Consider the following 72,089-nt stretch of genomic DNA (forward strand, 5'->3'; position numbering starts at 1 on the left):
ACTCTTTTCGAAGTTACCAAGAATTAGATCGTTACTCTGTACAGTTTCTCGACAAATCTATGATTTCGTGCTCTTCAGACAATGCAGTGCCCCTTTTTCCAGGTAAAAAAAAAGCTGTAGGAACAACGTGACAAGCCTGATAAACGGGATGATTCACTTTTTTCCAATAGTGAAACTGCTCGTAGAAGTGGACAATAGGTAAATCGTTCTCTGCAAAATAACTGCCTTAAAGTTTGGTAAATGCAGTCTTCTATGAAAACTTCCTGAACCACAAAACATCAGTGAGATTTGTTGAAGCTCATGAGATCAGCATGCCCGTGCCCAGACATAATTGCTTTGCATACTAAGCTGTGACAAATACGCACAGAAGAAAAACAGCAATCGTGATTCCGTTAGAAATACCAGCCAACAACTCATCATTAATTCTCTTCAAGAATTTACAAAATCATGATCCTCCACCTAATGTGTAGCTCAGCTCTGTGAAAATAATATTCCTACTTCCCAATGCTTGCATGCCATCTGTGTGGTTAGAACAGGTGCACAAAATGTGCTACTTTAGAACTTCTTGTCACTCGCAAGGCTGTAGCCTTAGAGAAGACGGTCATTAAACCTCATATATACTGCGATTGAAAGGTCCTAATGACCTGAAACTTGATATGACCTGGAATTATACAGACGAAAGGAATAGTGCCGAAACTCATATTGAAGTTAAGGTATAACAATCAGGGACCTTTCCAGCATTAGTCAAAAATGCAACAGCAAGGCCACATCTCCGATCTCAATGTTGAAGGATTACTACTCGCATGCAAGGACCTCGCTGCTGTGGCCCTGAAGCCTACTCTGAGAAACCTATAAAAAATAGATATCACCGCCAATGGGTTCCTAAGGAAAGCGAGGCAAAGACATTCCGATCACTTCCCGCAAAATATAGTCAATGCACTCTCTCGTTTTGTTTCTATATTGCCTGCTTAAACAACCTCACACAAATATAAATCAACATGTACAAAATACACGAGCGCCCCCAAAAAATTTTCTGCTTGTATTAAAATTTCCTCAGGAGAACCCGGTCATTAAGCATATTATTACGAAGTTGTGATTGCTAAACGTAAATTGTTGACAGGGTATTGGGACGTCGCGGAACGGTCAGCGGACGGTCAGTTTCTCTGCCTGTGTGCCTTGACCGCTTTTAACCTCTCCGCCTTCATCGCACTGCTTGTGAGCGCCACGTATCACATCCCCCGGGTCAGCCAAAGCTCGTCCTCGAGCAACTACATTGTTCAGCACGCCGACTGCAAGGTTTTAGGCGGGCTACGTCGTTGACCCGGGTCTTGCGGCATCGGCGATAACTCTAAGTTTAGAAATGACGTAACTGACGTAACTGATCCTCTCGAGAATGATGAAGAAACCGCAGTACGTGCAGAGACATTTCTGGTTGTGGCCTCGAAGGCGCAGAGGAGTCCACAATCAGACGTGGTCACCGGGAGCATACGTGATTGCTATGCGGCCATAATCGTAGCGTGTCTTAGTGCGATCTTGTGTGCTGAGGGTTCTCAGGCGAGTACGTCGACGTGCTTCCTCTGCCCGGCATGGAGACCCTGAAATGGATGTATCAGAATGGATGCACATTGGCAGACTTTTGTCGAGAAAGGTGCGTGGCGAGTGAGCGTTGGAAGAAAGCAGGGTGAATACCCAGTGGTCTTCTGCTGGGCAGTATTGTACCGGTGAAAAAAGGCAGCACTCTGTGCTAGCTATGGTCAGTGTTGACGTGCGGTCATGAGGAAAAGTGGTATGCAACACTTAGCCGATGGAGTAACTCAGAAAAGATGCACTTTAGCACCGTCCAGCAACACCAATCTGCGATCGAGTCAATCACGGCGATGTCCTATTGATTCGACAGGCATGCGTCGATACCGCTGTCCCTGTCGCTGTCGCTAGATGGCGTTTTGATGCAATTTTCCTGAGAACCACCCCTGCCTAAGGGTTGTATACCACTTTAGGGCACCACTGTACATCGCCAACATGTCTGTCATCAAGGTGCGATTTATGCATTCGGTGTGGCCATTCTTCGGTGGATGATACAATTGAGTGCCGATAATCACAGTGACATAGGCGGATGACCTCTTCGATGACATCGGCACTTGATTGACGACTACGATCACTGATGCTGACTCGAGGGGCGCCGTGGCGAAGAATGACGGAGTGCAGCAAAAGGTGGAAGCGTCTCCTCCTCTGCCAGAAATGGGTGAAGCGGTCTCTACGCATCGTGTGCTGTAGTTGACGCATAAAATAATACAGCTTTGGCCGGTTGCTGATTTGGCGAGCGCACCTAGCAAGTCGATGCTATTTTTTTCAAACGGGGTTGCGGTAGGAAGATCGGTTTCATCAGTCCAACTATGGAGTATTGGTATGCTTGAACTGTTGGCAGTGGACCCAGCTTGCAACATACTGCAGCGCGGGCTTGTATAATCCCGGACAGCATATTTGTTGCCGTGTTCGGTAGTATGTACGGGCAAAGCCCAAATGGCCGGATGCAATATATTGGTGCATAGCCTGAAGGACTGCGGCACGAAGGCTTGCATAAATGACCAGAAGCAGGTTGCCACCCTCCAATGAATATTCCTTAAAAATCAAGCCTTCATGAATGACGAACGAATTCTCAGGTGTAGACATGCGGCCTTGGCCGAAGATTTTTTCAACGGCAGGGCCCCTCCAATGCTTTCGCTCAATTTCTCAAAGCTGGGAAAGTCCACGGAGTGGGGAGATAAGCAGTCGTTTAGGACGTCGTCGCTCTTCGCTGTATCCGGTAGATGGAAGCATGACCAACAGTCTGCGCCAGAGTGGCGGCATCCGCTTTGATATGAGACATTGCAGTCATATTCCTGGAGGCCCAAGGCCCAAGGAGTGAGTCGACAGGATGAATCGCGCAGGCCAACAAGCCAACACAAAGTGGTGGTGAGTGGCGATATTGAAAATACGCTCATGTGGATATGGTCGAAACTTCTGGGCCATAAAGAGGATCTCCAGGCACTCGAATTCCGTAACTGTATAGTTCCCTTCCGCTTGGGCAAAGTACGGTTGCATACGCATTAACGTGGTGGAGGCCGTTATGGTTTTGGACAAGTACCACACTGCCGTCGACGCCGCTTGCATTCGTGTGGACTTCAGTAGGCGCCACTGGGTGAAAGGGGCTCACGACAGGCCGAGATGTTAACAAATACCTTATCTTCTGGAAGGCAGACTCAGATGCAGACGATCATACAAATAAAGTGCCCTTGTGAAGCAAAGAAGTCAAAGATGGGTGATCTGAGTGAATCATTGAATGAACCTAGGGAAGTAGGAACACAGACGAAGAAAGCTTCGCAGGTGTTTCAGAGTACGGGATTGTGGGAACTCATGTACGGCAGCTATCTTGTTTAGGTCGAGCCGTATGCCTTCTTGATCGACAAAAAATCGGAGAACAAAGTTTTGCTATTCACTAAATTATTTTTCTTGCAGTTCAAAACCAACCGCGCTTGTGTAATGCAAGCGAGCGCATCATCCAATCGTTCGTTATGCCTACAGAACGTTTGCAGTAAATGATGACATCGTCAAGGTAGCCCATTCATACCTCCCACTCAAGGCTATGCAAGATAGTGTCCATTAACCACTTAAATGTATCTGGGGCAGTACATAATCAAACCGGCATCGCAAGAAATCGTATATCCCGTCCTGTGCAACAAATCCTGTCTTATCCCGGCCTGATTGCTGCTTGGGTATTTGCCAATAAATATATATATATATAAATATAGGTGGGTTTATTGAAAGGAAAGGCGAAGATGTTGGCTGGAATAATTAAAATGTGGCCGGCTACTCTGCACCTTATGTCAACTCACTTAGAAATACGATGCACACTGAGCACAATCCATGGCGCTGTCGATACATGGGTGAGGGTAGACATTTACTCGACGGTAATGGACGTAAAAAAGCCACGAAGTATCATTCTCACACTGCAAAATGTCAGGGCAGCCCACGGAATAGATGACTCCCAAATGACGCCTTTCTGCAGCACGTCACTAACTTGCTCGGTGATTACTTTACGTTTTACATATCACTATTCACCCTCAAAGCGGTTCTGTTTAGGCTCAGTACACGTGATAACCAATGCGCCACCTCGGAAATAGGCTTTTTCTGACGCTTCGTGCAGTATCGTGTGCGTAGCTACTAATTTAGTCAATTTGACCATCTATCCCAGCTCGCAACATTGCAATAATTACATTAATTGGACCTCCTTCAAACGTCAAAAAACTTCTGACCCAGTGAATTGGTGCTCAGTGATGGCAAGGTGGCAAACACAGCAGGCAGGGTACTATTTCGAAGGAAGATCGAATACATTATACAGCTATTAGCACAGCTTGTTGGCAACTTCAATAAGATAAAAAAAAAAACGCATTGGCATTGTGGCGAAGTTCCGCCAGGCCCTCTTCATCCCATAAAACAGCTTGGCGAGCCTTGTGGCAGCGAGACTCAACCACCACCAGCCGTTCACAAGACCGCCTTTAGCCTAGCCAGGCTCTCTAATCTCCCGCTATTTTCTCGGTTGTTAAAACTTTCGAGAATAAAGAGATTTGGGCTTTAACTCGATGAGCCCCACGCAGGCTTCGAAAAAGCCGATCCAAGTTCTCATACCGCTACTGGCGTTAGGCAGAGACTCGAACATAAGGCAGCAAGCAAACAACTAAAACAAGTTCGAGCCTCTCTCCTCGCATCGGTTCCCTTCCTCTCCGCACTGGCTCTCTTCTCTCCAATTACCGCCACATGAAAGACCGGATCCTGCATGCCGCGTGCACAGAAAGGGAGACGGACGCACTCCCTTTTGCCTCCATCGAAGCGCTGCCGTTGGCGGTCGGAGTTGAGGCTTGAACAGTGGGGTGGCCGTGTCACTTACGGCTCTTGGAGACCCTGTGCTTTGCCTAAAACACCAGTGAAGTTTGATGCGTTCAGTGGAACGCTTGTCAAGTTGTATGCAACGCTCTGTCACCTGCAGCACAATCTTTCGCCCCAAATTCGGTTCAGCAGCGTTGACACCCTCAAATGCACTGCTGGCGCAGCGGTTACGGTACGCCGGAAGCGCGATTCCGTTCTCTCAACGGTAGGGAGGGTGCCTCGATGCCTTTCGCCTCCGGTTTCAGGGTGGAGACACTGCTCGCTCCGGCGGCATGTTGGGTCCCATTCGTCCGTTCGGAAGCATTGATCGCAATGAAACTGCGGCCGGTTTCGATAATAAAACTACCGCTTTCGTGCAAATTTGCAAAAAGTTCATGTTCTACTAAGGCAAGATTGTATCAGAGAGTGTTGTAGTTATGAAACGAAGTTGTTGGCGTTAATTTCTGTCATGATTTGTTGGTCATCTGCCCAGAAGCTCTTCGCCTTACGAACAATCTTTACATACTGCTATTCATAATATACCACTACCAGAACATTACTGCTAAGAGCAAATAAAAAAAAACGCCGTTTTTTTCCAGTTCAGTCGCAATATTTCAGACGCCCCACAACTGCGGAGAGCCTCCGCCGCAAGTACTGCTCGCTACACGCAACTTTCGAGCGGGACCCAACAAGGTTCCGGGAGGAGAAAACAACGGCGCGGTATGGTACAAAGGGGGGTGGTGGTAAGAACATTTATTAGCTATGCAAGGGCCAGGAGGTATGTTTGGATCAGCTCATAAGGAACCGGTCCTTACAAGCACTAAGTGGAGGTCCCTAGTTTGTCCTCACCCTGAAAGCGAAGGCGAAAGGTATGGAGGCACCCTAGTAGAGTCCTCTGAGCAACTTTACCTGGCGACAGATAGTGGAAATATTGTAAAAATGAATAAGAGCGCATGTAAATCCTGCCGTACTCGTTGCGTCAGTGGCGCAATGGATTAACACTACCTACATGAGCACTGAGTGAATAAAACATGTTCGAGTCCAGTATGTTCAACTTATTCTCAGATTTCTTTTTAAAATTATAACATTAAAATAGGCTAACAATATTTTTCTGGTGGGGCGGGGGAGCTGCTTTTCATCAACAACTGCTTCATCAACATAAACATTATTCAAAGGATACGCGGTTATTTACAAAGGTTATACGGAGACTCATGAGCCGGCCCTAACAGGGGTGAAGCTGTGGATAGAATGGCTGCCACGAAAAGTGATTGGATTTTTGCCGAGCAATCACAAATAAAGAGAGCTGTCTTTCTAACAGCGATTTCGCAACCATATAGTGAGGTGGATTTTAGAGAGATTTAGGGGAAAGGAGAAATTGATTCTGAAACTGAAACGATATAAGGAAGCCAAGAATGAATAAAATTATTATACTCATTTACGTTCTTCCTCGCCCACTGCGTAATTAATGATTTCGAGTATTACCATTTTTGCTGTGGACGTGAACTAGAACAGTATGAGTGAATTGATGCGAGAGATTTTACGACAATAGCCAGTTTTGCTTAGCACCGAACTAATATGAGCTATCAGGGCATACAGAAAGGATCTAAAATGTCGAAGCTGAGAGACTATCGCTAATACATCTTAAACGAATGAAACATGCGAAAGACGTAACCCAGTGGCTTTGGTTCAATTGGAAATGAAGAAAACTAGCCGACGAGAGGTATATCAAGAACTGTAAAATCCCGCAGAAAGATAACAAAACTCCTTTGTAATCACGAAGAGCAGTCATGCGTATGGCATTAGAAAAGTTGTCGCTCTGCTTCGATTTTTATTTGAAGATTGCGAGTGAAACAGCTCCCTCAATGGCAGCGCTGTTGAATTATCTGTTGGCTGCTGTTAGTTCTCGCTATTAAAACACGATCCTGTAGATGAGTGGGGCACTAAACCGCGCTGCACTGCAACTAGTACGCAAGAAATGTAACCGTTCTCGTGTTGTGTTGGCCGGCGGTACTTGAAAGACGAACGTTTGTCAGTGTTCGAGAATTTTCTGCGCACACTTCTTACTGTTCACAAGATACATTTTTAGTCTTTTGCGGTAGCGATCCTTTCACTGCACGACCAGATCTTCAGTTTTTATGAATTAGCTTTCAAGTATGTAGACTACATATTGAAAAATATGGTCGGAAATGCAACTATAGTTATGAATTGCTAAGTTCTGTTCATACTGAACTGCGACCGCGGTGGTGGTCATAAGAGAATAACGTCAAGAAGATATGAACTATTTTTTGGCAGAAGAGAAGATAGTAACCAGTTGTACAAAATTATCAGTTTATTTTGTCATTGTCAAAGCAGAGTAAATAAGAAATATTTTATTCATTGTTCTGTCCACATTGCTTGAAAAACACCTTGAAATATTCACGATGCTTTCATCCTTGGTTGCCATACCTTGGCTCAAGATCGCTGTCGCATATTCCTTTTGGACTCTCATGGGTTACAAGGTGAGGAAAAAAGATATATCTAATTTATTGATCCAAGTAGCGACACCCAGAAATATATATCGGAGAAGCAAACGCCAAAATTATAAAACGAGTAGCAGAAATTGTCACTTTAAGTTTACAGTTTTTTGTCATTGGTTTCCCTTCCATTCATCCTCAGATGAGACATGTAAAATTGTTAAACAACCTGCCGCATCCTTCGCAAGCAGGTACAAATACATTTTTTGTGTGTATTTTGCACCAGATGAGCCCTTATTCATTATCCCTATAAGTATACACCTGTGTTTCACATACCATGCAGCTACGGCTCTGTGTGATGCTTGTAGACGGCAGCAATTCTATATCTCCTATTTCACGCCATATCATGTTATAATAAAAAGACAATACGTTTTAAGAAACTCTTATTCTAAATTTTTATGCCACGCTGAGCTCCAAATATCAAGACTAGATCAGGAGACTTTAAAAAAAGCTTTCGTCTTCAGATACAAATACAGTTTGCTCACCTGTGCATCGACGCATGCAGCTTTCACAGTCATGGAAGACGTTTAGATTTCTGCCGCATCCACCATACTGGAAAGTGATGCAGTACCCCAAATCAGCACTGAAGAACCATTTCTGCTCAAAACCGGAACAGTTTTCGATGTCTGCTGCTTCATAGCATTCCGGAGGTGTCGAAAAGGCTGCGTTGGTAGAAACCACATCTTAAATGCACATTCATCGGCATTTTCGCGAGGTATATTATAGAGGGATTACACTACACGGTTTCACTATTTAAATATTGTAAAACTGCATGAAAATAAACCATTTTGTTTCTATTTCAAATGGGTTATTTTATTTTTGGCCGCTCTATAAATCTTTGCTTGCGAAACTTTTACTGCTTTGGCGCTAATTATGTAGTTTGTGAAAAATCTGCTATTATGATGCAGGCATGGATCGCCGTTCAAGCAAGCGAAATTGAGGTGCGCTGGTTGGGCGTCAGTTGGCATGACGTCACAAGGAAGCATAATACGGCTAAGTTGGCACCAGCTTCGAACTCGACTTCTCCTTGTGGACTTGAAGGCGAGATAAGAATCCAACTTGAGATACTCGCAGCTCGTTAAAGATAAGCTACTCCTAGGACACGCAGAAGGTTCTTACTGCTACAGCTGGTTTTTCATGTCTACGTCAGGTGGTTGCATCCAGTAAAGATAGAGGACTTGTTACGGTAGCGTCAGATGCTATATATTCCGCTGCGCTTCTGCTCACTCTTCAATAGCTTGAAATGCCTAAAGTGCTTTTTATTTGTATTTGTTAGTAAAAATATTGTACGTCGAGAGAATGGGTTTCCTTTTCATCTAAGCCCTTTACTTGTGGCTAACATATTTAGGTACAGTTCTGTCGCAGGAATTGGAACGGGTGCATATGCTACAGCGGCAATTTATGGTATTCTGCGCGCACTATATAACATTAATGTGTATTGATAATTACCTGTTGAAGCTCAAGTAAGGCGCCTCATTTAAATGCACTACATTATTGCAGAGTGCACACCACAAGGTGTAACAATTCTGAACTTTCTAAAGAATGCAGATGGGGCAAATGGATAAAAATCATTTATTACATATATGGGAATATTCTGTAGCACACCATGGCGTAGCTAGATTTAGGGGTGTGAGAAATTGCAGAGATGCCCACATTATGTATATGGATTTGTGCCTCAGTGGCCATAGTAAACATCAACTGCTGGTCATCCTACCTTAATGAGCGGAGTCACGTTTTTGGAAAAATGCGAATATAGACCAACGACACATATATTTACCTATAAATGGAATTAGTATTTCCCCTCCTATCTACTCAGACGAATCAGTACAGGGCGTTCGACTGCTGAAATCACATGACACGGAATCAAATGCTGGCCACGGGTGGTTCCTTCTTGAAGGGCGCAGGGCGCACGAGTTGTTCGCATTAGATTTAATAATCATAGGAACGGTATTTACTAAATCGATCAGCTCATGTTATAATCGTAACTTCGCAGAGTACCACTGACCATTTCCTACCCGTCGTCAAAGACCAGGATGTGCATTTTCAGAAACACAGAAGTTAACAGCTTGTCATAAGAAGTATTTCTCTATGTTAAAATTAAAAGCTGGCAGTCTAAATGTCTGGTCACACCGTAAGTATGACGTTTTCCTAATTAAGAACGAACAGCTGAGGTGTCCACAGTACTCAGTTCTCATAGTCACCATCGTCAACCTTACTAGACGCACTGCAGCAAGATTTCCTCTCCCAGAGTAGCCCAAACAACCTGTTACTTTGCCACCTTCAGCCATGCCGTCCCCGCAAAACGTGTTAAGCTCACGACCCGAGAGTGTTCTCGCACTTTGTTGGTTTGAGAGTCTTTGTTGGTTATGTTTACTTGCTCCTATGCCCAGAGCAGTTATTGAATTTGTAATCTGAAATTTTTTATCGCCCTCCATCCGATTTCTTGTCCAATTGAGTTTCTATACAAATTGCCCATTGCCTTTCACATTCTATTAAATCACCAGTGATAGAATAACAGCGTTTATTAAGTCTCCTTCGAATAATGCGCCAATTGTAGAACATACACTGCGAGCGCAGTAATTCGTAGACGATGCTCATGGAAGGAAAGGAAAAAAATATTTACAAATACCCACTTTTACCCCAAAAGATTATTAATATGCCTCGATTCGGAAACATTAGGCCAGTTTTCTTTTTTCGAGCGAAGGTAGTCGAGATTCTCTTTACCGCTTATGAACTGTTGGCACTTTTAATGGGCATTAGGCTCGTCTTGAGCAGAACCCTGCAATCTCTCACTTCAAGGCCAAGCAGAAATGACATTCTAAATTCGAATAAAAAATATTTTTGCTTTTATCTGGTCACACTTAGGACGACGTAATATAGAAAGCTTTGCAGTTACGTTTAATACTGAATGTTTTCCTCCTTTCTGTAACACCTAACTATTTAACGATACACAAGCGCATCACAGGCATAAAAGTGGCCACAAACCCAAGGAGAAAAAAGCATAAGCGTAAATTATTTTAAAATAATTCTAATTGTGCTCTGCGAACTATGCCGGATTTCATTGCTATTTCACTCGTCGATAAATAAAAAGCATGAAGTGTGCGGCTGCATGCAGACTACTACTTATTATTTGGTTTTGTCTCCGATGTACAGCTCTATTATTCCGGTGAAAAGAGTACCGTGATTTCTGAGCTTCCATCAATTTGCCTCGGTTTAAAGATGGAAGCAAAACCTGCCATGCGGCATTGCACGCAAACGTTCCCCGCGTCTTCTTCGAAGTCCATAGAAAGAGCACCTATGTAAACTATCGTTGCGACTGATATAATACAATGAACAAATTTTTAATTTCATAAGTTGACACAGCCTTCATGTTAGGTTACACAAATATGAGCTCTACCTAACTGCGCCAGGACCAAGGAGGTTGTGAAATAATATTACAAAAGAATCGCAGTGGTGCAGTATTCTGGTATATTGAGACTGCCTTATAGCTTTTCAATTTAATAGAAATATTGAACGAAAATGAAATCTCCGGAAATGACGGTACCAGTATATATGCAGAAAAAGTGAGAACTTTAAAAATTATTCTTACAGCTCGCCGAAACCACTGCCATGAGAGGAAGCAGGAAAGCAAACACCCGGTGGTACATCTTCATGCTCCTATTTTTCCAGGCAACACAACAATCACGGCTGCACTTCTGTGGCTGCCCAAGCAGGTATATATGTAAAAGGACAAGATTCGGTGCTGTTACCTTTGCACCACAGTGATATAATCGCCAAGCGATTGACGTAACTGTTACGCAATCGTAAGTATCCTGCATCAGCTGGCTGTGAAGCACTCTTTTAAAGAATGACTAAGTTTACGGAAATTTGATAACACTTTGTGCTTGACGTCAGTAGCTAGGATGTTCAGAGGACTTGAATCGATAATCTCAGCACAACTGTATGTCCATTGTAAACGAAGCTACCTAATATGAGAGCTTAAAATCAACATTGTGCAATCTTCCATCTACCTTTCTCTGAATAACCTGGCGTTAAATAAAGAGCTCTTTACATACACAACACGTAAGCTGCCCTTGGTGTTTGTTTCTGGAGGGCGTTAGACTGATGTTTTCGGAACCACTGAATTCAGTTGATTGTATCGATGAAGAGTGAGTCTTTTGCGTCAGCGAGGACAATGAAACGAACATCTGTATTTAATGGGCCGAGCTATATCGCAATTTCGTTGTGCGTGCAGTAATATATTATAATGCGATTTTCTTTTGTGCAAGCCCGCGATGCGCGCATTCTTTTAAATTTCTCGTGCGAAATAGGGTTCGAGTATAACTAATTCCTGTTCTCCGAAACCGTACACAGGGCTATTTCTGAAGCCCATCTTCGAAATTACCAAGAATTATATCCTTATTCTGCCCAGTTTCTCGACAAATCTATGTTTCCGTGTTCTTCAGATAATGCAGTGCCCATTTGTCCAGGTAAAAAAAAGCTGTAGGAAGAATGTGAGAAGCCTGCAAAACGGGGTGATTCACTTTTTTCGAAAAGTTAGACGGTTCGCAGAAGGGAACCATAGGTAAATTGTTTCCTGCAAAATAGCTGCTATAAGGTTTGGTAAATGCAGTCTGCTATACAAACTTCCGGAACCACAAAACATCAGTGAGATTTTTAGCTCTTGAGTTCAGCATGTCTCTGATACTTACTTTGCATACTAAGCTGTGGCATATAGGCGCACAAGAACAGCAATCGTGATTCCCTAAGAAAAACCAACCATCACCAAATTGTCTTCAAGAATTTACAAAACCGTGAACATGCACCTAATGTGTATCTCAGCTCCGCGTAAATAGTGAAAGTCCCTATGCTTGCGTGTCATCTGTGTGGTTAGAATTGGCGCGCAAAATGTGCTACTTTAGAATATCTCAGCCGCTCACAAGGCTGTAGCCTAAGAGAAGAGGGTCATTAAAGAGAAGAGGGTCATATATTGAGAATAGAAGGTCCTAATTACCTGAAAGTTATTATGACTTCTAATTATAAAGACGAAAGGAATAGCGCCAAAAATCGTATTGAACTTGCTATGGCATAACAATCAGGGACCCTTCGAGCATTAGTGAAAAACGCAACACAAGACCACATTTCCTTTCTCAATGCTGAAGGATTACTACTCGCATGCAAGGACCTCGCTGTTATTGCCCTAAAGCTTACTCCGAGAAACTTGTAGAAAATAGACATTATTGCTAATGGGTTCCTAACAAAAGCGAGGAAAAAAAATTCCGATCACTGGCCGCAAAATAATGCCAAAGTACTCTCTCGTTTTGTTTCTGTATTGTCTGCTTAAACTCACGCAAATACAAATCAACATGTACAAAACACACCTGTGACACAATAGATTGTCTGCTTGTATTGAAATTTCCCCAGGCGAGCCAGGTCATCAAGCAAATTGTTACGAAGTGGTGGTTGGCAAAAGTAATTTATTTACAGAGTATTAGGACATCGCGGATTAGTCAATGAATGGTCAGTTTCTCCGCCTGCGTGCCTCGACCACTTTTAACCTCCGTGCCTTTATCTCACTGCTTTTGAGCGCCCCGTATCACCTCCCCCGGGTCAGTCAAAGCTCGTCCTCGAGCAACTACATTATCCAGCACGCCGACGTCAAAGTTTTAGGAGGGCTACGTCGGCGATCTGGTTCTTGCGGCATCGGCGATGACTCGAAGTAAGTTTAGAAATGACGTAACTGATTTCACTGATCCGCTCGGGAATTATGAAGAAACCGCAGTACCTGCAGAAACATTTCTAGTAGTGGCCTCGCCGGCGCAGAGGGGCCCAAATCAGAAGTAGTCTGACCTGACTGTGATGCGGCCATAATCGTACCGTTCCTTAGTGCGACATTTAGTGCTGAGGGTTCCCAGGTGAGTAAGTCCATGCGCTTCCCCTGCCTGGCATAGAGTCCTCAGGATGGATGTATCAGGATGGATGTACTGTGGCAGTATTTTGTCGAAAAATGTGCGTGGCGAGCGAGCGTGGAGAAGAAAGCAGGGGGAGTACCCAGGGGTCTTGTTCTGAGCGGTATTGTACCCATAAGGGATAAAAAGCAGCACTCTGTCCCAGTTATGGTTATTGTCGACATGAGGTCGTGAGAAAAAGTGGTATGCAACACTTAGCCGATGGCGGAACTCAGAAAAGATGCATTGTAACGCCGTCTAGCAACATTAATCCGCATCGAGTCAATCATGGCGGTGCCGCATTGATTCGACATGCATGCGTCGATGTCGCTGTCCCTGTCGCTATCGCTAGATGGCGTTTCGATGCAATTTTCCCTCTATGGAAAAGAAACAGAGTGTGGGACTATACTGAAAGTGAAAAAGGCAGATTAGGAAGGAAGCTTTCGTTGATAACTCAAGAGGAATTGTGCCCTACTTTTTGAAGCTGGATGAGGGTGTGTTAGAACACGCAGCTACAAAAAAAAATTTAACCATGAAGATGACACATGTGCAGCACGAGGAAAATCCACAGAAATAATCAACCACCTTGTACTCGAGTGTGATGGTATCCATCCGGAAGTTGGTGCAGGCGCAGCCACTCTTTCTGAGGCCCTGGGGTTAGAGATACCAGTGGTCGGATGAATTAACCCTGGTGGAAGCTAGCAAAAAACGATTGGAAGATTGAATGGCTTAGAAAGCAGAAAAGGGTCTTAATGCTAATAATGTAGAAACAAAAATTGGATAAATAGAATGATTCTATAGTTAATCAATCTAAAACAATAATTATGATACAGGGGAGAAAATGAGAATTATAGCAACTGCTACCACCCGCTTCAGGATGAGGCTCCTATATTCCATCCGTCCGTCCGTCCGTCCGTCCGTCCGTCCGTCCGTCCGTCCGTCCGTCCGTCCGTCCGTCCGTCCGTCCGTCCGTCCGTCCGTCCGTCCGTCCGTCCGTCCGTCCGTCCGTCCGTCCGTCCATCCATCCATCCATCCATCCATCCATCCATCCATCCATCCATCCATCCATCCATCCATCCATCCATCCATCCATCCATCCATCCATCCATCCATCCATCCATCCATCCATCCATCCATTCATCCATCCATCCCGAATTCCACCCCTGGCTTAGTGTTGTATAAAACGTATGGTCGCGACTGTACATCACCGACATGTTCGTCAAGGTGCGAATTATGCACTCAGTGTGGCCATATTCGTCTGTGGATAATAGGGTTTAGAGTGCCGATAATCACAGTGACATAGCCGGGTTAACTCTTCGATGGCATCGGCATTGAATTGACGACTATGATCACTGATGATGACTCGAGGGGCGCTGAGGCGAAGAATGACGGATTGCAGCAAAAAGGTGGAAACGTCTCCTAATCTGCCAGTAATGAGAGGAGCGGTCTCTACGTATCATGTGCAGTAGTCGATGCATACAATAATCCAGCTTTGGCCGGTTGCTGATTTGAAGAGCGCACCTAGCAAGTCGATGCTAATTTTCTCAAACGGGGTTGTGGTAGGCTGATCGGTTGCAGCAGTCTAACTACGGCGTACGGAGAAGGGGTAGTCAGCGAACGCGATGGTTAGATGGCATCCTCGAGGCACTGCAGATGAAGTTATGTGATGTTAGGAAGATAGTGAGAGACCGGAAAGCGTGGCGTGACATGGTCCATAGGGTCACGAAGGGGCGGACACGACTGAACGACTGAACTGAACTGAACTATGGCGTATAGGGATGCTTGAACTGTTGCCAGTAGACGCTGCTTACAAAATACTGCAGTGAGGCCTTGTATAATCTGAGACAGTATATTCGTTGCCGTGTTCGGTAGTATGTACGGGCAAAGCCCAAATGGCCGAATACATTATTGTTGTGCATGGCGTGAAGGACAGCGCCACGAAGGCTTGCAGAGACGGCCAGAAGCAGGCTGCCACCCTCCACTAAATATTCCTTAAAAAGCAAGCCTTCATGAATGACGAACGATATTCTCAGGTGTAGACATGCGGCCTTGGTCGAAGATTTCTTCAAGGGCAAGAACTCTCCACTGCTCTTGCTCAATTTATCAATGCTGGCAAACTCCCTGGCGTGGGGAAATGAACAGTCGTTGAGGTCATCGCCGCTCATCGCGGTATCCGGTAGAGAGAAGCGTGACAAACAATCCGCGTCCGAGTGGCGGCGTACTCCTTTATATGAGACATTGAAGTCTTATTCCTGGAGGCCCAAGGACCAATGAGCGAGTCGACCGGATGAATCGCGCAGCCCAACAAGCCAACACAGGGTGGGGATCAGTGACAATATTGAAATGACGGTCATGCAGATATCGTCGAAACTTCTGGGCCGCAAAGAGGATCACCAGGCACTCCAATTCCGTTACTGTATAGTTACCTTCGGCTTTGGTGAAAGTACGGTTGCATGCGTAACAACGTTGGGGAGGCCGTAATGATGTTGGACAACGACCACACTGACACCGACGCCGCTGGCCTCCGTGTGGACTTGAGTAGGCGCCGCTGGGTCAAAGTGGCTCAGGACAGGCCGAGTTTTTAACAAATACTTCATCTGCTGGAAGACAGACTCAGAAGGATACGATCATAAAAATAAAGTGCCCTTGTGAAGCAGAGAAGTCAAAGATGGGTAAGCTGAGTGAAACCGTGAATGAACCTAAGTAGGAACACGGACGCAGAAAGATTCGCAGGTGTTTCAGAGTATGGGATTGTGGGAACTCATGTAAGGCAGCTATCTTCTGTGGGCCGGGCCGTATACGGTCGTGATCGACAAGAAATCGGAGAAAAAAGTTTTGCCATTCACCAAATTACATTTTGTGCAGTTCAAACCAGACCCATCTTGTGCAATGCGTGCGAGCAAAACACCCAGTAGTTCGTTATGCCCCAAAAAGATTGCAGTATATGATGGCGTCGTCAAGGTAGCCCATTCATACCTCCCACTTAAGGCTACGCAAGATAGTGTCCATGAAACACTCAAATGTAGCTGGGGTAGTACATAATCCAAAAGGCATCACATTAAATCGTACAGCCCGTCCTGTAGGACATATGTTGTCTTGTCCCGGTCTGACTGATGCTTGGGTATTTGCCAATAGATATATACATAGATGGGTTCATTTAAAGGAAAGGCACAAAGATTGGCTTGAATAACTAATCCTGGCCGGATAGTCTGCACCCTACGTCAACTCCCTTAGAAATACGATGCAGACTGAACAAAATCCATGGCGTCGTCTATATGTAATGAGGGTAGACATCTTCGTGAAAACATTTACTTGATGGTAATTGGGGCAAAAACGCAACGAAGTATCATTCATACGCACCAATATATCAGCGGCGGCCCACGAACAAGATGACTCTCAAATGACGCCTTTCTGCAGCACGGCACTAACTTGCTCGGTGATTACGCTTCACGCATCACTATTCACCGTCAAAGGGGTTCGGTTTAGGCTCAATGCACGTGATAACTAATGCGCCACCTCGGAAATGGGTTTTTTCAACCACTATGTCCTAGTATCTTGTGATTGGGTACTAATTTAGTCATCTTCACTATCTACCCAATCTCGCAACATTGCAATAAATACAATATTTCGACTTCCTTCAAACTTAAAAAAAATCGTATGACCCAGTAAATTTGTGCTCAGTGGTGGCAAGGTGGGAAAAACAGCAGGCAGGGTACTATTTCGAAGGAAGATCGAATACATTATACAGCTATTGGCAAAGCTTATTGGCAACTTCAAGAAGATCTGAAAAACCGCGGTTGGCATTGTCGGTCGTCTAAAGTTCCACCAGGTACTCTTCATTCCATAAATGCAGCTTGGCGATCCTTGTGGCAGCAAGTCTCAATCACCAACAGCCGTTCACTAGACCGCCTTTGGTCTAGCCGGGCTCTCCCAACACCCGCTATTTTCTTGGTTGTTAAAATTTTCGGGAATAAAGAGATTTGGCCGTTAAATCCATGAGCCCCACGCAGGCTTCGAAAACGCCAATCGAAGTTCTCATACCGCCAGTGGAGTTGGGCAGAGACTCGAACATAAGGCAGCAAGCAAACAACTTAAACAAGTACGAGTCTCTCTCCTCGCATTGGTTCCCTTCCTCTCCGCACTGGCTCTCTTCTCTCCACCTACCTCCACGTGAGATATCGGATCCTGCTTGCCGATGCTCCGATTTTACGCCACCGTCTTTACGACGGCGAAACCATTGTAGTAAATGATGGCTATTTGCCCGTGTTCACAGCTCGAGGGGCCCTGTTTTTGATTAAGACCTAGACAAAAGACGCGAATCGCTCCGAACATGTAGCAAAGTGTGTGAGATGACACAACCCCATAAATGTGACCAGAACTCACTCGAAGCGGAGAAAAGTTAGTCTTTTTGGCGAACCCTCGGATTGTGTCTGGCATGCAATAATTGAAGCATTGAAACTAATGCGCGAAAGGGGGAGGGGGGGGGGGGGGTGTTGTTCAAAGAAGAAAACAAATGGTGACACAGGTGTTCAATTGTCCTTCTACAAATCCCTGTGTTTCCTGCTCTGAGAGCTAATCGCACGCGCCCCGACTAACAAAAGAAAATAAATTAACGACACACTTAACAGCAGTAGCCCTTTAGACTCTTTATATGCTTGGGTAAACGCTGCAAATACACACAAGACAAAGGTAAACGAAGAGAGTGCTAGATAAATGAATCTAAATATTGCTTTTGCATATATATGCACCCTTCGACAATCTAAAGCGCCGCTGAATGTCTTTTCTGCAGTGTACTTATTACCGTGGCGCTATAATTTCCCTATCCGAAAAATATGCAGACAATAATAAATGCAGTTAATACAATACCTAAAATGACACGTCAAGCCAGGCCCTGAAAAAGCGCTATTGCAAAGAACGTCACTGAGTGCCACTTTTGTGCAAGCGCGGTCTGGCCATAGTTTCCTTTCGTTTCTTTTCATTTTATTTCATTTTATCATTTCTCTATATATATACAACTTAGATGAAATATTCTTCTACTGCAGTTCTTGCAGAAACGATATATTGAAATTTCAGCTCAGGATGATTATGTTACTTCATTACGCATGCCAGTTGCACAGATGTTCGTTACATAACTTGCAACATTCACCTGAATGCTGAACGTGGTAGGCTTCCAGAGGACCACAGGTTGCTGTTCAGTTATAAACATCAGTGATGGGACGGGAGAATTACCGAATATGTTATTCGTTGAAATCGCCTGGAAATATTTGACCAGATATTAGCCTTCCCCTCCATACTTATTCTATGGTTCCAAAGTATATCCCCTGGCTATGCCTATAACCTTTATTCAAATCAAAAACTTTTACCGCTTTTAAGTTGAAAGGAGGAACAAATGTTCAGTTCAGTTCAGCCGTTCAGTCGTGTCCGACTCTTCGTGACCCTATTGACCAAGTCACGCAACGCTTTCCGGTCTCTCACTATCTTCCTTACATCACATAACTTCATCTGCAGTGCCTCGAGGATGCCATCTAACCATCGCGTTCGCTGCCTACCCCTTCTCCGGCTACCCTCAACCTTTCCCAACACCAAATCTTTCTCCAGCGACTCCTCTCTTCTCATCAGATGACCAAAGTAGCTGAGCTTTAACTTTAGAATTTGACCCTCCAATGAGCAGTCAGGGTTTATGGTCGAGAATATTGACTGATTTGATCTTCTGGGAGTCCAAGGAACTCTCAAGAGAGGAACAAATGTGATTTTTTTTTAATAACATCTCTGAATGAAAAATTAATTTATACGCATAAAATAGGCAGAGCTATTACGAATCAGGATTTGGAGTAAATACAAATATTGCTTAAAATGACTAAAATAAATGTTAGAGGCTGGCCTAAAGCCAAAAGGACGCTCAGTTGTGAATGTGTCGGGAAGCGACCGGAAAGTCCGATGTTGCAAAGAGATATATCACATAGCAATATGGAATGTAAGATCTATGGCGCAAGGTAAATTGGATGTCGTCAAGCGAGAAATGGACAGATTGAACATTGATATCTTGGGAATCAGCGAGCTCAAGGGGACCGGAATGGGAGAATTTAATTCCGGCGACCATTATGTCTTTTATTGTGGGCACGAATTCAGGAGAAGGAACGTGGTTGCTCTCATAGTAAACAGAAGAATGGGCAAAGCAGTGCTAGCGTACAACCCCCAAAATAGCCGAATGATTTTACTTCGGATCCAAGGTCACCCTTTCAACATAACAGTTATCCAAGTCTATGCACCAACCACTACTGCTGAAGAAGCTGAAGTTGAGAGATTTTATGCTGACCTGCAATGCTTTTTAGTCCGCACTCCATCATCAGACGTCCTTGTTCTCATAGGCGACTGGAATGCTAAGGTGGGGAGTGAAAAAATATCCGGAATTACAGGCAAGTTCGGTCTTACCCAAGCGGCAAGCCTATGGTCGGCCCGCGCTCGGCCCTTGCCAAAATGGCCGACTGAAACTCACCGGGCCAACCTAGGCGACCAACCTCAGCCCGAGGTCGGGGATTGACAATGGCCTAAGAATGGCCGATCATCGGCAATCGACCTCGGGCCGACGAGTATGGCCGACTTGGCCAGCCTACCGCCGCGCTAGGGTCCTGCATGGGCCATGGCTTGCCGACTTGGCCAGCCTACTGCCGCGCTTGGGTCAAGCATGGGCCATGGCTTACCCACACATGGCCCAACTACTTCGGCAGTACACACTGCCCGGTGGCCTATCCATGTGTAATTAGTGATCTACTCATCCATGGCCTATTGTTTACCCATTAAAACGTCTGCAGTGCTATTGTTGCTGAAAATTAGTGCTGCGGCAGCATTTTGAGATGCGCATCTTCTCCTCCAAGCGGGCTCTTTGTGGCATCAGCAATGCTGTTCTCCGGGCAGGTGAAAAGCAACCCATACGTACATGTAGCTTAAAAAAGCCTGCACATCGACAAATGTAGGTTTAAACAGCACTTTTTATTGGTCTTTCTTAAATATTCCAAAGGCTCAAAGCCCTCCTAATAAAAAATGGCACTTACAGCTTACTAAGTTTGTGAGGCTTCACAGCAATTTATTCTGGCATTCAGCTTCTAGGCTGAGTTGAAGATGTCACGGTTCCCTGCTCGTTGTGCCTGCCGTCCCATTACTTCACTGTTACGAGCCATCGCTTGATTGCTGCCGCGGTCTTCCTGGAGAGGACGTCACTCAGGTACATGCTGCCTCTCCTCAGGCATCCTAGAAAATATGCGAAAGAAAATATCAGCCTTCATTCCGTATTCATGTGAATTTTCTAGCCTGTTAGAGAGATAAAAGGCTGCCACTCAAGCAATTATAAGGACCTTCAGTGGGATCAGTGGTGATGTAGTCATCGGATATATTTTTACACATATACTGCTTGTGTAAGCAAATTTGATCCAAGGGGGAAAAAAGACATTTCCGAGGCAGGGGAAGGAAATCAGATACATATATATCGCTGAAAGCTACCTTGAGCGCCACAGAAAAGGTTTTGTTTGGAATCCTTAATTGACATTATTTACCTAAATTACTGATTAATGACTTACACATTAAATGGTGCTGCTACTGTGAAGAGTACCGGCACAAACCACATTTCATTATTTGTGATAAAGAACCCTCACGTCTGCATTTTGTTCCCCAGTACAATAGGAGACCACGAAAATACAAAATCAGATTGCCGGACAATACAATTGCGGCCTTGGCTTGGCTCGACAGCCCTGTGTAGCGGTAGACCTATAAGTTGCCTATGGTTTCTTCGTGCGTGCCAGCACAACCATTCAACAAGACCGTATTTGTATTTTACAGCTTAAAAATAATGTTCCACTCATTTATATCCTTACCGCTTTGTAGTCATTATCCGCATTGCAAAGTTCAACACGCTCACTGTAACTCGCGCCTTCATGTGCGCCAAAGGGCCGACATGAAGCAACCATTACCCGCATATCACCTTTACTCATGCATGGGGCCAGCCATCATAGCGGCAGGTTGTTTCGTCCACTCAAAATCATGTTGAGAGTAGCGCAATTGAGGTGCGCGAATGGGCTGGTAACGGTTTCGGTATCTACATAACCCTGAATTTTTCTGCAGACGGAAAAAAGGTACACATGAGGTTTCTAACCGCAAATATTGAAACGGGTTTCCGAATGTGCTCACCGACTCTGTAAGTCCTGTTTATTGTCTAAAGTGAATATTTAGTACTTGGAGCGAATAACCTCACTTTCTTATGTACAAAATAAAAATTTACTGCGCTGTGCGAAGTGGCTGCCAGCAATGCGCCACCAATGGTTTATTTCTAACCCTTGTCTCAAGCTATCGGGCACAGCAGGTGTAATGTACCTTGCATAAAACCTGCATGAGAGCATATTAATGGGTAGATTTGTAAGCTTTAGATTTCACTTACAAATACTACGAGAATCGCGTCATTGCGGCCTTTCTTTAAAATTGATACGTAACAGCGCAATATATGTGGCTAAAATAAAGTACTCAACGTATTAATTCAGCTTCGCAAGTGCAGCTGTAACAGAAAGTGAGGGCTGGAGACACTGAAGGTGCGCCTAGCTTTCAAATTTTCTTAGATGGCACAACCGTTCGAAATATGTAATTTTAAAAATAAGCCCTTGATAGTGGCTTTCCCACAGCGTATATATGGGTGCCTTAGATAAGAATTATAATCGAGGTCCCATGACCATCTTTAGTTTCCAATTAAATTTTTGTATGTGATGGGCAAATATCTACAAACAAAGGAATTAACCTTAGCTTTGCAAGATAAGGTGCAGTTTCCTTGAAAACAAAAAAAATTGTACGGTATATCTTTAGAGGTAGAAATTAAACGCTGTTTTTGCCATTTCAAAACGTTGCAAGTTTGGATACCACTATTTTGTCATCTATGTTTTACTCACTAAATATATGCAGTTTTACATTTACAAACACTATTAGAAACCGTTATGTTTTTGTAGTTGAGTTATTAAAAAATTGCCAACTTTGCTTCAAGAGCAATGGGCTGCAGAAATATACATTTTTAATCTTATATGCTGGAATATGATGCTTAGGTTGGTTGCACTAAATATGTTTTCACTTCCTAATGCATGTTCTTAATTCCAAGCAATTTTTGTAGCTCCAGACCGCTAGGTGTGTTCTCCACAACTCATCAAAATTGCCCAAAATTCGAAAACAGCAGTAAACGGTAAATTTGCTGCAAATAAAAAAAGGATCATCTTCGATTTTCATTCAAATCCCGGTCAAGAATCTTCAGTGCCTCAAAAATATTACAGACTAAAATGTGTTGCGTTATATTGTTTAAAAATATAACGTTGAATATTAAACCGAGTGCTTGTCCTGATAATGGCCAAACTCAGCCTGCATTCTTGCAAGATCCAATAATATTGTGGCACTGAAACTATCTCTAGATTATCTAAGTTCCATTCTTTATTTCTAAAAAAAATTTCAAGCTCTAGATGTTTTTCTTCTGTATATTATATTGAAATCGGGCAAAATTTTAAAAAATGGTAAAATAAGGAAAACTGATTAGAATTAAAGAAACTGCCGCAACATCGATTTGTATCAAAATCTCTGGAAACAATGCGAAGTACTTTGTTAATACGAGTCAGTAAATATATTCAATTCTGCAAAATGAAATATTAGAAACATAAAAATGCCTGTTTTTATTCTATAGATGTGCTATATGGCTCCACCTTATGGAGTAGGCATCAAATCTTCAATTTAGTATTTGCTGAATTTAGTTACATTTTACCTTAAGTAAAATTTAAAGCCTTGTCAGAGCTTATAAACCCTTTTTCTGCTTGTCGGCAAAGACTGAATATAGCTTAAAATGGAATTCGCTATTTCTGTCAATTTCATGACAGAACGCAAGTGAACTGAACTTTTTCTCTGTTCTGCACTTTTTTATTGCTAGGTGCAGTAGTATTCAATCAAGTTTATTAATATTGTATTCCATTCCTCAGCTTTGACCATAACTAACAATACTATAAATTTGAAGGGGAAATGAGGGTGCTCGTTATAATACATGAAAGAAGCCAACAGTCGGCGAGGCCGAGGAAAGCGTTGGGGATGGTACTTTTATGTCTTTTTTTTAACGTTTACTTGGATAATCACAGAAATTATTAATGTAATCTGATTAGGGGAAAGATAATTAAACACAAAGTAGAAGAAAAAACGTGCTGATGGTGGGAACCGATCCCACGACCTCCGTATATCGCGTCCGGTGCTCTTACAACTGAGCTACATCGGCCGCTGTCCCCCCGCTACTTTCTTGGGTATTTATGTTGTCTGTATACGAACCTTGCGAGTGTTCACCAGTGCCACCCTCAACTATAGCGGCGGACGTGGAACGTCCTTTGTTACCGCCAGCGTCACGTAGAACGTGATCAATCAAGAGCGAGGGCGAAAGCTGTGCTAGAACCCTCTTATGCTACCTATGGCTTCAAGACTGCCAGAACCGAGACCCCCGTACGCTACAAGCAGATCAATTAAGGGGAAATCAGGGTGCTCGTTATAATACATGAAGAAAAGAAGCCACCAGTCGGCGAGGCCGAGGAAAGCGTTGGGGATGGCACTTTTATGTCTTTTTTTTAATGTTTACTTGGATAATCGCGATATTCCGAGGTCGTGGGTTCGGTTCCCACCATCGCCACGTTTTTTTCTTCTACTTTGTGTTTAATCATGTTTCCCCTAATCAGATTCCATTAATTTCTGTGAGCAGTCACGTAAGCACCGATCGCACACGGGGGCTGATGGGTCTTATTGGGCGTGGTTCGGTCAGCTGCCCTCCACATGTGCATACCGGGGCAAGAGCAATTTAGTGATTGTGTGGTTCTGTTTTGTCTCGCCATATTCACGAAGCGTTGACTGATTTTTGTTGTGTATGTGGTGTCCGCAACAAAGTTGAATGCAGAAGCAGTGACCAACGGCTTATGCGATGCGTTTAGCAGCTAGAGGACGCTTTTGTCGGGCAGAATGCCAACGCGAAGCGGGCAAGCATTACCCAGTTCTTCCTTCAAAAATCAAAGTTTAGTGTTTTCTGAGAGTTCTTTCACGTTTATTACAAAAGCTCCCTTAGTGCAGTGGAGCGTTAACGGGCGTGACGGGCCGAGGGCCGCCAAAGAATTCCGCTCGGCGCTGTCGCGCTCAGGTTCTGGGTTTGTAGAAAATTTTGCATATCACCCAGAAGCAGCTCGCTAGGCAGCCAATCACAGAAGGCTTTGGGCTGCTCAATTTCTGTCCTAGGTTTTGACCGATTTGAGCAAAGAACCTGCAGACGCTCACTTCGTCTGATCCGTGCATATATGAGCGCATCGAGACAATTTAGTAAAAGCTTGGTAGGGTAGTAAAGCAAAATAAATACGCTAGTGTGGGTAGATATTACTTCCATCGCAGTGTAGTAGCGCACCGCTGAGCTGTGACCTTTTTTTTTTTTTTTTTTTTTTTTTACACGCGATGCGTTACAAAAACATTCATCACCGTTTTACCATACGTCATGCTGTTTAGTGTTGAAAGCTGGATATAGCATAATTGTACTCCCCCTGACTGGCCCAATTGACCTTCATTTTCCCAGCTAGGGAACTGGAGATTGCGGACGCTTTATTAATGTGTGGAGCTTTCCAAGGTAGCTAAGGAGTTCAGCTCGGCTCTGCTCTCCTTGTCCGAGTTTTTCTTCCTGTTTTGACATGTTAATAGTGTATATAAAACTTCTTTGCTAGCTCTACCTGCTGCTCCTCGTCCGATGTCTTGTCCGCCTGGTCACGCTACCCAGAAGCCTTGGCCCCGAACCTGATCGCATCAAGTGGATGGCTGCGGTGTAATGGTCTCCGCCTCCAGTCCTGACTCTGGTACAGTAAGTGCACGGTCCTTCTCTTGGAACATTGCCAGGTTTTACAACTTGTAGATATTTGTAAGCTTCGGCAAGTGAAGGGTGGCTTTAGAGGCAGATTGGTTTCCTTTAACCACATAGTGCAGGGACTTGCCATTGCTGCAGTAGTCATAGACTGAAAAAAGTTGCACAAACCGGAGCTGGTTTTATTCTTTGGGGAATTGGGCATTGACTGTGGGCCCATCCGCAGAAAATCGGAACTTATTAGGGCAATTGAAGACATCGGTGCGGACGCGGAGGAGATAACAGAATGTTGGGAGCTTATTCAAGAAGAGTTAAAGAAGGCTGAGGAACAGGAGAAGCTCAAAAAGAATCTTGAAGACGAATAGAATGAAAGGGGGATCGAGAAAAAAACAGCTTGATCTGCAGTTAGCACAGGCAGAACACACTGGGAGACACACCAAGCTCCGTTGTGAGTCAGGAAGCATCAAGTGTTAAAATAAAAAAACCTCTTGCTAGGAGAAGACAGGGCTTTTTCTCGTAAAGTTTGAGTGGGCGTGTGAAAATGTTGAGTTATCATCCGAGTTTTGGCCCCAGAAATTGCTGACCATCCTCCCATGTGAGGCAGCCCAAGTGCTTGCTCGGCTGACAAAAGACAGAGCGGCCGTTTATGCTAAAACAAAGGCAGCGCTTCTCAAAAAGTTCCGCCTATCCCTCAGATGCGTTTTGCCGCCGTTTCAGGGAAACCAGGTAACATGGAATCAGTCGTTTTCGTATTTCGCTTACAATCTCAAGGCAGACCTGACAGAATGGTAAGAGAGGAGAACAGGCTTTCGGAACTCATGACAAAGTATTAGAAGTGGTCTGCCTGGAACAATTCTATAGCTGTCTAGGAGCAGAAACGTGTGTGTGGGTGCAAGACAGGCCGGGAAAAAAAAGCTTAGAATGTGCAGCAGAGCTGGCCGAAGAATGTCATGCTAGGTGGGAAACAGAGTGATCGCGTTCTCGAGGAAACCCTAAAGCAAACTAAAAGTTTCTGCGAACCCAGACAGGAAACCTAGCAAGCGGCACCTTGGAACGAGACGAAAGCCACAGGGCAGAGTCGAGTAACTACCCTAAAGTGACAGCCGACAAAGGGAAGGAAGCCGAGAGAAAAATCAGTCTGTGTCCTATGCAACGAGCCCGTTCACTTTGCCAACACATGCTCCTGCATGTGTTCTCTTTTGTTCTCAGATGAAAAAAACATGCGCCTGCTAGAGCCATACCTAAAAGATGCAGGTTAATGGGAAGCATTGTAGGGTTCTGAGAGATTCCGCGGCCATCATGGACGTAATCCACCCCACATACGTGAAGGCAGCTGACTTAACGGGGGATTGTGCATGTATTAAACAGGTTCCGGTAAAGAGTAGCGCATGTGTGCCGGTCGCACGTGTCAGATAAGGCCCATTTGGCATTCTGGAAATAGAGGCAGTGGTATCACGGAACCTGCGAGAGCAGTTTCTGTACCTCTTTTCAAACAGGTCAGAACAGATGCTGCAGGAGGAAGGTCGTAGCTTCGGTGACCGAGCCGTCCAAGCGCTCACTTGATTGAAAGCCCGCAAAATTGCAGCTGAACTAAGCCGAAAGAAGAATGAGCTTTCTCTCGCGATGGGCCAGGCAGTAGCAAACCAAGGTAGCGTCAGGTTCTGGCGAAGTGGCTCAGGTCAGTGACAGAGAGGACTTAGAAGGCAGGGAATCGGTCACCATGTCCCCGAATGAATCAAGGGAGATAGCGTCTATTGTAGTGCAGCCACGTGTGGAACCTTTGTTAGCTCTGGCAAAAGTCGATAGACGATAGCAGCCGAGCCGTAAAAGACATGGTAAAAATGAAGATAAATACAAAAAACATTTGTGGTGAACACCCTTCCTCTCCAGTGTGGCACAGCTTCACAAAGGCCAACCTAGAACGCACCAAGCTAGGGTGGCTGCGGGAAAAAAAAATAAGAATGCTGCGGGGGATTGAGCGGCCGAGAAGGATAGAATGAGTATGGGAGAAGAATAGGAATTAATGAACATACTGTAGGCATGAAGTGCACGTCATAGCCATCATACAAAAATTTTGAAACCGAAGCAGCAATCTACGTATTCTAATTCTATAGGAAATCATTTGGGAGTAGAAAACAGCAACTTCATAAGATGTGCATGGTTCTTAAATGAACAATATGTATACAAATGGACGGTTGAATAGTCACAGTAACTGAGTGTTGTGCTACAATTCTTTACAGCCGTGAGACCGCAATAAATATTACTCATATTGCTCTTTGCTTTAAGCTCTGGCATTGACAACTCTATCCAAAGAACCGACTGGCAGTGACAGGTTGTTTACAGCTCTTGATGAAAACATAGGCCATCATGATATTATTGCAAGCATATTTTCTCCTTTTTGTACTTGTTTATTACAAGCAAAACTTAAATTTGGTCCCTATTCCTAGGGACGCTGCACCTCTTACAACACCCACTGTTCAGTCGCTTTCATCTAAGGCACAAACGCGCCACTGCTGCTCGGTACCTTGGATGAGGTTTTCAAAGGGGTTACCTCTGATACCTAGCAATTGCTGTAATATTTATATCAACTACTGCAGTGAAAACAAAAGGCAACACTGCATCACTGTAACTGCTGCATGCACCTTTAAACGTGCCTTAATTTTATTTCCTATTCTTATAGACACATGACCTCTTGCTATTGCTTTGTTCAGTAAGCAATCGTCTTTCATTGCTTCAATTTCTATCTCTCTACCACTTTCTTGTTGCTCCTGGTGTGATCATTTGATATCATTCTTCAAATCATATTGGTTTATCACATGTGAAGGATTTAGCCTATACATAGATGCTTTTTTTTTTTTAGATGCGCATCGGATGTGTTTTCTACATAGAAATGAATCTATTGAGTTGTATGACTGGCGCGAAAACATACAGTTTGGCACCCCCAAAAGATCTGTGTCCTGTGGTTGGAAGGGGAATAAAGAGGAGGATAATCAGCGGAAAAGCCTGCCTAACAAAAGGTAGCACTGCATCACTGTAACTGCTGCATGCACTTTAAATGTGCCTTATATTTATTGCCTATTCTTATAGACGGTGGACCTCTTGCTATTGTTGCAGTAGGCAACCGCCTTTCATTGCTTTAATTCTTATCTCTCCACCACTTTCTTGTTGTTTCGAGTGTGATCATTTGATTTTATTGTTCAAATCATATTTTATCACGGGTGAATGATTTCACCTACACATACATGCTTACATTTTTTTTTAGGTGCGCATCGAGAGTGTTGTCTACGTAGAACTGGATCGATTGAGTTGTATCACTGATGCGAAAACAAACAGTTCGCTACCTCCAGAAGATTTGTATCTTGTGGTTAGAAGGGGAATAAAGAAGAAGATAATCAGTGGAAAAGCCTGCTTAAAAACTTACAAAGATGGTGCAAAAGCGAAATGCTGATCAGGGTGAGGGTCAGATTACTTCTGTTATCCCACTTCACTTGCTAGGTAATGTGACTGTATATGAAGTACCTTAGTGTATTTTGTGGTATACTCGCTGAAAATTGTGTATACACTAAATTTTTCCTTGTTCGATTATTTTGAGTGATGCACGAATTGGAATAAAACGAAGTCATCCACACATCTAATGCCCATAGACATTAGATGCATGGATGAGCTCATTTATTGTGTTTCGATGTAAACATGCCATAGTTTGTCGAATATAGTAATATGCTAAAGTCGACTTTTTTACTGTTAAATGGAGTAATACATATGCTCTATATCATAGCATTATTTGACTATAGTTTGTAACTGCTCTTTAAAAAACACGCCTATCACTTAAGAAAGCAGTTTTTTGTCATCTCAAAAAGTTGCACGTTTGGAGGCCTGCTGCTTGCGCACTAATTTTTGTCATCCATTGTTTTTTACTCACCAAATCAACGTAATTTATAAAGGAAAGAAGCCAACAGTCGGCGAGGCCGAGGAAAGCGTTGAGGATGGCACTTTTACGTCTTTTTTTTTATTGTTTACTTAGATAATCACAGAAATTATTAATGTAATCTGATTAGGGGAAAGGTTATTAAATGCAAAGTAGAAGCAAAAACAATGGGCCGATGGTGGGAACCGAACCCACGACCTCCGAATATCGCGTCCGGTGCTCTTCCAACTGAGCTACATCGGCCGCTGTCCCCCCTGCTACTTTCTTGGGTATTTATGTTTTCTGTATACGAACCTTGAGACTGTTCACCAGCGCCACCCTCAACCATAGCGGCGGACGTGGAACGTCCTTTGTTACTGCCAGCGTCACGTAGAACGTGATCAAGAGCGAGGACGAAAGCTGTGCTAGAACCCTCTTACGCTACCTATGGCTTCAAGACTGTGTAATTGTAATTTTTTATAATTATAATCATAAGCAAATCGCTTTTCATCATAATAATTTTGGTGGTGTTACGGAGAACACACATACCAGCATAGAGCTCCAGATTCTGCCTTAAATTAACAGTATAACCTGCGTAATAAACACAGAATGTTTTAGTGCAAATAACATAACGCATTACGCCAGTATGTAAGGTTGAAAATTAACATTTTTGTAGCGCGTTGTTCCTGAAGCAAAGTTTACGATTTTTTACTAAATCAATTGAATTAATGAAACAAGCTTTTAATACTTCTTATACAAATAAAAGTTACGTTGATTTGGTGAGTAAAAAACAATGGAAGACAAAAATTAGTGCGCAAGCAGCAGGCCTCCAAACGTGCAACTTTTTGAGATGACAAAAAACTGTGTTTTCTTAAGTGATAGGCGTGTTTCTTTTTTTTTTTTTTCGGGAAAACTACGCCGCATCTTGCAAACCTAAGGGCCTTTCCTTTGTGTCGAGACATTAGCCGACGACATTGGAAAATTTATTTAAAATAAAATGGTGATGGCACCACAATTACTGTTCCTGTCCGAAGACATGCATATTTGTTTTCATTTCGTCTCTTTAAACAGGCTCGTTTAGGCAATGCGGTGAATAAAAATATAGCATATATTAAAGATTTCTGCGCTACGCGTTATACCTAAAGCCACCTATATTGTCACAACTCATTAGTTATTTGTAGCTGAAACAACATCACAAAAGGGACAAATTTTTCGCTAGTTAAACAGACGTACGAGATGACACATGCATACTCTGTAGAATACAATTTAAGAAAGAGCAGTTACAAACTATAGGCAAATAATGCTATGATATAGAGCATATGTATTACTCCATTAACAGTAAAAAAGTCGACTTTAGCATGTTAATATATTAGACAAACTATGGCATGTTTACATCGGAACACAATAAATGAGCTCATCCACGCATCTAATGTCTATGGGCATTAGATGTGTGGATGACTCCGTTTTATTCCAATTCGTGCATCACTCAAAATAATCGAACGAGGAAAAATTTAGTGTATACACAATTTTCAGCGAGCATACCACAAAATACACTAAGGTACTTCACATACAGTCACATCACCTAGCTAGTCAAGTGGGATAACAGAAGTAATCAGACCCTCACCCTGATCCGCATTTCGCTTTTGCACCATCTTTGTAAGTTTTTAAGCAGGCTTTTCCACTGATTATCCTCTTCTTTATTCCCCTTCTAACCAAAGGATACAAATCTTCTGGGGGTAGCGAACTGTTGGTTTCCGCATCAGTGATACAACTCAATCGATCCACTTCTACGTAGACAACACTCTCGATGCGCACCTAAAAAAAATGAAAGCATGCATGTGTAGGCGAAATCATTCACCCGTGATAAAATATGATTTGAACAATAAAATCGAATGAACACACCCAAAACAACAAGAAAGTAGTGGAGAGATAGGAATTAAAGCAATGAAAGGCGGTTGCCTACTGCAACAATAGCAAGAGGTCCACCGTCTATAAGAATAGGCAACAAATACAAGGCACATTTAAAGGTGCATGCAGCAGTTACAGTGATGCAGTGCTACCTTTTGTTAGGCAGGCTTTTCCGCTGATTATCCTCCTCTTTATTCCCCTTCCAACCACAGGACACAGATCTTTTGGGGGTGCCAAACTGTCGGTTTTCGCGCCAGTCATACAACTCAATCGATTCATTTCTATGTAGAAAACAGTCCCGATGCGCATCTAAAAAAAAAGCATCTATGTATAGGCTAAATCCTTCACATGTGATAAACCAGTATGATTTGAAGAATGAAATCAAATGATCACACCCGGAGCAACAAGAAAGGGTTGGAGAGATAGAAATTGAAGCAATGAAAGATGATCGCTTACTGAACAAAGCAATAGCAAGAGGTCATGTGTCTATAAGAATAGGAAATAAAATTAAGGCACGTTTAAAGGTGCATGCAGCAGTTACAGTGATGCAGTGTTACCTTTTTTTTTCACTGCAGTAGTTGGTATAAATATTACAGCAATTGCTAGATATCAGAGGTAACCCCATTGAAAACCTCATCCAAGGTACCGAGCAGCAGTGGCGCGTTTGTGCCTTAAATGAAAGCGACTGAACAGTGGGTGTTGTAAGAGGTGCAGCGTCCCTAGGAATAGGGACCAAAATTAAGTTTTGCTTGCAATAAACAAGTACAAAAAGGAGCAAATATGCTTGCAATAATATCATGATGGCCTATGTTTTCATCAACAGCTGTAAACAACCTGTCACTACCAGTCGGTTCTTTGGATAGAGTTGTCAATGCCTGAGCTTAAAGCTAAGAGCAATATGAGTAATATTTATTGTGGTCTCACGGCTGTAAAGAATTCTAGCACAACACACCATTACTGTGACTATTCAACCGTCCATTTGTATAAATATTGTTCATTTAAGAACCACGCACATCTTATTAAGTTGCTCTTTTCTACTCCCAAATGATTTCCTATAGAATTAGAATACGTAGACTGCTGCTTCGGTTTCAAATTTTTGTACGATGGCTATGACGTGCACTTCATGCCTACAGTATGTTCATTAATTCCTATTCTTCGCCCATACTCATTCTATCCTTCTCGGCCGCTCAATTCCCCGCAGCTTTTTTTTTTTTTTTTTTTCCCGCAGCCACCCTAGCTTGGGGCGTTCTAGGTTGGCCTTTGTGAATCTGTGCCACGCTTGGGAGGAAGGATGTTCGCCACAAATGTTTTTTGTATTTATCTTCATTTACCATGTCTTTTACGGCTCGGCTGCTATCGTCTATCGACTTTTGCCAGAGCTAACAAAGGTTCCACACGTGGCTGCACTACAATAGACGCTATCTCCCTTGATTCATTCGGGGACACGGTGCCCGATTCCCTGCCTTCTAAGTCCTCTCTGTCACTGACCTGAGCCACCACTGCCTGGCCCATCACGAGAGAAAGCTCATTCTTCTTTCGGCTTAGTTCAGCTGCAATTTCGCGGGCTTTCAATCAAGTGAGCGCTTAGACGGCTCGGTCACCGAAGCTACGACCTTCCTCCTACAGCATCTGCTCTGACCTGTTCGAAAAGAGGTATGGAAACTTCTCTCGCAGGTTCCTTGATACCGCTGCCTTGATTTCCAGCATGCCAAATGGGCCTATTCTGACACGTGCGACCGGCACACATGTGCTATTCTCTACGGGAACCTATTTAATACATGCACAATCCCCCGTTAAGCCAGCTGCCTTCAAGTATGTGGGGTGGATTACGTCCATGATGGCCGCGGAATTTCTCAGAACCCGACAACACATCCCATTAACCTGCATCTTTTAGGCATGGCTCTAGCAGGCGCATGTTTTTTTCATATCTGCCAAAGAGAACAAAACCTTCAACTTCCTGCATGTGTTGGCAAAGTGAACGGGCTCGTTGCATAGGACACAGACTGATTTTTCTCTCGGCTTCCTTCCCTTTGTCGGCTGTCACTTTAGGGTAGTTACTCGACTCTGCCCTGTGGCTTTCGTCTCGCTCCAAGGTGCCGCTTGCTAGGTTTCCTGTCTGGGTTCGCAGAAACTTTTAGTTTGTTTAGGGTTTCCTCGAGAACACGATCACTCTGTTTCCCACCTAGCATGACATTCTTCGGCCAGCTCTGCTGCACATTCTAAGCTTTTTTTTCCCGGCCTGTCTTGCACCCACACACACGTTTCTGCTCCTAGACAGCTATAGAATTGTTCCAGGCAGACCACTTCTAATACTTTGTCATGAGTTCCGAAAGCCTGTTCTCCTCTTTTACCATTCTGTCAGGTCTGCCTTCAGATTGTAAGCGAAATACGGAAATGACTGATTCCATGTTACCTGGTTTCCCTGAAACGGCGGCAAAACGCATCTGAGGGATAGGCGGAACTTTTTGAGAAGCGCTGCCTTTGTTTTAGCATAAACGGCCGCTCTGTCTTTTGTCAGCCGAGCAAGCACTTGGGCTGCCTCACATGGGAGGATGGTCAGCAGTTTCTGGGGCCAAAACTCGGATGATAACTCAACATTTTCACACGCCCACTCAAACTTTACGAGAAAAAGCCCTGTCTTCTCCTAGCAAGAGGTTTTTTTATTTTAACACTTGATGCTTCCTGACTCACAACGGAGCTTGGTCTGTCTCCCAGTGTGTTCTGCCTGTGCTAACTGCAGATCAAGCTGTTTTTTTCTCGATCCCCCTTTCATTCTATTCGTCTTCAAGATTCTTTTTGAGCTTCTCCTGTTCCTCAGCCTTCTTTAACTCTTCTTGAATAAGCTCCCAACATTCTGTTATCTCCTCCGCGTCCGCACCGATGTCTTCAATTGCCCTAATAAGTTCCGATTTTCTGCGGATGGGCCCACAGTCAATGCCCAATTCCCCAAAGAATAAAACCAGCTCCGGTTTGTGCAACTTTTTTCAGTCTATGACTACTGCAGCAATGGCAAGTCCCTGCACTATGTGGTTAAAGGAAACCAATCTGCCTCTAAAGCCACCCTTCACTTGCCGAAGCTTACAAATATCTACAAGTTGTAAAACCTGGCAATGTTCCAAGAGAAGGACCGTGCACTTACTGTACCAGAGTCAGGACTGGAGGCGGAGACCATTACACCGCAGCCATCCACTTGATGCGATCAGGTTCGGGGCCAAGGCTTCTGGGTAGCGTGACCAGGCGGACAAGACATCGGACGAGGAGCAGCAGGTAGAGCTGGCAAAGAAGTTTTATATACACTATTAACATGTCAAAACAGGAAGAAAAACTCGGACAAGGAGAGCAGAGCCGAGCTGAACTCCTTAGCTACCGTGGAAAGCTCCACACATTAATAAAGCGTCCGCAATCTCCAGTTCCCTAGCTGGGAAAATGAAGGTCAATTGGGCCAGTCAGGGGGAGTACAATTATGCTATATCCAGCTTTCAACACTAAACAGCATGACGTATGGTAAAACGGTGATGAATGTTTTTGTAACGCATCGCGTCTAAAAAAAAAAAAAAAAAAAAAAGGTCACAGCTCAGCGGTGCGCTACTACACTGCGATGGAAGCAATGACTAGAAAAGTAATATCTACCCACACTAGCGTATTTATTTTGCTTTACTACCCTACCAAGCTTTTACTAAATTGTCTCGATGCGCTCATATATGCACGGATCAGACGAAGTGAGCGTCTGCAGGTTCTTTGCTCAAATCGGTCAAAACCTAGGACAGAAATTGAGCAGCCCAAAGCCTTCTGTGATTGGCTGCCTAGCGAGCTGCTTCTGGGTGATATGCAAAATTTTCTACAAACCCAGAACCTGAGCGCGACAGCGCCGAGCGGAATTCTTTGGCGGCCCTCGGCCCGTCACGCCTGTCAACGCTCCACTGCACTAAGGGAGCTTTTGTAATAAACGGAAAAGAACTCTCAGGAAAAACTAAACTTTGATTTTTGAAGGAAGAACTGAGTAATGCTTGCCCGCTTCGCGTTGGCATTCTGCCCGACAAAAGCGTCCTCTAGCTGCTAAACGCATCGCATAAGCCATTGGTCGCCGCTGGTGCATTCAACTTTGTTGCAGACACCACATACACAACAAAAATCAGTCAACAAAAATCAGTCAACGCTTCGTGAATATGGCGCGACCAAACAGAACCACACAATCACTAAATTGCTCTTGCCGGTATGTACGTGCGGAGGGCAGCTGACCGAACCACGCCCAATAAGACCCATCAGCCCCCGCGTGCGATCGGTGCTTACGTGATTGCTTACAAGGTGAAAAACGGCTGCGTCTGCGGGAGTTTTGTATTCGCTCTTTGAACGTGACTGCGTTCGGCACTTAATATAAGAACAAAGTGCTCGCTTGGAGCCCCTATCACTTTTCGGTAATGACCTCTGTCTTCGATCTTTGCGGTCAAAATTTCGACATATCCGCATTATGCCCGAAAAATGCTTCGAGATAAACGGGAGTTAATACATAGTACCTATGGGAGGTGAAAGCGCAACGTGGAAAATTTTAACTTAACCGATTTTTCGAGATAAGCGAGTTCGTGTTAACGAGGGTGTACTGTATTTTTTTTTGCTCACATATTTCACAGGCTCCAACTGGAGTATTATGTGAGGGGGTGTTACATAAAAACCTGGGGTGCAAAAAGAAGCACTAGAACACAGTTACTTGAACATTGTTATACAAATAGTTAACAGCCAACCAGAAAGTTGAATGCAGTTAGAAAAACTTCAGATCAAGAGCTGAGCACCCCAAAAATCAGCCATGCAAATGGCACACTAAGAATGCATTTTTAGCAAATAGAGTCACTAGCCGCTATTTACAACACTGGAATTAAGAAGTGAAGCTCTCATTTCCTATTTCTGTTGGTTTATTTGGCCGTGCAATGCAAAAGAAAATACTCTTGGTAATGATATTTTTACTTCCATGACCACAAGCTATATAAACATGTAATAAAAGGAAGTGAAGGAAATGCCCTATGCTTATGCGTAGCAGACTGTGCACAAAATATGCAGTGGAATGTTTACTTCATGTGCCTACACTATGTACAAAGATACTGTCCATGTCTACCTTCTGGCTTTTTAAGTGTTATGGACAGAAGTCTGCCATCAAGGACAAAATTTACTGGACCACTCCACAGCAGCATATCATGCACACACTCATGGTAACACACCAGGTGACGAGACTGGCTCTAGGACCATGCATGTCCTTCGTTACCAACAAGCATGCTTTTTTTCTGTCACTGAGTAGCTACTTATTGATTGCCAGGGGCATGCTGCAAGGCACTGTTGCAGCAGTGGCATTCTGCTGACTCACCAGTGCGAGCAGGTGCCTATTGTTCCCTTGCTCGGCCACTTGCACACCATTGTGATAATGCACATCTTCGGTACTGTGTATTAGCATAAATACACTGCCGCATGCAACGCATTCATTACAAAAAGTTCCAGTCTGCACGTCGCTGCTTCTTTATATTTGCACAGGCAGACAAGATGTTGCAAACTTGAGCATGCACTGGGGAGCACCTATACACAATACCAATGAATCAGGGTAATATTGTAGATAAAAACAAAATATAGAAAACTAGCTGTGTGGGTATTGCTCATAATTGCTCAAGATATCAATTGCATCTGTCCATGAGTTATCACTTATGCAAACACCTGGTGCCGAATTCTCTAAGGTGCTGTATGTTTGGTGACGACCCCTTAACTGATGCAATAAAAATACCAACCATTTTCCTTGTTGGTAGATCATTTAATATGTAGCTCTATTGCAAAACTACATTCATGAGAACTGTGGCAGTGTCCATTCATATTGATACGCATGGAGTGTGGTGGCTCATAGAGGCACAACTGCTTTTTGCGACATTTGAATCAAATTAGCAGATAAGGAAGCTTGGGCAAGTTGGTGACAGTATTCTTGGTACCAGTGGCCTAGCCAGAAATATTTTTCGGGGGTCTTATACAACAGAATACAACAGACAAAACAGACCAACCGGAAGGGGAGAGCGGGGAAAGGAATGTGGGTGCAATGTTCAGAGAATTTCCTATTGTTCTCAACGTTACACTAACTTATGGTTTCTGCTTGTATATAGATCCCAAGTACTAAATCGAGACCACAGTTCTCACCTGGCCCTTAAAATGTAAGGAGACAGTAAATTACCATTTCAGAAATGCGCTGTTTACAGCACTGCATTTGTTGTTTTATTTTCCTAATATGGCCTTTTAATAAGATGCGGTTAAAAGTGCTGAAGGCAAGCATAATCATAATTGCATAAAAGCTCCCGGGTAAGTGCATGAGACGCGCCTGACCATGCCAATTAGTCAGCGGGGTGCCAGTAGTGCAACAAGAACCTAGAAGCACATTCTTGACGACCAATAAGAAGCAACCCGAAGCATGAAAATTGGTATGCTTTAAGGGAAGGATTGGCCATGCTCCCAACATTGGCCTTGTCACAAGGCGTCTCACTGTTAGAGTATGTGCAGACATCTAATTAATGAGCAGCAAGTAAAGTTTAGGAAAGTAACCAACATCTTCAATTTCTTTTCGACACTAAATATTGCTAAGGACAATGAAGATGAAGCGAGCTGTGGCACAGGCATAAGCACTTGCTCCAGGCCTGCTCCCATTATTAAAAAACATCCCATCCCATCACCATTGGTCATGCTCTTTCTTCACTAGCTTCCCATCCTGTAACAATGTTTTTCTAATCTTTAGAGACAGGTAAAACTCAACACTGGGGCCCCAAAAGCCCTTCAAAAGAGGTATTCCAGCTGTACAACATCATGGCTAAGCCAGCTGCCAAGCAGCTCACTTTGGGACTGCTGCAGGTACCACTTCTTACATAACAGCAAAAGCAGAAGGCAATATTCAGAGATAAACACAGGGGTTTCAATCCTCAGTGCACTTACCTCTTGCTTCTCCCTGCCCTTCCGCCATGTGCAAGGTGGGTATCCAATTCCAATTCAATATTCTCTGTGAACACATGCAAACAGAAACAATTCAAGTAGAGTTTGCAACCTCGTTATAGGTAATTAACAAGAAGCTGATGTTTGCAAGCTTACGTCATGCACTGCACTGCATCACTGCCAAACACTTTTTACAAGTGACCCACATTTGACAACTCCTTGCATGCAAGCTACAATGAAAAACATTGTTTACAGCAAAGAGAAAGCCTTAAAAGAGCTTCAAAATGCTTGTTAAGCACATTGTTCTGCCTCTTGGTTACGTAGATAGTGACACTATAACTGGTGGTTGTTTTGTGTATTATCCAGCGTTTAATGCTTTAAGTTGCTCCCGAAAAATGAGTTTGGGCCACTGAGGGTGCTGGCACACAATGGCCGTTTTTGGCAGCGGATGTGTTATCATTGGGTAGGGGTTTGATGATTGGACGAACAATAAATTCACAGCTAAAAGGGCTCATAAGTAAATATATGTTCTGTCATATTTTTGTATTTTCTATAGTATCTACAAAACCAGCATGCTTGCTTTCGTCAAAGTACTCCAAAGTATTACAAAAAAGTAATCATTGCTACAGGCTCTGGCTATTCTGCCTTGGGGAACTTTGCGTCTCTCTACATAAATGGCTTTGGCAAGTATAGCTACCCTCTATGCACATGCAAACTCTTGCCTAAACAGCTGGTTTCTCGCAGGTGATATCTTGCTGAATTCTGCGCTGCCATGAGAACGAAAACTAGGCAGCACCATGCTAATCGAGCAGCGAAGGCAGTGGAAAAATATCTTTTCATATATTTCACTCTCAGAATGAGTGAAAAAAATATGGATGGAAGCTCTTGGCATTCACGAGCCTGACGCGGCGGGTGTGCTCGGCACATTTCACCCGAGCACGCCCTCGAAACTACTTTGAAGGTTCACCAAAGATTTGGCATTCGCTGGCTACAAGCAACGGCGGCAACGATGCGACGCGGTGCTGGCGGTGGCAGGCACTCACACAAAACATCGATTGAAAAAAGTAACTATCGTGCGCATTAGCTGAGCAGTGAAAGCTCGTTCCGATCGGAGCCTATCGATGTTCGTACATAATAGAGTTTGCAATGTTTTCACTGCTGTTCTTTTCTCAAAAACTCACCATCAAGAGTAACGTCCCTGGAAGCAGCTCACTGTGCTCTCGCCTGTCGGCTTAGTTTTCAGTCAGATTAACGCGCATGAGCACACTTATTGAGAGCTTACATCCCTTTGAATTATTTATAATATTGCATTACTATCGGCTGCATGGATTGTCAGCGCCAGGTTACAGTGGAGCACAGGAAGGTCAGCGAAATTTACAAGTGCACCATTCCTTTTTTTTTTTTTTTGCTTCATTGTCACTAGGAAAAAATACTGAGGTATTTACATCTATGGGACACGAATTTCCTTTTTTCTTGCCAAAGCGTCTGTTGACGCAACACGGATAAAATGTATTTTCAGCCAATCCTGCTGCTGTTGTTTTTTTTTCAATGACTTGAACCCATGCATGCCAAATGGAATTGATCAAAAACTAAAATGGGAATTTATCACCTGCGTGCTAGGTGCTTTTTTTTTTTTTTTTTGGAATGTGAACCTCTTGATTTTCCCTCGCAGGACGCAACTTCGGAACGCATTCACAGGAGTGAATCAGGCTGTACTCTTTGAAGCAATGAAGCAATACGTCTTTTGAATGCATCTTTGCAATAGTTTCATACCTTGCTTGAATTTGCGCAACTGATTTAAGCGTCATCCTCAGCATTACTGGAAATGTCTCACTGCCCTTTGAGGTGTGCAGGCAATTTAAATATTAAAGCCATGAAATATGAATGTACACAGACAAAGCCTCTATTCACTGAAGATGGCCGCATCAAATGCAAAGCTGGTGGCACATCTGATGATGCCGTGGGCTGTAAATTGTTGGAGACTCCAACCTCCCCCCCCCCCCCCCCTACTGCTGCCTTAGCACAAACCCTGATAGGTACATACAACTGGGAGCCGTGCTCACCGCTCTGAAAAAGTCGCCGCAAGCCACCAGCTGACGGCCACTTGCCCCCCAGTGCTACGTAACGTGCGTCCCGATACATACAACTAGGCGCCGTAAACAGCTAGCCACCAGCTGACGGCTACTTGGCTCTTCCACTAGGGAACCCAGTAACTCAGCTTCCGACAATAAAGTTTTGTTTCTCTAGTGACGCGCAACTGCTGTGACTGCTACTGCTAGCCCTACTGCCATTGCAATAAGAAACAGGAATAGGGAAAAGGTACGCTCATGCAAACATAGTTACAGCACTTACCTGCCAATTCTTCACCATTTCCATGATAAAATTTCTTCTCTTGCGGTCATCTCCTGGCATGCCAACACCAGTAAGCCTGCCTTTCGCAGCATTCTTTGTAGTCTGTGGCTTGTATGCTTTCACAGGCGATACGTTCACGAAAACTTTCCCCTGTCGTCGCATACCGCATAGGCTATTGTGGAGCTTCCATGCCACGCGACAAACTGCCTGCAGGCAGTGACTGGCAGATATGAAACAATGAATACTTGCGTACAACAAGAGCATCGCACACCATGACCGCGCACAAACACCGCCATTAACGCAGCCTCCCAGACTCTCTTGGCTACAGGAATGCCTAAAGCTTTGGATGGCTCTGGCTTCGTTCGTTTTGCGACGTGATATCGTCTGCTAGTAAATTATCGTCTTCAGACAGGAAAACCGGTTAGGTCAGATATTTGTCATGTAGTTTTAACAGATAGGAAGCACTTGCTGCTATTTAAAGTAAAGAAAATTATCATTTTATTACTGATGTCCACCGTGGTCATATGGCCAAAGGAAACAAATATACACTCTCATAATCACGGAGGTTAACATAACCGCGCGTTCACATTACCCCATTTTCTATGCGCTTTGGTGGAGGACGTGTTGCTCATTAACATGTGCATTCATAGCAGCATACATACTACCGCGGTATTATTATATCACGTGATGCAAATTTTGTGCTATTAATTTTTTTTTTTTTTTGTGACCACCACATTACTACGAAAGGCGCGGTCGCGATTCTACTGTATATTATACCATATATAGTGTATATATCTCTATTTTCTTATTTTTGCCTACCCTGTCCTTTCTCTCTGTCGCTCTTCTTTGATCTCCTCTACCGCTTCCTCACTATCCTTTTATTTTCGCCGCCTCAGCCAGGTGCTGCAGGGGATAGCAAACATCTTTTCCTTCCTTTTTGATATCTAATGATAAATAACCACGTACTACTGTAGCAGCACAGTACGTCGATCCAACGTCGTTACCAGCGTAATTTTGCAGTAAATCTAAGTGCCCCAGCATATGTTAAGTTCAGTATCCCTGCATTAAATGCACAGTCCAATACCATCACAGCTAAAATCGAAAGGTTGGTCCCCAGCATGGTCACAGAATGGCGCAAACTGTAACGAGGCGCGGAGACGAAGAGTTGTCGCGTTTCATGCCTTTAATATATAGCTTTATTTGCATGCAATGCTGCTATGTTCAAGTCCGACTTGCAGACTGCCACTTGATATATGACTTGATTCATACAGCTGCACAAAAATGAAAGTTTGAAGCCATATCAAGCCCTGTATGCCCGATTATATTAGCACACATTTTTTACCATAGGTTTCCTCTGCAAATATATGACCATCACATTAAATGCTCCTACTTCGATTTTGTCTCATTGCATTCAGCATTAACTCAGGAAAACAAAGTATGCAGTTACTATACGTCCTGTTACTATACTTAATCCCTCTCTCATAACATAACGAGAGAGGTGTCCCTTACAAGGATTAGGGCCCTCACCCCATCGGTGACATGCCGACGGGGCTCTGAAGAGGACGCAGTGCAGAGTACATGCCCTAAGTGTACAAGGCCAACTGCCGAGGTGGGTCTTCGCCAACTTTTATGGACGTGCCCAGGAATGCAGCCGTCAAGAATAAGACAACTACAAGAAGTTGGACTGTCGGCTACGAGGGAGGAACATTTACACGTGTGGCTAATGGACAATATTAAGAGCAGGAGCTTGCTCCGGTTTCTTGAAGAAAATAGACTGCATGACTTCCTTTAAGAAGACAGCCTCATTCTATGCCACATGGCAAGCCTTTGAATAATAATAAAAAAAAAATGAGTGCACTTCTGGGTGACCATTTTCCTACTAGTGAAATGCAAGACATGATGGGGGGGGGGGGGGGGTGGCATGGTCAAAAATTGTCAAATTTACAATAATTTATTTCTCAACTTTTGATGTGAAATTTTCTCGCAATATTTTCACATCTGTCTGAATTAAACAAGGCAAGGGAGCAAATATAATACAAGTTGAAGTTCATATACATATATGTAAACAACACTGTTTTATACAACTCTGTTATCATTGTAGTATATGCTCTGACACATTATTGACCTGAGATGTACATGCCACTACCAACCGGTGGCGAGATGTGGCTCCTATTTTATACTGTGCTGTGCTATTCAGGCATCCTTCCCTAACCGAATTTAAAGCATTTCATGCTGCTTGTGGATGCAGTATTCATACTACTTTTAGAAGAGTTGAGTGAAGAACAGCTGCAGCATACTGGTAAGTTGAAAAATTTTATTCAGCTATGTTGTTCAATATTTTAATAGTTCACACTTTTCTAACAATTATGCATGACATAAAAGAGATTAATAAGAAAGATACATACGACATATTTCAAAATGTACAGGGATTGCAATCACTGGCTTCAATTAAACTAAATGAGAGCTGTAAATATTGTCATTTACACATTCCTTAGACAAAGCAATTGCTGGATGTCACAACATAATATGTCACAACATAATAATAGTAGCTGTTCAAATACTAAGTAACAGTTGAGCTTGCACTCTTGGTGGATTTGCCCCTCTGCAAAGGATCAGTGGTTAGGGCACTTGATCGCTGTGCCCAAGGATGCAAGTTCAAACACAGGACATGACTGCTGCTTTTCATTGGAGATGAAAAGCAAGGCACTCGTGTACTGCATGACACCGGTGCACTTTGAAGAACCCCAGGGGGTTGAAATGACACGGAGCTGTTAACTGGTATACGTCTACCATTGTGGATATTGCACATTAAATAATGCAGTGCATTTTACAAGGCGTGATTTCAGTTAACAAGGTATCACTTCATTTTAATAGGGATAAAAAATTTGTTAAGCCATGCAGAGTATCAAATTTGATATTTGTTGAACAATTGAACTAACCAGAATCCATGTGTGAGATTGTGCATGAAGATGCCAATGTATGATTTATAGTCATATTTTAGCATATAGCTAAAATGAATAATATTCCCCAGGAAAATAAAATGGGCACCCAGTCAAATACAGCAGATCCTATCACAACAGGCTGAACAAACCCAACTTTCCTGCCTTTGCAATTGTTTTGCTTATTGCACAGAATGTTTTGCCAGTGCTAATACATGCTTTATTTGTTCATTTCTGTGGTGCAGGTCACTTGCTACAGGAGTTTGTTGGATGAAGACTCTATAACCGGCAAATGATGAATTCAATCGGCATCAATTGCTTCACCTCGTAACAGCTATTAGAAACTTTGGATATCTGTGGGGACATAGTGTTTTTGTTTTTGAGAATGGGAGTGGCAGGCTCATTAAAATGATAACTGGTGCAAAATGGGTGCCAAATAAGGTGGTGGAGAAGCTGGTAATGCTACAACAGCTGTAGCTCAACACTTCATTCCTTTGAGAGATAAGTGAAAGACCTCATTAATGCCATGCTGGCTAATCCACTGACTGCTACAGCTACACACATATTGATGGAGCATGTCTTCTTGGTCATGCCAACTGCACACCTAGTCTGTCAGCAGAGGCCATCATTTTGATGGTACTAGTACTATTTTTCTTTGTAAGAAACTGGTTTGCATTGGTAGTACACACAGGCTGCGAATGCACATTACTGAGTGCTTTTTGTCTCTTCTGACTGCTCTATCAATATTGAAATTGAATGATATTGCAGCATCATGCCTTCTCATTGAATTTCCAGCTGATGACACAGCATATATGTATGTGATTTGCCAAACCTTATTGAGCGGGATTAAGATTTAATACTTTGCTTGTACTCTCAGTTTGGCTTATAGGGTTTAACATCCCAAAGTGACTTAGTCTATGAGAGATGCTGCCATGATGGGTTATGGCAATGTTCAAACATCATTGCTCTTAAGAAACACTGACGTAAAGAACGACACGAAAGACAAGAACGCAAACTATCAACTGAAATTTTATTGCGATGAAGACACATATATAGCATTACACATACCAACATCACAAAAATCGACAAGTCAGCAAAGTAGCTATCGTCTCAAGGGTGTACGTGATATCTCCTCCACAAAAAAAAAAAAAAAAAATATGCACGCTCTCATGCGGTCGTGCATATGTGGGGCAAATGGGAAGATGCCTTAACGAAAGGCTCAGAGAGCACAGGTACAACTGTAACCAAATTAGTGTATCTGGAAATCTGGTGCCACACTGAGCTAGATGCAAAGATTGTGCACCATTTTTCAATGAGACGGCAGTTCTTCTGAAATCTAAAGACAAGCTAACAAGGGAACTGTGGGAGGCCCACTGTATCGAATCCGGGAATGGGACATGTGTAAGCGACCCTTCGGTCCCTCTATCAAAAGAAGAAAGGGAATTCTTGGGAAAATAAAGAAAAGGAGACAAATGTTTTTTTCTTCTTTTTTTTGTGAAGGAGATATCACATTCACCCTTGAGACAATAGCTACTTTGCTGACTTGTCGATTTTTGTGATGTTGTTACGTGTAATGCTATATATGTATGTTCATCGCAATAAAATTTCAGTTGATAGTTTGCACTTTTGTGTTTCACATCATTCGTTACGTCAGTTGTTCTTAAGCACAACAATGTTTGAACATGTCAGTCACCAACTAGCCCAACTAGAAACCCTCTTGATGGTTATGGCAATTTCAATCATCTGCGTTTTTTTTTTTAAATGTGCAGTGGAATTGTACAGTAGACAGGCACCATGCTTTTCACCTCCATTGAAAAGCAACCACTGTGGCTAGGATTGCATTCGTCTTTGGGTTTATATCAAGCCCCGTAAGCACTGAGCCATCATAGTGAGCATATGCTTTGTACAGTGCACTCTGACAAGATAATGATGAAATGTCACTCAGTATGGCCCACAATTTTTAAGACGCAGCTACTGTTAATAAACGTGGGAGTGCAGAGATGGCAAAACTTTGCTGCTAGCTGCTAACAGAATATTTTCAGTGTCTTGCTGTTTTGTATTAAGGTGCATTTAACTACTCTAAAGTTAAAGCTGGTTACTGTTTTCTTGAGGATGTTGTAAATAACATTGTCATTATACTCTACAGGGTACAGGGTGCTTCTAACTGTGGCTAAATACCAGCTGCTGCTTTCTCTTTACTTGTACCCAGCAATAAATATGCCATAGATATTTTGAAGTAGTGCCTGCAAAATGAAGCTCATACACTTAGCTAAACAAAACTACACTTAAGCAAGTAAATTAGGTCTACTAGAAGAAATTGGGGGCGGGAGGGATTGGCAGGATGCTGGTACACAATGCTATTGCCTTGCAGGCTAAGCAAAGATTCACATAGCTTTCCTATTTATGAAGTTATTGTCTGATATCAATGCTCTAATTCAAAAAGCAGATGCCTCCAGGTCAATAATAAGCTTCCAAAGAAAGTCATGCAGCACCTTAGCATCAAGTTGTGCCACAGGTAGAATGTGTACGTCTGTTTGAAGAACCCCTGGAGCATGAATATGTGGACGGCTTTCGCAGGACTTCACAACTAAATAGCAGCCAAGCCAGCTTTGCGATCAAAATTTGCTTCAAGTTGCATTTCATCTATCATTAAAGTTGCTGTTTGTTCATGCTCTGTATGTGTTCAGAACCCCCTTCACTTAAGAAAGTTAGATTCCTGTTTTATGTAGCCGGACTTGTGTTTTGTGATAATATCCAGAGCCATTCTGACTGTATTGGTGTGAGACAACCTGCCTTTAAACGAACTTTTCAAAAACTTATGAGCGTGAGATGAAACTGTGAATTGACTTGCAAAAGCTAAAGAACCTGGAGGCATCAGAGTATTGTTTAAAACAAGATTGACTTTGTTTTTGAAGAATTTTAGCACCTCCAAAATGCAAAATGCTCATCACTCACTTAATCCAGTAAAGTTGTTACCAAATCATAGCATTGCACGTATTAACTGTTGCACGTTATTAGCACTAAATTCTTCATTTTTCCAGACGCAATATGTGGAACGCCCTGCCAAACACCATCGTATCATGTACTGATTGCAAATCATTCAGGGTCAAACTGAACGACCAACTTTTGTGAAGGCATTGATGGTGACATCAACGGAATTGTGGGCGCGCGGGGGGGGGGGGGGGGGGGCAGGAGACAGCGCTTACATTGTCTTGCCTTTTTTCGCGTGTTTAATACTTCATGCATATAACATAGATTTATATAACAGTTTCGGCATCATTTACTTATGGTATGTTGTTATTTTTACTTTTCATATTGTTCTGTTTAACCCGGTCATGCACTATTTCTCTCGTTTATGTTTTTTGTTGTTCCAATGTTTTCCCGTTCTTGTTCGCATTGCATATTAAGTTTGCTCCCCCCTTATGTAATGCCCTCAGGGGAAAATAAATGAAATTAAACTGCAGAAGATGAACCCTTTCAGAAGGCTCACATGCATGCCGATATTCTTGTGAACCTCTATTAAAACACATGTAGCACTGTTTTCGAATCCCTTCGGTCACTCAGCTTTTCAGGCTCAAGCAACTCATCACAATTGCGCAGCGTCACCAAAAAAACGCTTCTAAGCAAAGATCGGCAATGACACAATCACCCGCGAACGGATTGCGGAGAAGAATGAATAGGACCGTGCTATTTTTTTCTTCCGAAGTTCGCGGTTGTTTTCGGTACATATCCGTGCATTCGATGAACGCTGATAACATGCAAAGTGATAGCGGCCAAGGCGTGGCGATCGTTCATGCTACCGATGGACTCCAGTGCGTCTGCAACTGCTATTACCGCCGCGCGAGCCATTTTTTGGTGCGTCTTAATTGTCACCGCGAGCCATAGTCTTTACATGGCTTATACATATACGTATGATTCTCTCAATAAATGTATAAAAAGTGAGCGAAACAGCCTCATTAATTATTTGCAACGACTGCATTCGGGACACGTGGATCAAGCGAGTAGCTGTGGTGAAGTCCGTTTCTTCCGCATTTGCCAGCCTGTACAGCGAGGTTTCCGCTTACGCAGAACGGAGTATCTGCATCAACCGTACGCACTCCGTAGTTACCGCATCATGTCAGCGAGGAATCCGTATGCTCCGCACACATCCGTCCGCAATCGCCGTACATGCTCCGTACACTCTATTAGGACATCCGTATCAATCGCATGACGTATATGCTCTCCGCACACGACCATCCGCATCCGCAGCATGAAATCCGTAAGTTCTGCAAGGACTTCCGTAACGAACGTATGAAATCCGCTTGTTTTCTGTAAGTGTGATGCGAAAAACGTACGGAATCCGCACATTTGCTGTACTGCTGCAATAGGGGGGCTTGGCATGCTCGCAGTCTAAGCGAAAAGCTGCCATTTTTTCTTTTTTTACCACCGTGTGAAACTAAAATGGCAAACTCGACAGTCTTCCGACTTTTCATTTTTCAGGGATTGCATCTAGAAAGTGCACACATCGTATTCGGTCCTTTCCCCAGGTAAACATACGATGCTGCACTTAGTTCCTGCGCGCAGAAAACGGTCATTTATTCGATCAACTTGCGGCAACGTTTTCTTTCTCGGCAATGAAAAAGCTGTCTTCTAATCACTAATTTAATGTCACATGATCGTGCTATGACCACGCGGTTTTGTTTTGTATGCGCGTTCTCACTGACAACTGGATTTGTACAAGGTGTTAAGTAGATCCAGGGAGGTAATCGGCGTCCACTACAGGCATATTGGGTCGTGAGTGCTAGCCGGCTTCCTGGCCAACATGGCACGCGGCCGACTGTGGGCAGCCAAATGCCCGAGCAACTGTTGCCAAACAGGTCGGCGTTCAGTCGGGATTACAAGCTTGGGCCATGGATGCTGGCCGACGTCTGCCCTACCTAATACATGGCCGGCCATGGGCCACCCATTGGCCGAGCTACCGTGGCCGAATTGGTCGGCGTTCAATCGGGTGCCTGAGCTTGGGCCTTGGTTGATGGCCGACTTCCGTCCTACCTGGTACATGGCCAACCATGGGCCGTCATTCGACCGAGCACCGAATGCCGGCAGGTCGGCTGCCGACCAGCTGCCGATGACCGGCCATAGGTCGGCAGTCGGCCAATGCTGCCTGGGTAGTGAGGCAAATGAAGCTGGGCAGAGGCTAGTAGAGTTTTGTCAAGAAAACAACCTGTCCATAGCGAATACTCATTTTCAACCGCACAAGAGGCGCCTGTACACATGGACTTCACCGGACGGTCTGTACAGGAATCAGATCGATTATATTTTTTGCCGGCAGAGATGAAGAAGCGCTATGCAAGCAGTAAAAACAAGACCTGGGGCCGATTGTGGCACCGATCATCAGCTTGTTGTTGCCATATTTAAGCTTCGATTGAGGTAAACGCACAGAATTAGAAGGCCTTTCAGGTATGATCTGGGTCAAATTCCATCAGAATATGCCGTGGAATCAATTTCAAGAATTAGATCTAGAAGACAGAGAGCCTGAAGAGATGTGGACTGATGTTCGTTGATATAATACGAGAAGTAGGTAGAAGCAAAAGAAATGCAAGAAAGCAAACTGGTTATCTGAAGAGGCTTTGTAAATAGGTGAGGAAAGGAGGATCACAAGAGTTTTGGGGGAAATAGAAAGATACAAGGTTCTCAATGCGAAGTTTCAGAAAATAGCAAGAAGAGATAATAATGCCTTCCTGAACATACAGTGCCAAACAGTTGAGGACAACAGCCGATTGAGGGACACAAGAACTCTGTATAAGACAATCAAAGATATCAAAGGAGGCTTCTGTGCTAAGCTGGGCGTGATAAAGGACAAACGAGGCAAGGACCTCACTGAAGCCTCAGAGATAAAGTAGAGGTGGCAGGAATACACAGAAGAACTGTGAAAGAAGGACCCGGGGATGCAAACCCAACATAACATGGTTGTGATTACTGATCTCGAGCCGGGCATCATAAAGAGGGCAGTTGAAGGGGCCTTCGCCAGCCTTGCTAAGAACAAAGCTAGCGGAATTGATGGCATTCCAGCTGGGTTGCTTCAAAACCCAGCCATGACGACGCTGTTATCGTTACGTATACATTATGTCAGCAAATTTGGACAACCCTGCAGTGGCCACAGGATTGGAGGAGGTAAGTTTACATCCCCATCCCAAAGGAAGGCAGTGCCAAAGATTGTTCAAACTACCGCACGATCGTGCTTATTTCGCATGCTAGCAAGGTGATGTTGAAAATCCACTAAGGTAGGCTGCAGCAGTATGTGGATCGAGAGCTTCCGGACTTGCAAGCGGGGTTTCGCAAGGGCAGGGGAACCAGACACCATAATTGCCAATTTTCATTGGATCTTGAAAAAAGCAAGAGAGTTCCAGAAACCCATCTACTTCTGCTTTATTGATTATGCGAAAGCGTTTGACTGTGTAGATCACAGCAGATTGTGGGAAGCTCTCCAAGAGATGGGAGTTCCAATTAACCTCCTCTGTCTCCTCAAGAACCTGTATGAAGGGCAAGAGGCCACAGTCAGAACTGGGCATGGTCTTACTGATTTGTTTGCGATTGAGAAAGGAGTGAGACAAGGGTGCATACTGTCACCCTGCCTATTTACCGTATATGCTGAGTGCATCATGGGGAAGGCTGGTCTGGACGAGTCTTCAGCTGGAGTGAAGATTGCTGGAAAACGTATCAACAACCTCAGATATGCGGACGATACTACTTTAATGGCAGAAAGTGAAGTGGAAATCAAGCGACTTCTGATGCGCGTACAAGAAGAGAGTGAGAAGTTTGGGCCTAAACTGAACATTAAAAAGGCAGAGATCATGGCGTCTTGCCCTATCAAGTCCTGGAGAATCAAGGGACAAGAACTGGAAGCTGTGACAGATTTTCTTTTCTTGGGCTCCAAGGTTACCCCGGAAGCAGACTGCAGCCATGAAATTAGGAGACGCCTGCTTCTGGGAAAGAGAGCAATGGTTAGCCTTGACCGCCTAGTAAAGAGCAGAAACATTAGTCTGCCAACCAAGATCCGTATAACTCGTGCTATGGTCTTTCCAGTTGTGATGTATGGATGCGAGAGTTGGACTGTGAAGAAGGCTGACCGCCGAAGAATTGACGCGTTTGAATTGTGGTGCTGTGCGGAGACTCTTGAGAGTTCCTTGGATGGCCAGAAGATCAAATCAGTCGATATTGTCGACCATAAACCCTGACTGCTCATTGGAGGGTCAAATTCTAAAGTTAAAGCTCAGCTACATTGGTCATCTGATGAGAAGAGATGAGTCGCTGGAGAAAGATTTGATGTTGGGAAAGGTTGAGGGTCGCCGGAGAAGGGTTAGGCAGCAAACGCGATGGTTAGATGGCATCCTCGAGGCGCTGCAGATGAAGTTATGGGATGTTAGGAAGATAGTGAGAGACCAAAAAGCGTGGCGTGATATGATCCATAGGGTCACGAGGAGTCAGACACGACTCAACGAATGAACTGAACTGAATATTATAAAGTGCCTAGACTCGGTACTTTAGTTTAACGATCCTTGCAACTTATTATACTTCATATTTTTAACATAAATGTTAGATAGAACTGAATATCTCGAATAAGTAGTAGCTAATAAGTACTTAGAAATGGAAACCAACAAGTATTTTTTCAGGCGCTTTCGTTTCTACAAGGACCAGAGAATTCACTTTGTGTACAGGCACCCTCAGTTTCAACTCAATTGAGATCCAGCGCCGCTGTCGACCGCGTACTCGCGCCCCAAGACAATGTCACTGATTAAGTGAACTGCTATACATTCTGTCTAGGCATGTTGCTGATCAAAAGCATGATCACAAAATGAAAACCAAAAAACATATGTCACTGGATCGTTCTTATGTATTTGTTTATTTTCGAATAGTTTGTCTGATATTTATGCACCTGTACGTTTGACGATAATATACCTCTCCGCATGTTAAGGAACCCTGTACACGACGCATTTTTCGCAGCATGTAAGTACGGTGCGCTTCGCATACCGGGTGCCTCGCATCGTCGTAAGAAGACCTCAGTGCGGCACAATTCGCAGGTTGTGTTCTCCCCCGATCATAAAGTTGGAAACGCTTGCGCTGCAATGCATAAGAAGCTGAAGGTAGCCTCGTCCAGAAGGGGCACTCGTCAGTACACAGGGTCGCACGCAGATAAATTCATGAACTGCAAAAAAGGCGTCGGGCTCAGGGTTCCTTTGGCATGCAGAATAAGATATGGAGAATGGGTAGGTGCTTAAATATTGGACCGAAAGAGCACGAAATTTCCCTTGCTGTGAAAAAATCTCCTTATTTCAGCTTCGTGCTGCACTGTCGTGAATTCAACCATATTAAAGATGACCTTTGTCTGAATGAGTTGCATAACACGACGATCGATTACTTCAGCAGGAACCAGATAACCATGGAAATTATTGAAGCTTACGATATGACTATGAACCCGGAAACGAGTTTGGCAAAACCTTCCGTTGCGTTACAAGAAAATGAGATAGCCTTTATTGATACGTGCCTTTCATTGCAGCGCAATCCTTGATGTTTTGGTTTAGGTTTCGCGCGCTTTCACCATATATAGTTCCTGTGTTTTCATGTGAACCTTCAGTTCTTAGGTAGCGCCCGTGTCCTCTTCTCTTTCCTCGGTCCTTTGTCTCGCTCGCACTATTCCACAATAAGAACTACTTCCAATCCGCCCAATACATTGTACCGCAAATTCAAGAAGCCTTGTGGTCCCAATTACTCGGAGCCTTCCAATACGGCAGCCCTGATAGCTGCATGGCCTCGATGTGGGACGCTAAATCTTATAAACTATTCTATGCTATGCCAGCATACCTAGAAAATAGATACAGACCTTGAATTTATGGTTGCTTGTAAACCAATACCATAATTACAAACAAATTGGGCGCCCATAGGCGCCGCAGACTCCAAGATGAATAGGCTTAGCATCCACAGGAAAGCTCAGAAGCGAATATTTAAGAGGCACTTGCTTTGGTTTTACAAGGTAGCTAGGTCTCCTCCTTTTCCATGAAGAAACTAAACATCAGATATTAAAACGTCATTTCAAAATAAGTATTTTTATAATACAACGGAACCTATATATTGGCGCGGATCGAGAAAGCTATCCCTGGAAATGCATGTAAGAAGCACTTACCATATTATTTTCTTCTGCTCGCAGAGCCCCAGTGAAAGCGGCCGGTTCTGACAAGTTAGGGAGTGCTTTCAAGAAGTCTTTGACAACTATATTAGGTCATTGCGAAGGGAATTCGTTATTGTTTTCAAACTTCAAACTGCGGATTGTGAAGTGAGACATGCCGCCAAATGGCTCAGTTCAGTTCAGTTCAGTTCAGTCGTTCAGTCGTGTCCGACTCTTCGTGACCCTATTGATCATGTCACGCCACGCTTTCCGGTCTCTCACTATCTTCCTAACGTCACATAACTTCATCTGCAGTGCCTCGAGGATGCCATCTAACCATCGCGTTCGCTGCCTACCCCTTCTCCGGCGACCCTCAACCTTTCCCAACATCAAATCTTTCTCCAGCGACTCCTCTCTTCTCATCAGATGACCAAAGTAGCTGAGCTTTAACTTTAGAATTTGACCCTCCAATGAGCAGTCAGGGTTTATGGTCGACAGTATCAACTGATTTGATCTTCTGGCAGTCCAAGGAACTCTCAAGAGTCTTCGCCAGCACCACAATTCAAACGCGTCAATTCTTCGGCGGTCAGCCTTTTTCACAGTCCAACTCTCGCATCCATACATCACAACTGGAAAGACCATAGCACGAGTTATACGGATCTTGGTTGGCAGACTAATGTCTCTGCTCTTTACTAGGCGGTCAAGGCTAACCATTGCTCTCTTTCCCAGAAGCAGGCGTCTCCTAATTTCATGGCTGCAGTCTCCTTCCGAGGTAATCTTGGAGCCCAAGAAAAGAAAATCTGTCACAGCTTCCACTTCTTGTCCCTTGATGCTCCAGGACTTGATAGGGCAAGACGCCATGATCTTTGTCTTTTCAATGTTCAGTTTAAGCCCAAACTTCTCACTCTCTTCTTGTACGCGCATCAGAAGTCTCTTGAGTTCCGCTTCACTTTCTGCCATTAAAGTGGTATCATCCGCATATCTAAGGTTGTTGATACATTTTCCAGCAATGTTCACTCCAGCTGAAGACTCGTCGAGACCGGCTTTCCTCATGATGCACTCTGCATATAGGTTAAATAGGCAGGGCGACAGTATGCAGCCTTGCCTCACTCCTTTCTCAATCGGAAACCAATCAGTAAGACCATGCCCAGTCCTGACTGTGGCCTCTCTCCCTTCATACAGGTTCCTGAGGAGACAGATGAGGTGAATTGGAACTCCCATCTCTTGGAGAGCTTGCCACAATCTGCTGTGATCTACGCAGTCAAACGCTTTCGCATAATCAATAAAGCAGAAGTAGATGGGTTTCTGGAACTCTCTTGCTTTTTCCATGATCCAGCGAAGATTGGCAACTTGGTCTCTAGTTCCTCTGCCCTTGCGAAACCCAGCTTGCACGTCCGGAAGCTCCCGATCCACATACTGCTGCAGCCTACCTTGGAGGATTTTCAACATCACCTTGCTAGCATGCGAAATAAGCGCGATCGTGCGGTAGTTGGAACAATCTTTGGCACTGCCTTTCTTTGGAATGGGGATGTAAACTGACCTCCTCCAATCCTGTGGCCACTGCAGGGTTGTCCAAATCTTCTGACATAATGTATGCAGAATGTTAACAGCGTCACGGTTGAGGTTTTGAAGCAACTCAGCTGGAATGCCATCAATTCCGCTAGCTTTGTTCTTAGCATGGCTGGCTAAGGCCCATTCAACTTCACTCTTCAGGATGCCCGGTCCGCTAAATGTTTCCTAGTTTCGTGAGCTTTTCGTGCAGCTTTATATGGTGCGCACGAATGAAATTTGCTTGCTAAGGCTTTATTTTAAACTATACAGTCTACACAAATTGATATTTGAAAGTACTTCTCAAACCTCATGGCAAAGGAAGCACGAGGGAATGGCGCACCATACAGCGGACAAAACACTATTCAAGCGCAGAGGGCTCCGGCCTTCATGAACACTTCCCATGTGTGCTAAAAAAGTTTTGGTTGTCTGCTTCTTTATGCAGTTTGTTTATTTACCTATGTGAACCCTGCGTTCAAGTTAAACGTCTGTGTCTTTCGAGCAGGAGTACGTACATATTCAGGAGGGAATGTAACCACCGCAGCAGCGTATTCGACTAGTACGCGAGAAGAATGCGTGATTGGGTGGACAGAGCAGATAATGGGCTTTTCGGTGACAGGTACGTCTGGATTCACAAAATACATTCAATATGCCGGAAGCCTTCATAGACTCATTAATGTCTGTCCGCTCGTGCGTGCATCCGCGAGAAGTGTCATACTTCTATGGAATATTCCACGGCATACAGCAAAATTGTGATGTCGTCACTTGCTTACGTCATCAGTCATAACCAAGGTGATTCATGACCAAATGTGGCGTCATAATGACTTCCTATCCGATCATGTCTAATAACGGAATCTGACGTTGTCAAGACGTCATATTCGGCCTTGACATCACGTCCGGTGATGACCAATGACTTCAACCGACAATTCAGGAATATACCGAGCTAACAGCACCCGGCTTCGATCCAGGCGTCCGTGCGGCGCCTTTTATTTAGTGCTTCCTCGGACGCCGCACCACACAGCAAACAGAAGCAGGCGCAGTAAAGCAGGAATCAGCAGCGTTTCATACAAAGGTTTGATTTGGTTTGGTTTGGTTTGGTTTGTGGGGCTTAACGTCTCAAAGCGACTCAGGCTATGAGAGACGCCGTAGTGGAGGACTCCGGAAATTTCGACCACCTGGAGTTCTTTGAACGTGCATTGACATCGCACAGCACACGGGCGCCTTGCTTTTCGTCTCCACCGAAACGCTGCCGCCGAGGCTGGGATTCGATCCCGCGTCCTTGGGAACAGTAGTCGAGCGCCGTAACCACTGTGTTACACCGGCGGGGCAAAGGCTTTAGCCTCATTGAACTTTAGTGCTCCAACTGACTTAACATACTTTGTAACACTTTTCAAAGCATAGCTTAAGCCTCAACTACTGTCCGCAATTAGTCGTGCTTTCCGAAATGGGAAATATTTCGGTAAATTTAATTGCACGGGCTTCATTTTACCTCTACGTGCACCCCGCTTTGCTTGATATTGAAAGCCGGGTTTCTAGAGCTGCCTTCATTGATACGTGTTTGTTTTTTATGTGTCATACATTCCTTGGCATAGACTTAACACATCGTCAACGTGAATTTCTATTGAGAAGTTCTGAAGCTCATGATCTTTATTTTCGGTGTTGGTAGGTTTCATACTACTCTCTTGCTCCAATAGAAAATTACAATAGCCTGGTATCAAACTCGGAATCGATCTCGTGTTTATCAAGCCAAAAATGCGTTAGGATGCATGACACAGTGTTGAGTATTGCTTTTTAATTTCGACAACTCTCAGTAACATAGAAAACTGCAGCAATGTCGCCTGTCTTATAAATTTTGTTAAATCAGCCCCACCCTTTCTATTAATTACGAATGATGTACTTCAACCCAATCTTCCATTGCGAAATCTTTACACAGGATAAAAGTGTTTCTCCATTTTTTTTATGCTTTATCTTATGTTTTTTCTACTCGCGTTGATGATGGGAATCCATGGTTTGAAGCGAATTTGGAAAATCTCGCATTTAGAGGAAAAGTTATTAAATTAAAAAAAAATGCTTTGCAAGGAGCCGCATTTAAAAAAACAGTTTATTATCTCTGCATTTTCAATAATGCGCTGAACACACAAAATAATGTTATGCTAGAAGGATTACTGAAATTTTGCAATCACCCACAAGAAATTTTAATTTCTTTATTCTTCATTGGAGAGGGTTATATAACATTTATATTAATGGTAAAAATATTCTAGAGTTTGTTAGAACTTTGCCTCGTTCAATACAAGAAAAATGATAGATTTTTTGTGCAAAGGAGCAGAAAATATCGCACTATAAGACTTGAATTTCGCTCAAACGCCATACCTAGCAGTGTCAGCCGCCGGCGTTTGTAACTTCCTTCATAATTATAGCGATCGAGTAACCGCGGGCGAAATAAACTTGCTGCTCAATTTGGTAGATGTATTAAAATTATGCTAATCCTTATTCAGTGATTATTTTTGCACTATATAGCTAGCAGTAAAAAATTTGTGATCAGAAAATGTCCAACGAAGATATCGCTCGATCAAACAACTACCCAAATATATCGCTCTAACTTGTGTTCATTAGAGACAAACGTCGTGATATATTCCTTTTTCTCTACAAGGATGAGATTTAACTGATGTCCACAACTCAACAATTGTTGTACTGGCTGTTCATGCAAATTAGAACATTTTTAATGACGTATCACCTCTACCTAAACCTAGGCTCTGCTTTTCTTACAGGAAGGTTCCTTCTTTTTTGCCGAAGTCTTTTCATCGAGTTTACCAATGACACTCCTGAAACGCTATTGCCTTTCACTGGACCTCAATTTTGCGTACTACGGGTGCTATGTAACTGGGCATTTGCAATGCGCGGTATTCAGTAGCAACCGTCGAGCGACTTCAGTCAGGATTGAGCGCCACAATTTGCGACTTGTGAGCAAAAAGGTCTGCCGACAGGGGTACGGCAGGAAAGCGAGCAACCGAGATTCCTATGTATGTCATGTGGTCTTTCTCTTAAAGTAGTATCTTACGATACGGTGGTAAGTCAGAATGCACAAGAGGTAGATGGTGCGTCATACGCTTAAAGCAATACTTATGTGTCCGTAATTTTGTCTTCTATAACAATGAAGCACGAATAGTAAGGAAAAAAGAGTAAGATATTCAAAAGGTGATTTTCATTGTCGCAGGATACGTACTTTAATGAAAAATACCTATTCCTCTTCACGAAATAAGCCATTCTTCCTCAATGTTTTGCGTATGGCGGCTATTTATTCTGGTGGATAATTTTTTTATTAGCTGAAGTCGGCAGCGATGTTCATTAGCTAAGCCAAAAATTGTTCTTTGCCAAACACTCAGGAATGACTTTCCGATTGGCCACGGCACCACATTTCATCTGATTCGATGATTTAGTTTAGTTTTAGCAGGGAATGAATATTCAAATTATAATTTCCGTTTTAGTGAAGAAGAGGTCGGTTTTCTTGCCAATTAAATAAATCGTCCACTTATTATCTGCATAGGTTCAGGTCTTGCGGAGACAAATAAATCAAATGACGTGTTAGCGCTTATGTGAAGAGAATAAAATCCCTATGATTTAGCCCTGTTAAACCCAGACGAAGCGAAAGCTTCGTTAGGGTTAGTTACGTCTCTTTTTACTCATCATCATCACCACTATCGCTACTATTATGATTAGAAAATGAATGCACGGTCATTTCCATCGCAACTACCATCAATATGAATGTTACTAACTGCAGCGTAATTAACGCCACTACTATCATCCTCATCATCATCATCGTCATCGTCATCATTATCTCTATCTGCATTGTTATTTTCATCGCTACTATGATCCTCACGCTAGACAAGGAGATTGACGACCTGCTTCTTACAACCTCGGCATGATGTAGTGATTCGCCCTCGGCTGGGGATCGGATTCCCTGTGGATAGTTTATGCTTTAAGCCACACTTTCAATCAAAGGTCAAACGTCAAATGACAACATATGAATGGTGCATGGTCTTTACCAATAGTGACACTTTGTCATCTGATTCAGTGAAGGTCAAACGACAACGGTCCATCACATTGGCTCGAGTTATGGTAATCAGGTTTACGCCTCAACACTCAGGCAATGCCTTGGGTCTACTGAATGAGTTTCTCGGAAGCATAGACGTCTGTACAAAACTGTCTGAAACAATCCTAGAAGTATGCCTGTAACTATAATAGGTTTGTTGTCTTGCGCCATTTCTCGCTACGTAGCCGGTCAATCAAACAAACATAATTGCTGTATACATCATAGGACTTGACTTCCAGAACAAGTTCCTTCTTGGCTTTATCCGAACACTTGCTTTATGCGCAATATCTTCCTTCGTTTCGACGAACAAACAACTCTCAGCATTGTGTTTCAAACCCATTCTTCGGAAGCTGGCCCTTGTTTTCTACTAAAGCAAACAGTTTTTGGATATACACTAGTTCGTAGTTGAACAATGTGGGCTGAACTTAAAGTGAACAAAGGCTTGAAGGGAGTTGTGGAAGGCTCTATGTCATTTTTTTCTGTGCGAGAAGGAAAAGCAAACTCCACATGAAAAGGACTTATTGAAAAATATAGCTTTTTTGAGAGCTACATTCTCTTATGTCGATGGCTTGAAAGTAGGAATAAGACCGGTCAAAAATTCTCGGAGGCTCTCATTTGATGCAGCCGTGAAATATAACAGAACACTGTTATACACGTGCTGAGTGTAATGATGTAGGCTCCAGATGCGTGGCAAACTCCTATCTAAAATAAATTTTACGGACACAACGAGATAGTGATTGCTCCAGTAGAAAATGATTGAGAGTTTGTATGAGAATCAGTATGAAAGTAAAATTTCGGTACTGAAATTTCCTCCTTCGCTCACATCGAGTACTTGGAATTTTCGTCCAAGACCGGAGTGATAGCGTGAGCACCTCTGAGAATTTAAACCCTATCAACCAAATCAAATAAAAAACGAGAGGCTACGGTTTAAACATTTGATAAACAGCTGTCAAAAATATAGACGCCCTGCGTAAATACATTGTGAGATCTTGGCTAAACTTCAAATCTTAACCAGATTTTTTTGTTTTGATCCTTGTCAACCGCTCATGAAAAAAATTTAAACTGCATTAAAACGCACGTTTTAAGAACGACAGCACAATCTACACTTCTACTGCCTTTATTGATTACGAGCAAGCATTTTATTTGTGCGAAACCTCAGCCGCCATGCAGGTATTGCGGAAATAGTGTATAGGTGAGTCATTTATTTATTATTTATTTATTTATTCATGTGCCTACAGCGCGCGTTGAGGGCATTTTTGTAGGGGGGATACAGTATAAAAGCATACATCGTCATGCAGATAAGAACTTGAAAAAAAAAAACACAAGAATATACAATAAAAATGATAAAAATACAACGCATTCCATTACTCAGCAAACCGATAACAAAAACATCATGAAAGCAAGAAAGACGGAACAATGGCATATTGTAATATTAAACAATCATATACAAAAAAGTTTATTTTTTGAAAACGCACAGCAGAACAGCACATAAAAAATAAAAAAAAAAAGGTTAACTCAACAAGAGGCGCGACAGAGCATTTTCAAAGGTTGCGGGGCTCGGACAACTTCTGGAAATTTATTCCAGTCATGCACTATTTTAGGAAAAGATGAGTTTATAGAAACGTGCTGGAAGAGATCTCAAATGGCTGTAGCAGAACCCAGTTCTCTGTAAAGAGAGTCATAAAATTCCCCTGAAAAAAGGTGTACGAAAAAGCGACACGATCTCTCCTGTAATATTCCAGCTTGGTTAGAGGGGTGTTCGGAGACTTGAGATGAGAGCAGTTAGGGATAAAGGTTCTTGGAGTATAAATCAGTAATCTGTGATTCTCTGAACGCATTGCCTTGCTAAGTGATCTTGGCAAATGGCAAATTATACGAATGGCAAATTATAATTAGTAACGTAGGTAGGAAAAGTAGAAATGCAGTCAAGATGGCAGGAACGATTTAATAGATGCTAGTGTTTCTTTGCTGTGCATGGTAATTATCACAAATTGCTGGCGGTATATAATGAAATACAAGCATTTACACGGGAAGAAAAAGTTATTGGGAGGAGTGTTTTCAAAGCTTGTTCTTCGCTAATCTGCCTAACCCGAGTCAAAACGGTCCGCACGGTAAATTCGAATAGAACTCGCGTTTGCGGCAGTTGGTATAAGGAATGCGGTTTTAAAATATTTCTGCATTTATTTACGAAGCAGCTCTCCGTAATAACAGTTAGCCATCTGCGGAGTGTCAGTGGCGTTTGCAGGAGCTCGTTACCACAAGTGTGATTTCAAAGCCTTGCGCCTAGCGCCTAGATAAGGTCGCTGTTCCGAATTGCGACCTGAAAGCAAATGGCATTTCGTAATTTTGTAATCGTAGTTTCTAGAAACTATGCATAAAGTATTATTTGGTTTTTCAGATCAAGGATGAGGCCAAACGCTTGGAATCCGAGAGTGTCATGAATTCTTTCATTGTATTATGTAATTCACAACTAACAATTCTGCCATGCAATATCGTCCAGACAGTGAAATCTTTCGAAATCTATGCACGCATTATTCGAAAAAAGGAGAATAACCGAGCTACTTGGTTGTAAATGACAACTGATCTGTTGTAGCACTTTGTTTTCTCTTGAACTCAAGATGTAATAGGCAACGTGCTGTTGTATTAATTAAAAAAAATTCTAACTTCTGTTACAAAATTAAACCGGTCTTCCCTGCTCTTTCAGTGATATGGTGTCAAATACATTTCTCCACTGCTGAGCTTGGATCCGATATAGCGCATGATTACCGCATATATGAGCAACCTCAACAGTTGGGTGAATAGGCTTATATTAAAAAAAACTGTAGCAAAAAATGTAGTACTGTTATATGGTGTGGTGTTGTATAGACAAAAGAGGAAGGTGCCTTAATACTCTACTGAGAGAAGAAAATTCATTCAAAGGCCAGCGCGGGAATATACATAAGCTGTGGCATGCAGCCAATTAAAAAAAAGGTAAGAGGATGAAATTTTGCAAAGAAAAAACTTCATAAAACACTGGCCAGCCATGAACAGCAACAAGCTGATTCCAGAACCAATCGAGGCTTATCATAAAACAAATTGTCAGAAACTAGTTATCAGCCAGACCATCTTCGCTATTGTAAATTACGAATTTGATTGTGTGATCTCAACCTTTCGTTCCTGTCGTTAGGTTATTACATTTTTTTTTTCAGACATTATGTCATATACGTACTTTATTGAATTTTGCAATTGCTCCCCTTATGAATTGCCTTTGCAATTGTCGTAATCTTCGCAATGAAGCAATAGCTTGGTTCGTATTCTTTTTTGGTGCATAACGCAGTTGCCTAGAGCTGGTATAAAAAAGGCGTGACACTCGGAAAATACATTCTTTTCAAAATGAACAATGTTATCCCGAGTTTACGAAATATTTATTTCTTGAAAACGCCTTTTGAAATTTTCGAATGCGCATACCATCTATTATTCTTTCGCGTTCGTAGTTGCGTTCGGGCATCCATTCGTACCTTTCTTCGCGCTTGTTCTCTGAGCGTTCGCAAGTGCCCGAAGAGGCTGCGTTCGTCTTCTTGATGTGTGCTTGCTTTTCATTACCTGGTATACTGACTTCAATTGCCTACAAATGCGTGGTTGCTTTGTTAACTTCGAAGAGGGAACCGAGGAGTCTACGCCAGTGGCGGCAGAGATTCATTGACACTAGATACCTGTTAGCATGCAATCGTCGCACCTCCCATTGAAGTATGCATTTCACTGAGTGGCTCAGTAAGAGACAGTTAATAGGGCTGTGCATATTCTTTTCCTGTTTATTCCAATCGCTGCAACAACACAGTTCGCTTGCATTCCTAGCGTCAGACATGGGACTGCGAATTATCCGAAAATCATCCACGTGAAGAGTAGAGTTTGCGATGTTTTCATTTCATATGTCAAGACTATTTTATCACAAAACGTTTCATTGTTTTGCATTGATGCCGACAGCCCCTCTCTTCTGCCCTAAGGATATTCTGGGCGCGTGTGCCACGATCTTGGCAAAACGGTGTACGTCCCTACAGGTGTTTAAGAACGTCCACAATCTCCCTGAAAACGACAGGATAGAGGAGGCGACATCACTTCCTTAAGATGTTCCCAGGAACTGGCCTACAACCACGCTGTATTAAACTCCCTGACCTCACGTATGCTGTCCGTGTACGCGGTCCTGAATTGCAAGGCATGTCCTCTGCCGTCATCACTAAAGTATTATTTCAGGACCAGAAATTGGGCCTTGTGCCCTGCGAATGCCTTGGATGAACAGAGGGCCTTAGGTGTAGTGGTGGAGGAACGCAATGGAATGCCTAAGGTGCGCTTTTATGCTTGCAGTGAAATTGCTTCCATTTAGGCGTGTTTTGCTTTCTTTAAGTAGCCCATTAGTGAGCTGTCAGTAGCGGCCCTGAATACAAGAGATTATTCTGATTGCTATTGCGTCTTTCAGAGTCCAAATATCAGATCAGCGACGCGTGAGGTTGCAAGCTTTAATTGGGAGATTGCCGATGACACGAATGTATTAATGAGGAAAGCTCGCTGGGCTGGCTCTGTCACATACTATTTTCATTCCTTCATTTCTTGATCTTTCTTACACTGTGCTTCCTACTCCAGTTGCATTGTGCTGGCAAATTCCTATAAATATTGGACCAATCCGGTTGCGATCGAGGGAGTTGTGCAATATCCGGCCATTCCGGACAGAATTGAAATCCACCCTATTCGTTAAAATGACAGAAGTTGTGCCTACTTGTAGTTGGACAATCTCTCTTAGTGAGACTTCAGAAGTACAGAGCACGAATTCGGAGTATAGCGTATGGCACGTGATATCATTGATGTTTAATAACTCTGGTGCGACAGCCATCGTTATGTTGAATGTGACTGTGTCTATAGGGTGTCCGTGTTAGACATCTGTCACTTCTTATTTCGAAGCTCGTCTACCCTGATAACTGCAATGCAATTGGTTAAAAGGTTAACGAAGCCGGAATGTATTCCTCATTACATAGTTTGCTCGGAACATTCTGGAAGGAGTCATGGCCTATATTATTAATAGCCTTCTTGATTAAATCAAGGGCAGTATCCTCGCCATACTAAGAGAATGGGTTCAGGAATTTCACAAATAATTTAGGAGAACGGCTTCGGAAGAATGCCCTGGGTGGGATGCGGACATCGCCTCAGAAATTACATCACTGACCCCGACGTGGGTTTGAAGCAAGAGTTGAATGATTCTTTCGTACATTTTACTGAGACAAGATGTTAAGAAAATTGGCCACAGGTTAACTAGATTCAGCGTCTTTCCTTTCCTTTACACCATTGCTTCTCTGCTCGTCTTCACCGCTGTCCCGGCTGTAAATAACTCAAGCGGATATTACGATCTCAAAGAATTTTTTTTAGTCCTGGTAGCTGAAATAGGCTGGCGCTAACGTATTTGAGGATAAAACAAGCGGCAGTGTCTTGCCTTTGGTTGACTAATTAACCACAATTACTGAGAAACACATAGCTTTCGGCCAGGAAAGGCGTTGTTCAACCTCATATCAAGAGAATGCCGCCCCGAACACTCCAAAACGCATTCCGAAAGTAGACGAAAAGGCCACAAACGTACATGTGTTGGAAAATGCAAAACATTTTTTCGAGCTAAAGGTGAAGTATAGAAAGAACAAATTCTCGTAGTTTACTCCTGGTGAAATGGGTGAATCCCGGCGAAAGTTTCTGCACTGTGTCTCGAAGTACCCTGGCCTCAACAACTGCTCCTCAGTCAAGGTAGTTACACCCGGCTCACTTTACACCATGGTGTGGACTGACAAGCTTGAGCACGCGCATCTCCTTTATATTGATACACAACGCGACTGCTGATTTCAGTCGCCTGCTTGGCTAAAAGGTACACCTAGCGGCCCATACTAGCAATCGCTGATAAAAGAGAGGAGTCGCTTGAGAGAGATTTGATGTTGGGAAAGGTTGAGGGTCGCCGGAGAAGGAGTAGGCAGCGAACGCGATGGTTAGATGGCATCCTCGAGGCGCTGCAGATGAAGTTATGTGATGTTAGGAAGATAGTGAGAGACCGGAAAGCGTGGTGTACATGGTCCATAGGGTCACGAAGACTCGGACAAGACTGAACAACTGAACTGAACTGAAGCGTCATATGTTAAACCATAGCAAAACGTTAATCTTCACCTTACTAAAGAGTGTCCACCCCGAATGACCCTAGGGGGTAATATGTATACTACTATGTTAGGCACTACTAGGCTATGAAGGCTATGAGTAAAGTGTTGGTGCACAAGCTTACAGCAATGACACTATCAAGATCAGGCGTGACACTAGTTTCCTGTATGGAAGATGAAAATAGGAAGCAGAGCGTTCGCGCTTAGCAAAAGTATTTTCAGATTAACCAGCGCGTTATGAAAATATAAATGTGTGAGCCCGTATGCGTACAGATCTGAAAGCCGAAATAGAACAGCCTTTTTCGGAGAAAGAACATCTTTTTTATTTTTCAGCGAAGAAAATAAGAAATGCCGTCATTATGTTTTATCTGATTTTAGGTCTTGCGGGTTCTTGCTCTCACTGTTGGCTCAATATTTGTTTTGAAAACGTTTGCAGAGTGCCTCGACAAAAGAGTCAATAATAATTGTCGGCTCTTGTTTTTAGATTTTCATGTATTTTAACGTCTCTGATCCTCACAGGATGGGAGGGACATCGTAGAGGAGGGCTCTGAAAATTGCGATTACATGGGCCTCTTAATCACTGCACTGAGAGCCCAACCCCAGCGTGTGCCTTGCGTCTCGCCTCTGATAAAACGCGGCCGCCATGGCCGGAATCGATGCCGGTTCTATCTGACTCGATAATGAATCACCTGCCATAGCCGGTTATTAGGTCTTTTAGGCGTTCCTGCTGTAAGGAAATGTCCCAAGTTAAAAGTAGGAAGTTAAATTGAGTGCTTTACCTCATGGCGTATCTGGCACAAAGTTAGTGAATGCGCCGTTGAATAATGCGTATGGTAGCATACGACAAACACAAGCAACCTTTTTTTATTCAAGAGCGCGTCAGCTTGACAGAAACATTGGTTGTTGTATAGGCGTTTTCGATAAGACTACATATTAATTTGCACAAAGACAAACACGCGCTACAATTTTACAAATTTTAAAACGACCCAAGAAAAACCTTCAATTTTGAAGACTGTGCATTCTCGCCATGTGTACTTTCACAGAGCGGACAAAAAACGAAGTACCCATAGACTGCGAAGGTCAAGCAGCAAAGAATGTTGCGGTATTAGTGACAGCAGTTCACCCTATGTATTACGAGAGGAAACACGTTTCTGTGCAATATAAGCGTGCATTACAGAAATAAAGGTTTATGAAATAGTCAGGATGTCTCTGATACGGAGACTCCATAGCGAGAGCACTTGCGAACATTTTTCAACGTTTCTTATAGTTGATTAGAACTTGGCTGCAATGAACAATTACAGTGAAACCAAATACAAAACCTCTATTTTACCCTGCAGTGTTTACACTAGTTAAAATTTTAGGTTGTCTACTTTGTGCTACGGCGTTCCTAATCGCTCGTGTGTCACTTCGAGTTGCTAAACCAGACAACTTCAGCGAAATGCAAATGCGATCTTCTTGGACGCGTACGGAACCGTTACTAGTGGTAGTTTCCAACATCCACGAAAAGCTGTGGTAGTTACCTATTGCAGTTTCACAGCGCCAGCTGCTCCATGATATTTGAAAGCATGATAGTCTTTAAAATGTCCAATCCTTGCAGAAGGCATCGGGAAAAGACTCAAATTGTTGCGGATCAGATCATAATATTCTTTTTAAGACATGGCATGGGGCCCAAATACAATATTGTTTTTTCACTACTCCCGAACAATGATATTGAGTCGCACAGACAAAATGTACTATGGCGGCTCAAGTTTGCGCCTTATGGCAGTATGAGGGCCTGTCATGATGTTCACACCCACCTGCAGCTCAATGAGAAAAAGGATGGCATATGTAGATGGACAATACGTACATTGAAAGCACACCTTATACTGATCTGGAAACAGTAATGCAGAGGTACGTATGCCATAGGATGTATACACCTCACACGCGTCAATGTCGATTGCCGCTCTCAGTTCAATTTGTGTGCGTCGCTTTGATGAGGAACACTCGGAAAGGTATCTGGGACAGCCGCATTTGAAGACACTGTGATAATAATTTACATGGAAGGTGACTCTTGTAAGTTATATTAGAAATCTAAAAGACAACTTCATCGATTACCATCGCCATTAACTCTTAAGGTACCCGTTAGTGACAATAGATAAGGGTGGGTAAGGTACACAGGTGATCAGCAGTAATACATACAATATATATATATATATATATATATATATATATATATATATATATATATATATATATATATATATAGAAGAGGAGAAAGCGTTGGTGCCTGGGGGCTAGTGTAGCTTTACCTTATCCCTGATCCCATAGCCATATCACTGTAATTAAACACCCCTTTGCTATTCACATTAACAACTTGGTGGAAGGTGCTCCGTTCGATCCCTAAGTACGGCGCAGCAAGACCAACTGGAGTTTCGACGTAGTAGCCGCCTTGCTGGACTGTCAACGCTCCGAACCATCATGGACGACGCCGAATCTAACCGTGCCAGCCGCGACGCTGCAAGCCAGGCTGGTGACAAGCCTGCCCCCTCCAGCTCTATTCCCTGCCAGCCTTACCGGGAACCATGACCGTTTGCAGGAGAAGAAGCTGAGGACGTTGAGAAGTGGCTACTTCATTATGAACGAGTTAGTCGGTACAACCGCTGGGACCCTATCACCATGCTCACAAGTGTCGTTTTCTTTCTAACTCACACGGCTATGACATGGTTCGAGAATAACGAGGACAATTTGACAACTTCAGAACGGTTTGCCACCGAGATAAAACAGCGTTTTGGTGACTCTGTACCGAGCAAAAAGCGGGCTGAGCAGACAATTGCTCAAACAGCTCAATTGCCGGATGAAACTTGTACCACTTATACAGAAGAGATCCTCAGATTGTGCAAATGTATGAATTCCAACATGCCCGAAGAAGACAAAGTCGGCCATATGTTGAAGGGCATCGCGGCTGACGTGTAGAACTTTTTAATCGCCAAAGACACCCTTGAACCCGTCTCTGATGTTATTAAACACATCCGCGCTTTTAAAGCTCTCAAAACGCTTCGTATTGCGCCAAAATCTGGGCAGCTGGCCAAAGTGCCTACCGTGGCCAGGCTTGATTACCATGCTCAACTAGATCTTCCGTCGACGATCCGGCAAATCGTGCGGGAAGAACTCCTGCGGCTTAACCCACCTCCGCTGCACGAATTTGCTGAGGTCTCTGTCCAGAGGGTATCCAGACGGCCGGCTTCACCACCACAAGCGATTACAGGGCAGCCTTTCGCACAAGCTCCTGAAGTTGCAGATTTTATTGACTACCCTCGTATGCATTTCTCCAACCGGAATGCGTCGATGCCTGACGCCCCAAGGTATAATGTCGCCTCAAATGCACATAGATCTTCCTTTCGATCTACCAGGATTCCTGAGCAGTATGAGCATTCAGCCAGACCTACGACGCACCCAGCTCTTCCTTGCTCTTATCCACAACAGCATTTTCTACCTTCCCCACCGATTGCTACCACTTCGGCGTCGAAGGTCACATCGCCAGGTACTGCCGCAGTAGGTTCCCACCTCGCTGTACCCGTCCGACGCCTCCAACGGTACCCAACAATCGGCAAAACAGTCCCACTTCTCAGCAATCAAATACTCGGCGTGGGTATTACCGCAATATCCATAACGAGAATCTCCGCGACCACTTCCCTGCATCTGATAGAAGTGTTACTTCTCCACCCGCCTTCCGCGCGCGTCGTTCTCCATCACCGCGGCGGCACTCCCCATGTCGCCTCAGCAGGAAAACTAACAAGCGCTACCAAGGGGGGTGAGGCCGCTGGAAAGTGCTGTGTGCCAACATCCCTCCAACTATAATGCTCAAAAACAAAATTCGTGTGTTCATTGATGGTGTGTGTACACTAGCTTTGGTGGATACGGGTGCAATTGTGTCTGTGATGAGTAATCAGTTTAGGCGCTTGTTGGGACGCAAAGTGATGTTTGAATATGACCGTGCTTCAACGTTTTGTGGTGTGAGTGGAGAGGCGTTGCGGCCACTGGGTGTGTGTAGTGCGCAAGTGTCTGTGGGTGGTGCAATTTTTCAAGCCGAATTCGTAGTCTTACCCCACTCTACGCATGACATCATTTTAGGAATGGACTTCTTGAAGTTTTGTGGCGCTACCGTGGACTGCCGAAGAGGGTCATTTTGACGGCTCGCATCTGTCGACTCTTTTTGAAAGTGGCCGTAATGAAGAAACAGTTTTTAGTATTACCGAATACACAGTAGTTTCACCTTTGTCTGCATGTTCGTCCCCGTGTCCGCTCCACTTCTTGACCAGGTTTCAGTTCAGGCCGCGGTGCACTCAGTTCACTCAGCATGCCCGAAGAAAGATATTATTATCCCTCACTGTATGATCTCCGTGCATCACGGTAGTGCCTCGTTATGGACAACCAATCCATCGTCCAAGCCCGCACTTTTACCAACGGGATTGAAGCTTGCCTTCTATGGACCCGATGCGCCCCATGTCGTTGCTTTAGTCACAGATGCTCCGTGTGCCACCGTACCTCTGCCTGTTGATGAAACTTCAATCTTCCGCATGATCAGCGCCGATCTCAGCTCACCTCAACGCCGTACTCTTGTGTGTATCCTCGACTCTTTTCGCCTATGTTTGACTTTTCTCAAACAGATGGACCGACCTCTCGCCCTGCATATCGGACCCATCATACCATCGACACTGGTTTGGCTCGTCCCATTCGTCAAAAGCCATATCGCGTGTCCCCATCTGAGCGCAAAGTCATTCATGAGCAAGTGGAGGACATGCTACGGAAGAAGGTGATACAGGAGTCATCTAGCCCCTGGGCTGCCCCTGTTATTCTTGTACGCAAGAAAGACGGTTCGTGGCGATTCTGCGTCGATTATCGGCGTCTAAATTTTGTTCCTAAAAAGGACGTCTATCCCATTCCTCGCATAGACGATGCCCTCGACTGCCTCTCTGGTGCTTCCTATTTTTCTTGTCTTGATCTCAGATCTGGCTACTACCAAATTCCAGTGGACCCTGCGGATAAGAAAAGAACAGCCTTCGTAACGCCAGATGGCCTTTATGAGTTTAATGTTATGCCATTTTGGCTGTGTAATGCGCCAGCCACATTTGAACGCTTTATGAACACAGTTTTTCGCGGCTTAAAATGGGACATTTGTCTTTGCTATCTGGACGATGTCGTCATATTTGGGAAATCCTTCCAAGAACGCAATGACCGTCCAGTACGCGTCTTGATTTGTCTGCACAACGCCGCCCTAATTCTAAACTCGAAAAAGTGCAGCTTTGGAGAGCGCCAAGCGCTGGTGCTAGAACACCTTGTCAATGGTGATGGTGTAATGCCGGATCCCCAGAAAACTGCCGATGTTGAGTCTTTTAAACCCCCGCAGACAGTGAAGGAGTTGGGCAGTTTTCTAGGGTTGTGTTCGTATTTTAGTCGCTTTATACATCACTTTGCTGACGTTGCTTACCCGTTGACGTGCCTTCTCAACAAAAACTCCACTTTCGACTGAACACCAGACTGCGACGAGTCATTTAGTCAACTGAAGTTTCTTTTAATTTCGAAAGCCATGCTGGTTGGTTGGTTGGTTTGTGGGGTTTAACGTCCCAAAGCAACTCAGGCTATGAGAGACGCCGTAGTGGAGGACTCTAGAAATTTCGACCACCTGCGGTTCTTTAACGTGCACTGACATCGCACAGCACACGGGCGCCTTGCTTTTCGCCTCCATCGAAAAGCTGCCGCCGAGACCGGGATTCGATCCCGCGTCCTTGGGAACAGTAGCCGAGCGCCGTAACCACTGCGCCACCCCGGCGTCACTTCGATCCTGCTGTAGTGACAGAAGTTCACACGGACGCTAGTGGAATCGGTTTTGGGGCAGTCCTTGTCCAACGGCACGATGAACGAGAGCAATATTATCGCGTACGCAAGTCGTATCCTCAGCAAGCCGGAACGAAACTACACAGTCACCGAACAGGAATGCCTGGCTGTAGTTTTCGCTGTGCAGCGTTTCCGTTCATATTTGTACGGACGGTCGTTTGCTATCGTAACTGACTATCATTCACTCTGTTGGCTGCGGAACCTTCGAGACCCATGTGGTCGCCTCGCACGCTGGGCCCTCTGGTTATAGGAATATGACTTTGCCGTGGAGTACAAAAGCGGGAGGCGTCATGCAGACGCAGATTGTCTTTCTAGGATGACAATGGCCACAACTGGACCTGACAGCGACGATTTCGACAATTATATATCGACCCTCGAGCCAGCGTTCCCCGACCCTAATGTTTTCAAAACGGAACAGCAAAATGATAGCAGTCTGCAGCCTCTTTGCCGCCGCTCAAGCCAGCGTACCTACAAGCCGTTTTTGTGCGCGTAATGGCCTCCTATGGAAAAAGTTATTAGCCTGTCGGCCAGCGATACCTACTCGTAGTTTCCAAGACGCTGTGCACAGACGTATTGCGTGTTATGCATGATGATCCAACTTCTGGGCATTTGGGATCGGTTCGAACACTCCACCGTGCTCGAGAAAGATTTTACCGGCCCAGAATGCGCTCGACGATTGAGCAATACGTTGCCAGTTGCAACCAATGTCAACGCCACAAACGTCCAACTGCGACTCCATTTGGCTTGCTGCACCCTGTGAAGACCCCGACAGCTCCGTTTGATCAAGTAGGCATTGACCTCATAGGTCCGTTTCCGAAGTCCGTGGAGGGAAATCGCTGGATTGTAATCTGCGTGGACTATCACACGTTACTCTGAAACCGCCGCTCTTACATCTGCTACGGCGCATCAGGTGTCGCTTTTCTTGCTGCACTCAGTCTTCTTACGACACGGGCCGCCACGAATTGTAATCAATAATCGGGGCCGACAAATCACTGCTGATGTTGTTGAAGGGCTCATGCGTTTATGCGCCGTAACTTTCCGACACTCGACGCCATACCATCCTCCGACAAATGGCTTGACTGAGCGCGTCACCAGAACGCTTATTAACATGCTAGCCATGTATGTGGACGCAGGGCATAAGAACTGGGAACCCATACTACCCTTCATCACGTATGCGTTTAATACCGCCACGCATGAGACGACTGGGTACAGTCCATTTTTCCTGCTCTATGCCAGACCGCCACGCTACTCCCTGGATACTATCCTGCCCTCCACAAGCCGTGAAGACCACTGCCTGGTTGAGATCCTCTGTCTCGCCGAAGAAGCTCGGAGAATCGCCTGATTACTGTCACACAAGCTTACTGTGCTTCACAAGAACGTTCTAAAGTGAGATACGTTGCCAGTCACCAACGGGTCACGTACTCTGTAGTCTGGCTGTGGCGTTCAATTCGGCACCGTGGCCTACATCAAAAACTCTTGGCCCACTATGACGGCCCATATGTGGTTGTCAAACGCATTAGTGATTTAACTTATGCAATAGCCCGCCTGACAGCATCGGGTCGTCGGTCTGCCAAAACCGAACTATGTCATGTTGCCCGCTTGAAGCCGTGTCAGCCTCGCACAACTCACGAACACGCCCAGAGGGCTTAGGCTGAGGAGGGGGAAATGTCACGCCACTGACGACGAGGAAGAATTGCGCTGGTCTGGGAGAAGAAGAGGAGAAAGCGTTGGTGCCTGGGGGCTAGTAGGCTTCACCTTATTCCTGATCCCATTGCCATATCACTGTAAATAAACACCCCTTTGCTATTTCACCGTAATAATATATATATATATATATATATATATATATATATATATATATATATATATATATATATATATATATATCTTGTGAGCCCTCTGTGGACCTTCTTTCATTTGTACATACCATCATCATCGTCCCGCGGCGCCGGCTCCGGCGCGCGCCTGGGTTCGTGATCGGATTAAAGCGCTAGACAAGGCTTCGCTGTCCT

General features: G+C 43.8%; 1 protein-coding gene across 3 annotated transcripts; it reads right to left on the reverse strand.

Moving 5' to 3' along the window:
* Nucleotides 1–20,401: 20,401 nt before the first annotated feature.
* On the reverse strand, nucleotides 20,402–41,345 carry LOC146176191 (uncharacterized). Of its 3 annotated transcripts, XR_014701504.1 has the most exons (4): nucleotides 40,327–41,343; nucleotides 37,978–38,041; nucleotides 34,172–34,305; nucleotides 20,402–20,590 (listed from the first exon to the last, which is right to left on the reverse strand). XR_014701504.1 is itself a non-coding variant. In XM_084582513.1 (3 exons), the coding sequence occupies exons 1-3, from the start codon at nucleotides 40,588–40,590 to the stop codon at nucleotides 20,499–20,501; spliced, it is 420 nt and encodes a 139-aa protein (XP_084438639.1). In that variant the 5' UTR covers nucleotides 40,591–40,871; the 3' UTR covers nucleotides 20,402–20,498. The 3 variants fall into 3 exon arrangements, 2 of the variants coding, with proteins under 2 accessions (XP_084438639.1, XP_084438640.1); XM_084582513.1 differs by lacking the exon at nucleotides 34,172–34,305 and having other exon boundaries at nucleotides 40,327–40,871; XM_084582514.1 differs by lacking the exons at nucleotides 20,402–20,590; nucleotides 34,172–34,305 and adding an exon at nucleotides 36,329–36,591 and having other exon boundaries at nucleotides 40,327–41,345.
* Between the last annotated feature and the right edge of the window lie 30,744 nt (nucleotides 41,346–72,089).

Source organism: Amblyomma maculatum, chromosome 10 (genome assembly GCF_055883805.1).
Source record: "Amblyomma maculatum isolate TAMU_Amacu chromosome 10, ASM5588380v1, whole genome shotgun sequence".
Taxonomy (NCBI): domain Eukaryota; kingdom Metazoa; phylum Arthropoda; class Arachnida; order Ixodida; family Ixodidae; genus Amblyomma; species Amblyomma maculatum.

Excerpts from the sequence above, each read along its gene's own strand:
- LOC146176191 (XM_084582513.1), bottom strand. The coding sequence starts at position 40,590 with ATGCTCTTGTTGTACGCAAGTATTCATTGTTTCATATCTGCCAGTCAC. Across the intron at positions 38,042-40,326 it reads AAATGGTGAAGAATTGGCAG|AGAATATTGAATTGGAATTG; the intron begins GTAAGTGCTGTA and ends ATGTGTTCACAG. Across the intron at positions 20,591-37,977 it reads AGGGCAGGGAGAAGCAAGAG|GATGCCTGAGGAGAGGCAGC; the intron begins GTAAGTGCACTG and ends CATATTTTCTAG.